This window comes from Staurois parvus, unplaced genomic scaffold (genome assembly GCF_062004578.1).
Source record: "Staurois parvus isolate SC_StPar_1 unplaced genomic scaffold, SC_StPar_1.0 ptg000464l, whole genome shotgun sequence".
In the NCBI taxonomy this organism is placed as follows: domain Eukaryota; kingdom Metazoa; phylum Chordata; class Amphibia; order Anura; family Ranidae; genus Staurois; species Staurois parvus.
In genome coordinates, this window is record NW_028318260.1 from 1,988,426 (window position 1) to 2,060,514 (window position 72,089).

Genomic DNA, 72,089 nt, shown 5'->3' on the forward strand with positions numbered 1-72,089 from the left:
GCTGACCCTGACTACTCCAATTGTCTGTAAGATAGTGTGGAGGAATTCAGTAACTACCCTGATTTTAATGTCAATTGGGAGAAATCCAGTCTCCTTCCAACTGAAGAAGTTGCTTTCCACACAGTTCAACCAAAATCATGACTGTAAATTGTAAATGCCTTTTAATACGTAGGAGTAATGGTAGGACTATGTTTACAATCCTACATTCCAAACAATATGCAACCTTTGATATCTTTGTTACAACAGAAAGCTACACAATGAATGAATCTAATGGGCAGGGACAATTTGGTACAGATGTTTTGTTACCTAAACTGCTAAAGTTCCTAGCTCATGCCCCTGCAAAATACAGATTCACATTTGTTTACAAAGTGACGGATTGCTCTGAAAACACAAACTACCCACACACATGGCAGACTTAGCCTTACCAGAGTTTCACGCTTACTTTTTTAGCTGCATAACTAGTACATATCCATGACTAGCTCAATCCAACGCTAAGTCATGCTTGCACCACTATTCAAAGTGGTCATAAATAACCTCATATGAATCTCTACCAGACATGTAGACAAAGTAACACACTATAAATCTCACTCTCCATATTCCTCTAAATATTAAAACAGTGAACAAATTGAATGATCGTCAAAATTACCTCATAACCTCCTGGGGTTAAACCCTCCATGACAACACTGTCTATCCCAGATACTCAAGATGGTCTTCATATGATATGAAATTTCTCTGAAACTTTTACTCCTCAAAAACGTAAAGTGGTAATTAACCCAAAACAAAAATGTATACACTGCAGCCTACCCAATACTTAAATGGTGGCTGCACTAGGTTTTTTTTCCCCCCTTTTATTTTCAGTGATCCAGCCGGTAACAGGCGCCCTTGTCTTAGGGTGTCTCCACTCTAGATGGAGAAACTGAGACACTAAAACCAGCAATGCTAAAGTGCTCTGCATATACATTTTTATCCTAGAAAGTTAATTCCTTTAATGTGAAAGAATCCACCACGCAAATGATGCTCGGAAAAAACTGATTGATAATTCTCTACAGCTGTAAAAACTTACTTATTCTACAATATTGTTGTTCTGTGCCTTTAAATCCACAAAAAAGTGAAAAGAAAAACACATGAATATGCGTGGGTTTCCTCCAGGTACTCCGGTTTGCTCCCACCATCCAAAGACAATGCTGATAGGTTCATTGGCGCCTGTCCAAAATTGGATCTAGTATGTGTATGTATGAATGTGAGATTGTACACTCCTTGGGGGTTAGGGACTCATGTGAATGTACAATGTATATGTACAGCACAGCATAAATTGATGGTGCTATATAAGTACCTGAAATAAACAAAATTAATAAATTCCTGCCACATCCACAGGATTACTTACAATAGAAGACAAAGTGTCTCGTTTTTAGAGGCATCCTTACACAGGGAGTTGTCAGAGACTGGGTTACAGAGGCTGTACCAACTGCTCTGGAACTAGCGAACGCCAACTCAGTGCATAGGTCTGAAAAGTACCACGATGCTGAGCCCAGTGCCCAAAAGGTCACATTCCAGGATATCCCTCATGGAGTCACTCAGAGTGAGTCTTCAGAGATCAGGTCACACCAGAGCTCTGGACCCAGAATGTCCTGCAGCTAACCGAATACAGGGGTCTTGAAAGTGCCACAAGCAGAGCCTAGTGACCAAGGGTCACAATTCCAGGCCTGCCTCGGGATCTTTGGTCCAGCAGAGTCTGTATAGGCCTCAAAAGCTATTTGCTGCGTAGTGTCTAGTTCAAACAGTGCAATGTGTATCTTGTGTGAAGAGAAAAACATTCTACAAAGTACAGAAAACTTTGAATGAAGAGAAGAAATAGTAAAAAATAAAGAGTTTTCCTCAGAGTTGAGGGGAAAAAAAAAAAAAAAAAAAAAAAAAAAAGAGTCCTCTTAGGGCAATAGAAAAAAACAGAATTGGAGGCAAGGTTATACAGTGGTCTGACCTAATGTTTTTATTTGCCAGTGTCCTTACCTCCTGAAGGCAGCATTATAGCCCTACTGGTTTAATATCTACTATTTCCATGTCCCTCAGTGGATAATAAAGAAATGTTTTAAGAGTTTGTAAAACCCCATTTATTTAGAAGAGTTGAATTTAGTGCACATTTTGATTTGATTAACTTTTTACATAGGGATGGACAAGGCCCACAAGCCAAGTAACCTAATACTGTGCCTAAGCTTTTAGAGCCTTTTTAGTGCTATTGCTGACACTGGATAAACAGTAACCTTAACTTTTAAGATTCCAATATACTTTTTTAAGATTCCAATATACCAACATACTTAAAGGGAAACTATAGTATTTTTTTTTTTTTTAGAGATATACATTGAAGTGAATAGCTTCATGTACATAAATGTAATCGTATGAGCTGTTTTGAATACCCATTAATATGCAGATGTGTTCCACATCATTGGATAACGGAAGTGAATATTTACACAAAATTTTAAGTGAAGATTGGCAACTCGTTTAGTAAATCATTTATCCCTACTACTGCAGATCGGGGGGGGGGGGGGGGGGGGGGGTAGAGGGGCAGAATAATCATACATACACAGAATCTCCAACTCCATGGAAATATGATATGACATGCAAGTAAGCACATCACATGACAGCTGCATTAAAAAAAATTAAACAAAAATAACGTAAACCAGGCAGAACAGTCTAGATTCATAGTTCAAGATTCATATTCAATATACATATAGTCTGCCACTTTGCCCAGTCAGAGCAAATGACAAGACCTTTTAAATAACCCCATCACCACCACAGATACTCATCTTCGTCTTGCTTACTCACTGCTTAAATTGTCTGTGACCTTCTCAGACCAATATGATACGTGCGATCTTGCTGCTGGACAGGACTTTCCAACAGCAGGACCACTATAAAGAACAAGGCAATAAGGTGAAACACTCACCTGTTTGCATGTGTCATTCCCTCACTGGTTGGATAAGCAAGGCATCACTCTCTTGCTAGTGAATTACTATCTGCAGCATTTTAAAAAGCAAGGGAGCCACACAAGGTCTAACAGTTGCTGCTCTGCCAATTGTCTGACCACAGGCTGATGACACATGCTGTCTTTTATACATGTATAACAGTATCAACAGAGCACTGTAAACAAGATGACTTTAAACAACTGGTACCCAGCATGCGGTCTACTGGGCACATTAGAGCAGCAAGATGCTGGGATGCTCTTTGCGTACCCACACCCGGCATAATAATAAAATTGAGAGACAGCAGGAAGCCGAGTGATGTGTCACTCTCTGTGTTCCCACACCCAGGACTATAATAAAGCCAATACTGTCAGGCGGAGTTATCTTCGCCAGACATTAAAAGTTAAGTCCTGGCCCGAAGTCAGAGAGAGAGCAGCAAAGGACTATGTGATCTGGCAAGTAAATCTTTGCCACTGACTACCAATACAGGAAGGGGGTTAACAGCACTTCACTGACCACCAAAGAAGGTGATGGTTGGGATTGGAGGGGAACTTAACCCCACTGATGATCAGTGGGATTGGGGTTAACAACACTACCCCTGACCATCAATTCAGGGAAGGGGGTTAAAAGAAACGTGATGGACCAACAATGAATGAAGGTTGTGGTAGGAGTATTACTGCTTGCACTCATCAGCTATTCAGTGAGGATGGAGAGGGTAGCAGTAGAGGTACAGGGGATTAACAGGGCCGCTGACACCAATGAAGGGGTTGCTATTGCAGCTACTGACACCAATGCTGAGGGTTACTATTGCTGCCACTGAGACCAATGCTGAGGGTTGTTACTGGCACAGTAGCTAGGGGTTTTTACTGTGATTACTAACATTCTATGTTTGGAGTTATCACTACAGCCACTGACGCCAACAACTGGGCTTATATTACTCCAACTTTCTCTTCAATGTGCACAAAAAAAAACTAACAAAAAAAAAAAAACCATACAAAAACAAGCTACTATTGTGCAGCCCTCTGGAAGTGTTAGATGCTACCTATGAGGCCCTCTATAATTTTCAAATTAACTCCCACTGCTTTAAATGACTACCAGCTCTATGCTTCATACTGGTATGGCTACGAAGAAGTTTGGAGGCAATATACGCTATCAGCTTGAATTCACACAACTGAAACAGCAAGAACTGAAAGACCCCAGGAGACATCTGGTGCATATCATCCTCAGAGTAAAGCCAAATAAGAATGTAAAATAAATAGTTCAAAAGGTAAACCTTCAGAATTAGAATTCAAGCCCTAAATGTTCAGATTACTGCATAAGTCCAACAGTGTTATTTTTTTTTTTATTTGGATCTATGGCCAAAAAAAAAAATGACACTATGCAGTCTGTCACTAACATTAACACAGCAGTGCTTGCTTTTCTGAGCCCCCCACCTCCTCAACATAGTTGTATTACCCTTTGATCCTGACAGTCTTATTTTTTAACTTCTTTTAACAGACCAAGCTGTCGTGGCACATAGAGGGGTGAGACAAACCATTTAACACAGACAGGGGTAGCTTATAATGGTCAGCCTTTATTCCTATAGCTGAAAACTTTACCTAAAAAAAAAAAAAGTTGCTGTAACTGCTTTAAAATTCTCAGCTGTCTTTAGACTTTAATTTGTTACTTAAATCAACAAAACCAAAATGTAGCCACCACATCTAAGTGTTGTTGAGCCGCAATATCTTTTATTTCTTATTTTAGGTTTAGATATGCTTTAGGGTACACATTAGAGAAACACCATAAAAAACCGGTTATCAGAAATGCACAATAGTTTCCCTCTAAGATGGTACAAGCAACCAGATAAATTCCTGTCATATCCTCTGCACATCAGTTTTCACAATAAACTAAAAAAAATTAAAATAAATAAAACACGTAAAAATAAATTGTTGTAGAAACCTTGTTGTTGCAGTTAATACATGCTTCAAATGATCTGGTAGCCACCAGAAAATTCCTAATGGACCAAAAAAGGAAGTACAAATGCATAGACTTCAGCAAACATAATTATTAAAAGTTGTCAGGTGTTTTATTGCTGTCTGTGCCATCATTAGAGAGATTCACCCTCAACTTGTCCTAGTGACCATTATCACCAAAGCTGATAGTAACAGGAAATCCCAGGTTTTTGGTTGTCACCAGGACAGTAATAGGAAGGGAAATCTTCCAAAGGGGCCTAGTTCTGGTGACAACCAGGGATTCCCCCACTGTGGAGGGATTCCAAAAAAGGAAGGGAAAGTGAAGGGAAAATCTCCAGACTGGGACACAGATGCCAAAAATAAATTGACAGGGGTTATAAGCCAAAATGAAAAAAGTTTTGCCTATAAACAAAACAAAACAAAAAAAAGCTTTAAGAAAGACATGAGGAATAATAGAAGACCCTGCCCTTGCTATTCTACCCACTAATGGATTTTCAATGTGCTTGTCATCAAGAATATGTGCAATATACATTTGTTCACGCTAAATTCAAATTTGGAAATTGGAAAAGTGAATTAAGCAACAGTTCACCATTTTATAAGAACGCTAATGACCTTTGTTGACAATTACAGGAAACATTTTAGATTGGTTTATTTTTTTAATTTACAGTTTCACCTAAAAGTATTTGATCACTCACATATGCAGTCCATCCTCAGGATTGTGTTTGTTGCAAGAATCACAACTCAGAATTAGTTTCTCTTTTTCTCTTTTTAATAAGATACAACCATGTATGGAAATGGTGTGGTTGTTTGCAGTGGGTTTTAGTTTTAACTTCTTTTTTGTAATTTTTATTGAAATTGTACATGAACAAGAAAACTTAATATACAGTCACAGAACAAACTGTAGAGGCTTGTAGAGCCATAACCAAACAATTTGGTAAAACTTGTTTCCCTTCCAAAAAATGTGAAGTTGTATAAAAAAAAATAATAAAATTAATCTATACCTAGGAATGCAAAACAGTTACACAAAACTTTAAAATGCTTATAAAGACATCTATTAAAACTACTGAAGACTCATCTAGTGTTTACACTTATGTACATCGTTATTCCATTTGACAAAGGTTCTTCAGGAAACAAAAGTTTAGCCTGGGTGGGCTGTCCTGAGATATACAGTCTTTGGCTAATTATGTTGCAAAAAGAGGAAATGGCTGTGTGCGGTCCAAATTGCTAACATTGGAAACAAATGTGTTTCTAGAGAAAGCCATGAGACACGAATGCCCAAAACGATCTTAAATGACCAGTCCACCTTTTTGGTGGACAGCACACAGCCTCAGATCTCCTGTACAAGTAAATTAGCCAACGGTGTATCACAGAACTCCCTAACATGTAACGGAACGGTAGTATTTCTTTTGGAGACAAAAGTTTTCTTTTGATTTTTTTTTTTTCTGGAAAATATCCTTATGACAACTTCTCATGAGGGAACTACTAAAGCTGCCATTGCAGACTGCCAGTAGGGTAATCCCCTAGTTTCAGTACTTTCCATGCATGCAGATTAGGACCGACAACTTGTTGAATTCTTGTCCAGAGTCAAAAAGAACTGAAGCCGCAAACCGCTTAACAAGCATGTGTACAGAGGGTCTGCAATGGTAGCCTGCATAGATTTCTCTCAGGACAGGTGTCCTTTAGGGACAATTATCAAAATAAACTACAAATTCAGCACAAATGTTTACTGTCTCCAGTAACAAATTCCTAAACCTTCTAAAAAAAATCTCCTAAAAACCAAGAAAAACACTGGTATACCCTAATTACTTGGTGATGGGTGCTATCACCCAAACTAAATATCAGTGTTTAATGCAAACATTTTTATCAGTCTAAAAATGTGTGTAAACATTTAAGTTAAGCAGAAAACTCACATCCGAGGCTTGATTTTAAGTTTAAACGAATCCTACATGGGTATTCATAATTGTACCAATGCTTGCTTGGTGGACACCAATAAAACAAACTAAAAAAGATATTTACAGTATAGTAATCAAACACAGGGCCTAGTAAAGACTGCAGCAGCTACTGAAGCCTATATATTTGTTGGTATGTAAATATATATATTTGTAGGCGTTTGAATGATGAAAAGGTGTGGTTTTAGCCTTTCCTATTTCCACTGCTGCCCATAAGAATCCTGATAAAACTCCTGGCTGTCATTACTGTAACCATAGTTACCACTATAATCACCACCTTGCTGCAGTGGCTGCTGGGCTATGGGCTGGCTTCCCCAATTCTGCTGATTGTTGGTCTGGCGACGCTTGGAATCTGGCTGACTGTACCCGTCTGCCTTTCTTTTTCCACCAACATTCCCACCTCTATTTCCACGGTTACCACGCAAATTCCGACCTCGTTGTGATTGTTGAGAAGGCCCACCACGTCCACCTCTGGATCCTCTAGGAGGGCCCATGGGAGAACCCCTTTGTAAAAAATTTGAGCGCCCTCCACGTTGGGGTGGAGCTGCTCTACCTCTAGGTGGTGGAGGTGCACCTCTACCACCTCTTCCGCCTCTCCCTCGCACAGGGTATGCATCATCATAACCATAGTATGGGTCATCATATCCACCGCGGTAGTCATGGTAATCGAATGCATAATAATCATCATAGTAATCTTCATAGCCATAGTAATCTTGGGGATAGGCATAGCCACCTCTGCCTCCACGGCCCCTGCCTCTGCCTGGAGGAGGCATACGAGGAGGGGGATAATAGTAAAAATCATCATACCTATGAATATAAACCAAGTATAAGCACAAGCAAGCATTTTTACTAAAAAGCAAAAGAAATACAAATGCAGTGGATTAAAAAAAAAACTATAGTATACTTGTACTTAGCAATTGCTACACCGTGCGATTTTAAAAGGGAATGTATAGCGTTTTTAATGTTTTTCCTCTCTTCCTCTTTTTTTTGTTAAAGATTTATATATGTTAAGGATCAGCTCAATGTGAATAATCCGATCAATGTTTAGGTATAAACAACATTTAAAATATTTATAGTTTACAATCAATCAGGCAAAATGGGTCAACCATACTTGTTCATTACATATGAAAGCTCTGTTTTTGCTATGCAGTTTTACATGATCGTACATTTTTGCTGCTTCTCATTATGCAAGTCTACAAGTTTGCAAACCTTACATGACTAAAGTTGTTGTTAATCTACAATTTTCTATAATAAATACAACAATATTATGAAGTGCTAGCATGTAATGTGTGAGTCACATCAAAATAGATTTAAAAATTTTAGAGCAAACTTTTCCTGAGGGATGCATGCATATCTGTAAAGTCAGAATACAATCAAGAGAGTCTTATTGCCATGCTTGTTCCAGAAGGAGGATATAAAATATTGAAGCTACAAAGTAAACAGGACAACCAGGAAACTAGAATTTGCAAAATGAGAAGTAGCAATGGCAGTGTACTTTAAAGCTGAACTCCAGGCAAAGAGCTAAATACACAGATTAAATACATATAAATACAACTTACATGACAAAGGATTTGTAATTTATTAATCCAGAGATGTATAAAGCATGTATTGCGCACTGTAGCCAAACTTATTGCCTCATTGTGCTGCTTCTCTTTCAGTTTGCGCTCTAATGTACAGTGGAAGTATCTTATATTGAAGTGACCAAATTACTATACTTAAGCAGACCATAGATTAAATGATTTTATTTCCTTCTACCACAGGTAGAAGAAAAGAAAATTGCTTGAATTCCCCACCAATACAGTCAGTGCTGATGGGGAAATGCCTCATGCAGAGCTATTGTGTTCTGCCGGAGGGAAATTGAGTCAATGAATGGACTTGGGTACAATCAGCCTGCCCATACATAGACTGAATCTCGTCTGTACATGGATTGAATCTCGTCCGGTCTCTGCTGAACCAGCCAACATTAAATCCATGTATAAACGGCTTTAGGGCCAGTTCACACCACAAAAACGCACTCCGGATGCGTTTTTGCTTACAGTTCACACCACACACAGTTCAGATGCAGTTTACTATGTAAACTCCAGTATGGTTCTTTGCATAAAAAATGCAGCATGTTCGACTTTTTTTTCTGCACCGGAAACTGACTGGAACTGACTGCACTGGTGTGAACTAGGGCCATTGGAATACATGGCAAACACTGTGCATGCATTTTTGATGCAGAAAAAAAACGCACTGGAATGCATCTAGTATGAACTAGCCCTTACACTGCATGCATGCATGCTTCCAGGAATGCGTATATATCTCACCGACTGTCCAGATTCAGATGAGTGACCAAGTGACTCTACAGCCACCCAATCGCTTTTAAGGTCTCTCAGAAAAACTGAACAACATATTGTGTTAGTGTGCCCTAAAATTAACTTTAGGCTTCATACACACTGCAGCCTCAAAAATGCTACTTTTATAGGTGTTTGAGCTTTTTATTTCCACCTCTATACACCCCTCCATGTGTGAGGTAGGGACGTTTAGAGGCAGGAAAGAAAAAACAAAAACATGTGAGTTGGGTGTTCAGGAGAGGAGCTTTTGAGCATCAAAAACCCTCAAAAGTGTTTAAAAGGTGCCCTAATGCTAGGCACATTTCCGTGTTAATGCATTCTAATGCTCAGAATTCTGCCCAATAGAACCAGACAAGGGAGGAGAATGCACATAAAATGTGCATGCAAAAATTCCGCTTTTCAGTGCATTTTTGTTGTTGCTAAACTCCTGTAGGAGAAAAAAAGGCATCAATAGAGTACAGTTTGCATAAAGCTTTACTGCATTTTTTTACTGAAAAATGGCACTGAAAAAACCTGTGCGCCTCTCCACCTGTCCTCGCCGGCTCTTCTCCACTTTCAAATCCCTGCTCTCTCCCCCCCCCCCCATCTCCACTCAGTACCTCACTCACCGCCCACGAGATTGCCAATCATTTCCAAAACAAGATTGACGCAATCCGTAAGGACATTGTCAATTCACAATCTACCTCTCCACCTAGCCTCCCTCCCTCCATCACCCGCTCAACTCTCCCCTCCTCCGACCTCGCAAACGCACTGCCCCCCACCATGCCCAACACCCGCACACTATAACCTCCCCAACACTCCGCTCCTTCAGCCCTGCTACCACTGAGGAGGTCACTAAGGTCTTCACTGAAGCCCGCCTCACCACTTGCCCCCTGGACCCTATCCCCTCACAACTCCTCCAGTCACCCCCCTCCTCCATCATTCGCTCCCTCACCCACATCTTCAATCTCTCCCTCTCCACTGGCGCATTCCCCTCCCCCCTAAAGCACGCACACATCACCCCCATACTCAAAAAACCTTCCCTTGACCCCACGGACCTAAACAACCTTAGACCCATCTCCCTGCTGCCATTCACTTCCAAGCTCCTTGAGCGCTTACCCTACAATCGCCTAAGCACCACCCTCACTGATAACAACCTCCTTGATCCACTACAGTCTGGCTTCCATCCCCTACACTCCACCAAAACCGCCCTACTTAAAATTACTAACGACCTGCTAACCACCAAAGCTACTGGCCACTACTCAGTCCTCCTGCTCCTCGACCTCTCCGCGGCCTTCGACACAATCGACCACCCCCTCCTCCTTACTAAACTGCACTCCTTTGGCTTCAGGGACACTGCTCTCTCCTGGTTCTCCTCCTACCTATCCCAACGCTCCTTCAGCGTTACCTATAACGCTGCCACCTCTCCCCCTCTGTCGGTGTCCCCTAAGGCTCTGTCCCCGGACCCCTCCTCTTCTCTATCTACACCTCCTCCCTTGGCAAACGGATACATTCCCACAGCTTCAACTATCACCTCTATGCTGACGACACACAAATTTACCTCTCCACCCCTCACTCTCCGCCCACATCGCCCACCTCCTGAACGACATAGACTGGATGTTGCTCCATTTCCTCAAGTTAAACCTGTCCAAAACCGAGCTCCTAGTTTTTCCCCCAGCCCGCGCCCCCCCCCTCCCCTCCATCACGACTAGCAATGCCACCATCAATCCCACCCCACACGCCAAGGTCCTGGGTGTCACCCTGGACTCAAACCTTTCCTTCCAACCTCATGTCCAATCACTATCAATGTCATGCAGGCTCCACCTTCGCAACATCTCCAAGATACGTACGTTCCTCACCCCAGACACTACTAAACAACTCGTACACTCCCTCATTATCTCACGCCTGGACTACTGCAACCCCCTTCTCACTGGCCTACCCAAACAAATGCTATCCCCACTCCAGTCTATCCTGAAATCAGCGGCTAGACTCATCCACCACACCAACCACTCCACTTCTGCCACCCCCTTCTGCCAATCCCTTCACTGGCTCCTGATTGCCCAACGCATTAAATTCAAACTACTAACTCTGAGATACAAAGCCATTCACAAAGTTGCCCCAAACTACCTAACCGACCTGATACCCAAATACCACCCTACCCGTGCCCTTCGCTCCTCACAGGACCTCCTACTCTCCAGCTCCCTAGTCTCCTCCTCCCACACCCGACTGCAGGACTTCTCCAGGACTTCCCCCATCCTCTGGAACTCCCTACCCCAATCCATCAGACTGTCACCTACCCTCCTCACCTTCAGGCGCACCCTAAAAACCCATCTATTCAGGGAAGCCTACCCCACCCTCACGTAACAACCAATCTCCTCCACTCCTCCTACCACTCCATCCCCCACAGCCACTTCCTCCTGTACCACTATCCCCTCCCTCCTAGATTGTGAGCTCCAAAGAGCAGGGCCCTCGAACCCCTTGTGTATTGTGTTGTACTGTTTTGTCTCATGTTCTGTCTCCCACGCTAATGTACAGCGTTGAGCAAACCGTTTGGAGCTATATAAACACTGTATAATAATAATAATATTGTGTGTCATAAAATATTAGATCTTGCACTATTTTACTCTCAAGGGTCTCTGCTTTCAGAAAATATATAAAGGTTTAGGGGTTTTAACTAATCTTCAGGCCTAAATTATTAAAACCGCTCTGGTAGTGATGGGTAAATAAATACAGAGTTGCATTAATTTGTGTCTTTTATATCTGTCTGAAGTTCAGTTTTAAAGGTAAACACTGTAATAATAATAGCTCAAAATATATACTTGCTGAAAACACTATATTTCCCCCTTAACATCTAGCCATTTTAATGACTGCATACAACAGAAATCAAACACAAAACACAACAAATCAGCTTACTTTAAAAGACAGTATAAGGTCCAGTGACTGTGCAAACTGTAGTAACCCAAAGCAACCAATTGCAATTATAAACCTGAACACATGAACTGTAATATGATTGGATTAATGCACTTTGCACTGCTCCCAGTCCTTCATAAATGCAGCTTATCTAATTTGATAATACAGTAAATATCACATTTAGCATTTTTTTCCCAGTATAAATTAAACATCAAGATTCATTCCAATTTATTTTTGTCATTGTATCATTTTGAACAGGTTACAACAGACTCTCTGCATGTCCTCCCCTGGATTAAAAAACTATCAGTAAAAAAATGCAGATAATTCAAGTCCATCTTACAGGGAATAGTGCTATACAGGTTTGTCTGAATAAATTTTTTGGATCATTTTATAAGCAGTTCTCCAGCCAAATTAATATGACGTAAACTCACCTGAGTGTTAGAATAAGTATTCTAGTATGTTTGTGTTGTAGTATAAAATTACATCTGCAATCTTTCCTGGTCTACAGAGATGTGAGGGGAGCCCAACATAAGTCAAATAGACTTCCAGTCAGATGATGTGCAAACACTTAGAACGTGGTTTGCAAGTGTAGAGTAAGCAGGTAACAGGCAGCCAAATAGCTTACTGGACATCCTTTGTAAGAGGAATCAGCCCAGAAATCTCAAAAAAAAAAAAAAAAAAAAAAAAAAAAAAAAACCATACCCGTTGCATTGTAAATCGCCTTCCACATTGGCCTCCCCAAACTCTTCTTCTCTTACCTAAAATGCATATTTTTATACTCTGCGAAAGAGGACAAGTTTATTTTACATCATCTACCCTTTTACTAAACATTTGGAATGCTTTATCAAATGCCCACCAGCAAAACTACAAATGCTTAAAAAGGGGAAGTAATTTTGCCAGAAATCTTGTGAGCCAATAACTTTTTGCGCTCTCTGCCTGTGCACAAGGGGGTTATGGAGATGAGAAAGGGGGAGGAGAGTTCTGTGTTAATACATGAAAAATGAAGTAGCCAAGGCTGACATCACATGCATTGGGACATTTACTAAAATCGATGAAGCAGTGTATGGCAACCAATCATCCTCTAACTTCACCTTGTTCAGTTAAGCTTTGAAAATGAAAGCTAGAAGATAACTGGTAGCTATACACAGCTACTCCAGTAAATTCCCCTCACTGTGTTGTCATGTCAGAGAGGAAGGTAGGAAAAGGATATATTTCTGCAACCTCAAATTAATTTTCTGAACTTGCAGCGTGTTTAAAGGGATAAAACATTTCTTCCGGGGAAGTACTAAATATGTTTTTTTTTTTTTTTTTTTTTAATTTGCCTTGACAAGGAAATAAAAGAAATGTATAATATACTCACAATGGACCGCGAGAAGCTTGTCGAGCTGCTTGCCGCTCTTTTCTCTTCTTGTCTGGGGGTTTTGCCAATACTATTTCAATTTCTTCTCCTTCCAAGTCTGTTCCATTCATTTCATCCATTGCCTTTTATGGAAATTGATAGGACTGAATATCCAGAAGCAACAAGGTAACCCAACATTAAGCAATGTGATTGATGGGAATGGCACAAACCTAAAGCCACCCGACTAAATAAAAAATGCTGAAGGCAATGTCCTGCTTGTCTATGGCAAAACAAGTCAGCAGGAGATTTCTAGAAAAGAATGTTTTTAGATGGTTATGCTGCATTCACTTTTGGCATCATTACTCTTATATTCTTTCCTGTCTACTTAACCACTTGCCCTCCTGAGGATTTATCCCCCTTCCTGACCAGGCCATTTTTTGCGTTACGGCACTGCGTTACTTTAACTGACAAGTGCGGACATGCAACGCTGCACCCAAATGAAATTTACATCCTTTTTTTTCCCACGAATTGTGCTTTCTTTTGGTGGCATTTGATCGCCTGCTTGGTTTTTATTTTTTGCACTATAGAAAAAAAAAAAAAAAAAGACCGACAATTTTGAGAAAAGAAAAAACAATATTTGACATTTTGCTATTAAACATGTCCAGTAAAAAATTTTAAAAATCAAATCTCATCATATTTAGGCCAAAATGTATTCTGCTACATGTCTTTGCTAAAAAAAAAAAAATCCCAACACATGTAAATTAATTGGTTTATGTGAAAGTTATAGCGATTACAAATGGCGGTATATATACTGGGATTTTTAATTTTTTTAATTCTTATTTTTACTAGCAATGGCGGCGTTCAGCGACTTATAGCGGGACTGAGGCGGACATTCTGACACTGTGGGGAACTGACTTGGTGTCACTGACATACAGTGATCAGTGCTAAAAAAAAAAGCACTGACACTGTACTAATGGCATTGGGCAGGAAGAGGTTAACATGAGGGGTAATCAAAGGGTTAACTGTGTGCTGTTTTACTTGTGCCCGTGTGCTTCACTGTAAGCACGCTGCTTTGCATGGCTCTGCACAGCCATCCAAAGCAGTGTGCACGGTCTGACAGGGAGGAGAACTGTTTTGTTTACAAACAGTTCTCCCCGTCGGAGATGCTAGCAAATCACCAGACACCGGCGTGGGTAGGGCGCGTGCTCCTTACCCAGAAATGCAAAAGTGTGTGTGTGTGTGTGTGTGTGTGCGTGCGTGCGTGCGTGCGTGCGTGCGCCACCTTGCAGCGGTATTTCTGCTATAGGGCGGTCGGGAAGTGGTTAAGACTGATTTCCACTTCAGGTGTCAGTAATAATAAACCAAATATAAAACGTGTATGGGCCACAATATAACTGTTTGCATGATTTTGAATACATAGCTACATCTAAAATTTCCCCATTATTCTTACCAGTTTGGTTTCTGAAAATCAATAATTGGTCTCACCCTGACTGCAGAGTCTCTCTCCTCAAAGTGTACAAAGGCATAATCCTTTAGCTTCTTAACTCGCTCCAGCTTCCCAAACACTGAAAAATTCTTCTCCAGGATTTCCTCAGTTACTGTAGAAGACAGGTTTCTCACAAAAAGTACTTTGACCTAAAAAAAGCATGATTTAGGAAAATATAGTCTTTTCAATGAAGGTTACCAGAATGAATGTACAAAGAAAAAATGAAGGGAAAAAAAAATGGAGAAAATGCCTTTAGTTACACTTTAAATAACTCTTACATCTTGTATGAATTGACCCATATATTTATCTTTAGCCAAAGGCCGGTTTAATCGGATGCATTCACAGCTTTATATTATCAGGATATCCTAATTTTCTAGGCTGACCAAGTAGAATTTCACATGGAGTAGGGTACTTTCCTGTTTGTTTGGTTTTTTGCCATAGCAAGATATAGGTTATAAATTAATCTGCTTTATGAACCTCCTTTTGCAATATGAATTTAATAATTTTGCCACTTTTTATATTGCCATTCATTTATTCTAGCAAAAGTGAGAAATTTGGCTATAGTATCAATTTTAACAATATTTGTTAAAATTGCATTTCTCTCTATTCAATACTAAATTCTCTGAACATATGTGCACATTAGCTTCTTCTTCAGCTACTCACCTTTGCCATAATCTCAGGATCTGGCTCCTCCACTGGATCTGCCCACTCTACAGTGACTGCATTCCCCCAAACCTTCACCTTTCCGCTCATCAACCTGCGTCTGGCTTGAGCTGCACTCTTGTGGTCTTCATACTCCAAAAAACAAAACCCTCGGTTCTTTTTCTTGTCATCCGGTTGGTGATACAGGATCACATCCACCAGTCCCTCTAGAATATACAGAATGAACTGTCAATGGCTATTTGGAAAGAGCAAAACAGCAAAAAATACAGAACTTGAATATTACTTATTAGTCCTCTAGAACATGGGCAAAGGCCTCTTTTTTACATATATGAACACAGGTACACTGTTGTCTAAGAGACAATGCACACAGCTATGTAAAGATCAGTAAGAGAGAGTTCAGAGTGTAAAATAAAAATGTACGTATATATTAAAGGATAAATTTACAATTTACATATATGAATACATTTTAACACTAGCATCTAGAAAAGGATGTACAAGGTCCATGCGGACATAACTTGTGTTTTTGTTCAGAATTTCTCTGCCAGCAAGATCCTGCATACAAGCATCAGTAAATTATTACATCTATGTGCTAAAATGTATCTACGCTTTTTTTTTTTTTTTTGATAGTGGGAAAGAATTAGAAATCATCAGGTTTACCAATTTAGAAGGATCCTTTGGAAAGAATCCTTCACTTCCTGTTAGGTAAAAATATTTTCCCCAGGACAGGAAGTGAGAGGGAATCTTACAACAATGCAGACAGGCACTGAAGGGAGGGTATTTATGAACATGGGATAATCATGCAGTTATCCTTCAACTGGTTTTATGTAAATAAAATCTTACAAATGTATAACCTCATAATATCAGTAAAAATTAAATCTGCCTAAAAACAGTACCTGTAACTTTACTAAATTCCTCTAGAATATTTTCTTTTGTCTTATTTTTGGGTATTGATCCAACAAAAAGTCTGTTATTTGCAACAGAAATGCACACTCCAATGTGTTTGCCAGGGCGTATTTCATAGTTGTCACACTGAAAAGAGAAAGGTAAAAATGTACATCTCTCTGTAAATATGGGGGTAGAAATCTATTCCAAGACATTTAATATAGCAGCAAATAATCAAACCCCAAGGCTCAAAGTTGGACTGTCAGTTTTCAAAGAATTCTCATAAAAGCATCAGGCTGGCCATAGACACAGTGGGGAAAATTATTATTTGATCCTCTGCAGATTTTGTAAGTTTTCCCACTTACAAAGAAATGAAGGGTCTATATTTTGTATCATAGGTGTATTCTAAATGATAGAGACTGAATATCAACCAAAAATCCAGAAAAAACACGATATGAATGTTATAAATTGAGTTGCAGATTGGGGAGTAAAATAAGTATTTGATCCCCAAGCAAAATATGACTTAGTACTTGGTGGAGAAACCCTTGTTGGCGAACACAGAGATAAGACATTTCTTGTAGTCGGTTACCAGGTTTACACACATCTCAGGAGGAATTTTGGTCCACTCTTCTTTACAGATCTTCTCTAAATCCTTAAGGTTTCTTGGCTGTCGCTTGGCAACTCAAAGCTTCAGCTCCCTCCATAAATGTTTTATAGGATTAAGGTCTGGAGACTGGCTAGGCCACTCCAGGACCTTAATGTGCTTCTTCTTGAGCCACTCCTTTGCTGCCTTGGCATTTTGGGTCATTGTCATGCTGGAAGACCCATCCATGACCCATTTTTGGTGTTCTGGATGAGGGAAGAAGATTCTCATCAAAAATCTTACAATACATGGCCCCGTCCATTGGCCCATCATTGTGGCAAAGTCAGCCTGTACCTTTAGCAGAGAAACAGCCCCAAAGCATAATGTTTCCACCTGCGCTTGACTGTAGGAATGGTGTTCTTAGGGTCATAGTCTCCACTTTTCTTCCTCTAAACACGATAAGTAGAGTGAATGCCAAAGAGCTCAGTTTTGGTCTCGTGTGACCACAAAACTTTCTCCCACTCCTTCTCTGAATCATTCAGATGGGCATGTACATGTGCCTTCTTGAGGAAGGGGACCTTGCAGGTGCTCCAGGATTTCAATCCATGGCGGCATATTGCGTTACCAATGATTTGTTTGGTGACTGTGGTCCCAACTGCCTTGAGATCATTCACAAGCTCCCATGTAGTTCTGGGCTGATCCCTCTTTTTTCTCATGATCATTCTTACCCCATGAGGCAAAATCTTGCATGGGGCTTTAGACCAAGGGTGATTGATGGTTATTTTGTATTTCTTCTATTTGCAAATAATCAAACAGTTGTTCTCACCAAGCTTCTTGCTGATGCTCTTGTAAGCCCATGTGCTTTGTGCAGGTCTACAATCTTGTCCCTGATGTCCTTTGACAGCTCTTTAGTCTTGCCCATGATGGTGAGGTTTGAATGGAAGAAAGATTCTGTTGACAGGTGTCTTTCATACACATAAGTTGTCGTTAGGAGCACCTTCTTAAATTGACAAGACTAATTTGTGTACCACTTGAGCACACTGCCAGTCTGTGGGAGCCAGAATTACTGTTGGTTGGTAGGGGATCAAATACTCATTTTACTCACTGAACTGCAGCTCAATTTATAACACGCATTTTTTATTTTGGTTTTGGTTAATAATCTGTCTCTATCATTTAAAATACACATGATAAAAAAAAATTATAGACCCTTAATTTATTTGTAAGTGGGCAAACTTACAAAATCTGCAGGGGATCAAATAATTATTTTCCCCACTGTTGCTCAATTCCCCCATTAACACACTGTCAGAACACAATAGCTGAGCTATTGTATTCTGACAGCAGGAGTTTCAGAGGATTCCTGTAGCATTCACTTACTGCAATCTTTCTGCTCTTAGCTCAGGCATGCAGACAGGAGGGACTACAATGGATGCATGACATCACTTGCCTAGGCAAGGAAACCAAGAAGTAACTAAGGAAATTCAAAAAAAAAAAGTTTAAAACGTGAATATGTAAATATGATTTACTTTCCTATCTTTTTTTGGATGCTAGCAGCATAAGGATTAAAAAAAAGTCAATGTTGATTGAGAGAGTGAAGTTCCGCTTTAAACCTGAACAAATAATCTGTCTAAAGCCACCAGGAAATGGTAGAATGAGCAGCTATGTTCCCTTTAGTGATTGCAATCAGAAAATGAAGGGAGATTTCCTTCGGATGCACTGGAGTAGCACAGGGATAGAACAATGTCCTCGTTGAGATGAAAGACGAAAACCACTTTAGGAAGGAAGGAGGCTCTGGGTTTCAATACTACTTTGTTCCTATGACAGCAGAAATGGATCTTTATATTACAAAACAATCAGCCCAGACACACAGCTCATAGGAGGTGAGGGAAAAAAAGATAAGCATCCCTGTGATTAAGGTGGAAAGCGGAAAATCCCCGATAGATTAGAAATGGAAGTCAACAGAGAACCGAGAGCAGAATTGTAAATTGTAGCCCCTGGAAACCGTGTCTCATACATAGGAATCAGAGATGCTGTCAGACCAGGTGTCCACAAAGGTTAACAGACTTTCCCAAACTTTGGAAGATAGGGTGCTCCTTCTTGTTGAAAAGGATTTGTCAGGAATTTTGGGGTGTTTAGAGGCCCAAGTTTTGCAGTTGAACTGGGTATCTGGCTTTGAAGGTTAAGGCCTAAGAATAATGAAAGGCACTCTTCTTGGTCCCAGAGGGGGGAAGATTTTTCCCGGTCTAAGGTCTAGGTTTCTTCTGCTGTGACAGATAAGTGCTCTTACCCCCAATGATATCTCTAAGGAGGATGTCAAAGACAGCACCAAAAAGATGCTTGTCCCTCGAAGTGGGAATTCTTTTTTTTTTTTTTTTTTTTACAAATCCAGCATTTCAACTGGAGAGTTCTCCTCATGTTCACTTACAGGAGACTCGTAAAGACAAGATGATTACTGTCTCCTCAACACAAGAAAAATATAGGGCTGTTGATATTCGCTTTAAACATTCCACAAACAAGGGATCAGTTTTGAAAGAAACATGATCCCTTCTCATGGCCCTAGTCCAGTCATCTAAATTTTAACAACTTGCATTGCAGCTAATGTAGGCTATAATGCAGGGTCAGGTAGAGAATGAGGTTTTGAAAAGAATTACCAAAAAGGGTTGAAACAGTCTCTCTAGGGAGTAATGGCAGCTGGCTGAGACTCCTCAGAGACAATATCATCCAGTAATGATTTGAGACCATTTACTGGGGAGATTCCATGTGGCAAAAGATTCAGAGGCTGTCAAAGACGTAGGCAGATTAGATGCAAATTCTGCAGGGGAAGGTGTGGGGTACTATGCTGGCAGTGTCAGCAATCAGGGTTGCTATTTGTCTCATTAAATCCTGCATAAGTGCAGTGAAATCCTCCCAGGGGAGAACACAGGATGGATTTGCACCTGAAGGAGCTAAAGAAGACTCCGAAATCTAAGGCAGAGGGCAACATTCCAGTCTGCCAAGAGTCAGTTGCTCATGTGGGTGCACAGCAGGCAGCACCAGAACAGTTAGTGGGCCATGAGCTAGAAGAATCAATTACAGCAAGACTGCTCCCCATGTGCCTGGGAACCAATATGTTGCGCTGCAAGACAGACAACATAGCTTAATGCAGGCCATAGACAGTTCGTTTATCGACCAATTTTTCATCCGAAAAACGAAATATCGGTTGTTCTGTTGCCACCAATGATTGCGAAAATCAGCCGGTTTTCACAAATTTTCCAGCATGACCGATAAAAGAAATGAGGAACCGCAAAAATCGGCCACTGCCCCACTAACAGTGTGAAAATCGTCCGATTATTCTTTCGGACCAAAAATTGGCCGATAAACGAACCGTTTATGGCCTGCATAAGGCACAAGGCTAAACCTTGGGTACTAAAACTGGTGGTAGTAATAAAAGTTTGTACAGTTGGGAGGTGGCCAAGTCACTGTAGGCAGACAGCAAAAACTAACAAAGGAAGATCCTGTGTCACTTGCAACCAAAAGCAGTAGTAGGAAGATGGTATCACACACTGTGTGGCAGAACAGGAGCACAGGTGTAACATTCCCCTTAAAGGTGTCAATGCTCAGTCCTTCAGGATTGACTCTTTCTGCAGTAAACCAAGAGAAAAAAGGAGTAAAGGTGCCCAGTGGGACACATTCCAGGCTAGCCCAACAATTGTCCAGTTCAACACCACTGTTGATAATAAGGCAGATCTGGATACATGAGTACTTAAATCAGCTGAAGCAGCATGTAGAGAAAATTTAATGAAGAAAAAAATCAAATCTTTAAGAAAAGAAAAAAATGGCCAGTAAAATGATTAAATCTTTCTTGGTAGACAAATTAAATCTATCTCTCCAGGACACATTTACGTGTCTAAATCCTCATCTAGTTGTGACCGAATTATAACATAATCCTATGTCCCTCAAAGAACAAGAAAGAAATGAGGTTAACAATTATCTGGGCAGAAAGTGTAAAATTGCTCATAAAAAAAAAATAATACTTAAAGCGGTTCAAAAGTCTAAACGTTTACCTTAATGCTATTATTTTCATTAAAAGATTACAAAAAAAAAATTAACACTCCACTACCTGTCCTGCACCTCTCACCGCTCCAGTACTTTCCAGTCTGCAGCACCACTCCTCCACTTCAGCACTGTCCAGTCTGCAGCACCACTCCTCCACTTCCTGGTCTCATAGGAGACACATAGGCTCCTGGTGCTGTCAAACACCTGTGAGAAGGGATCTGGGGTGTGGATTACTGGTGTTGCATGTCTATGGATGTATACATTCCAACATCCATGGGGGACTCTATAGAGGAAGTAAGGGACCACTGTACAGAGCAGATAAGTATAACATCTTTTTTATTTTTAGTGTTAGAAAAAAAATTGCATTCAGTATCACTTTAAAATAGATCTAAATCCTTAAATGGTTGACTTTTACTCCTAACAGGAAGTGCCTGAACAAGAACCTTTTTGTTGCCATGATTGCCAGATATTTTAATGAAAGCTGCAGATTTAAAAAGATTGAAAACTAATTTAAATGATATTCACATTTTACAGCTTGTATTAGAATTTAACAATCGAGATTTAGATCTTTAAAATCATGGTACCATCCTATCTTGACACACACCATTTGGTACAACCCTAAACAAGCCAAAAAGGTTTTCACCTTGGGGTTTCTTGCATTGCAAGGAATATAAAAGATGACAACGGGCTGTTTCCTTGGTTGTCAAGGTCTATCCAATGGATTTTTACACAGAATGACAAATTCCATGTAGGAATTTTTATTTTTAATTTATCTACAGTATATCTCCAAAGTAAAAAATCATGACAAAGCATTACCAGCTTAACCGCTTCTTGTGCTGCTTCTTTATTGCAGAATGTGATGAAGGCATAGCCTCTATTTTGTCCAGTCAAAGGATCCATCATAAGTCGAAGATCCCAAATAGACCCTGCTTTTTCAAAAAGCGGTACCAATTCATCTTCATAAAGATCTCTAGGTATCTTGCCGACAAAAACCTGTTAAAGTATTACATGATAAAGGAAAATTTTTAGATTGTAATATAAGCGTGTTTAAAGCAGGAAGTAATTCTACACAAACCTCTGTCCCAATTCCGGGCTGTGCACATGAGGCCACAGATTCAGGAGGAGGACCTCCATATTTTCTTTGTCCAGTTGTCACATCTAAACTATATCCAGTTCTTTCCAATAATGCCTGAGAAGAAAAACAAATTGTCAACTGTTTGTAAATAAAGCTTCTTTTAAATGCACAAAATGCAAAAAGGTTTCTTAGAGAAATACTAAGGGGCTTCTAACTTATTTAAAAGATAATAGTTATTTTTTTTCCCTCAATTATACTTACCTAGGTGAATGCAGCATCGATCTGATGCTGCCTCTGTCTCCCGCCTACTCTAAGTGTGAGAACTCAGCAATCACATGGCCGCTCATCGCTGAGTTCTCACAGCCGCTCTGAGCAGACAGCGGTGACTGTCAGTCACCGCTGTCTGCTCTGCCCCTTCCCCATACTCACTGGAGCGGTGGACTGTGAACAAGGAGGGAAAGGCTAGCTCAGGCTCTCAGCAGTTCCCCGACAGTCGGGATCTTTCCCCAGCCTGGATCATTAGCCCGCTGTCAGTTGACAACGGATCACTGTAGTGCAAAATGAACTGCACTTCTGTGATCCACAGGAAAAGTACAGTCAAAAAAGCTTGGCTGTACGTCTCCTTTAAATAACACATTTATTCCAGTATCAAACTGCTCCATAATACTTCTTACAGTAGAACGAGAGATAATAACTTCCAAATTTTTTCAAATACACTCAAAGATAACCAGGGTAGGAAAGCATTTATCAAAACCACTCACCTGATATTACTGAATAAACCTAGAGCTTAATGCCACATCATTTTTGAATATAACAATGCCTGCAATGCTTTCCAGGCTCCCAAAACAAAAAATAGTAAATGCCCTTTTTTTTTTTTACCTGCAAAAAATGTCCATTTATTATTTTTTGCTAAAAGGTGAACTTATCCTTTAAGGTAACACTAAAGGCTCAGTTTTTTTTTCCTGTATTTTTTTTTACAAACATGTCATACTTATCTGCTTTAAGTAATGGTTTTGCACAGAGCAGCCAAATCTACCACTTCTCAGGTCCCCCATCAGTGCACTCCTTGCCCCTCCCCACTGCTGAGTGTCTCCAGAGCAAGCGGTTTGCTCAGGGGCACTTAATACCTGTTCGCTCCTGGGCCGCCTGTGTGTGTCTATAAGCCCTCCCCTCACTAGCTGTGACTGTCTCAGCCAATGAGGAGAGAGAGAACCTGGAGAGCCACTGCTCCCATGGCACAGCACTGGATCAAGTTCAGGCACAAGCAAATATTAGGGGGGGCTACAGGGGGAGCAGCATACAGAAGATATTTTACCTTCATGCATGGATGTATGAAGGCAAAATATCTTCAGCCTTTACAACCACTGTAAGATCCTCATGCACACTGGACGTTTTTACAGCTGCTGTTTTTGGCTTTTGACGTTTTTTTCAACAGCCAGTAAACCCCCCTGCATGTTATCCTATGTGTCCATGCACAAATAGCCTGTAATCAATGTTTTTTGGCAGTGGCGTTTTTTGGCTGAAAAAAAACCCAGGACTAGTGGGTTTCTAGAGGAGTTTTTTAGCTGTAAAAACACTCTAATGCTGAACAATACAGCAAAGCGTGGTAAATCACGGCAAACCAGCGTTTTTTGGACTTTGTTTGACCAAAAAAAACACACATTTTTTGTGTAAAAAACCACTAAAAAAGGAAAACACGAAAAAACGCGGCTAAACGCTAATGCAAAAACACTAAAAAAACCAGGGTGGATAAAAATCAATGATTTAAAAAAAAAAAAAAAAAAATCGGATTTGTTTTATTTAAATTGGATTTTTTTTATTTAAAATCGGATTTTTTTAAATAAAATGCTTTTTGAGGAAAATATATTACCATCCAAAGGTTATTCCATCATGAAATAAAGATTAGTTTTTTAATTATGTAGAATAAGGCTGTATATGTTTAATTTTTTTGGTAAATAAATTCCATTAATCCATTCACAATGTCATGCTCTTCCAGAGGTTTTTGTAAGATTATTGGGCAGTTTCTCTCCCTACAAGATATTATCACAGATGCTTGGTATACTTTTGCAGTTCTCAAAACTGAATTTGACTCAGCGGAGATCACATGTCTCTTCTTCACAGCAAAAATGTTATAACATGAACAGAGTTAAGAAAAAGACCTTAATCCTAACTTCTACAAACCTATGAATACAGAATCAACCCCTTCAGTGCTAAGTTTCAAGAAGTTCAGTGAATAGGATAGAAACAATATTTTTCTGATTGTTTGGAGTGGAATAGATCTGCACAAGAAGAAAGTGAAACTAAGTGTGAGGAGGAAGGGGCTGACAGTCTAAGTTTCTTTAAATATATATATTTTGTTTAGCCAAATTAGTTAACAAACATGGAGGTTTGTTTAAGCAAATAACATGTGCTGTAATGTTATTGTTTCAGTTGAATAAATCTATTTAAAAATGTTATTATTAAGGTAATGATTATTTTTCTCCTTCCTAAGTACAACAGAAAAGTTGTCCAAATATGAATTATTAACCTATTAAACTGGGGATAAAAAAACTAATATGAAAAGTTGTTATTCTAAAAATCTTCACCTACTTGCATATTAAAGTTATACCAGCAAGAATTTGTCTTTATGTAGAAAACTATGATTTAAATCAAGCCTTACTGACTAATGATTTAAATCGTGATTTAAATCAGTTTGATTTAAATCAAATCCACCCTGAAAAAAACTCACGTTTTTAACATGACTTTACACAGCTAACATTACCACATTATTAATATGCCCAGTGTGTATGGAGCGTAAGAACAAATTAATTTCCAATTGTATGCAGAAAATCATAAAGCAGCTTTTAATGTAAGCAGTGGGCAGAATTCCAAAGTACTGATAAAATGGTGTAAAGAATTTACATTACTTTGATACATTTGGCAAATCCCACATAAGGAATCAAGGGTATAACCATTTGCCTTGATCATCACCATTGGGACTTCAAAACAATCTCAGTCTGGTGTGCATATAGTGTTAGCAGAAAGAAGAATGATGAAAAAGTGGACTACACGTGATAACATTGAAATACAATTATTTTAGTAAATATAAGCTGCTAAAAATAAATAATTTTCTCATCTGCAGTCAGAGCAGTCTTGTGATTTCTATCAGTGTCCAGCTGAGCACTTGTTAAAACTTGTAGGAGGAGTTTTCTTTCATTTTTAATGCACCGCAAATGGGAAATATGTGACATTTTATTTAAAGAGTCTCAAATTTGCAATTTGATGTGATGTTGAATTTGCAGCCTAGACCTGACAAACGTGCTTAAAAGAATCAATCTCTTATGTGAAAAAATATAAATGTGTGAAAGGACTTGCATGTTTTTTTATAAGCTTTGATATGATGGACTTATTGTTGTAGCTAATTACTTTGTCTTAGAAGACAATTTACATTTGGATAAATAAGAAACCATGACTGCAGTCAATATTACACTGAAAAAATGATTACCTTGATCTTTGCTTCATCCGGGGCCTTGATACTTTCTTGAGGCTTGTTTCCTGGTTTCTCCCTCTGCCTGTAGGTTTTCATAACTTCAGTGGAAATGGAGTGTCAGTTCTGAAAAAAGCATAACTCCAATTACAATTTTTAAAATGACTTGTATATGTTGGCTACACACAGTATTATTCTTTAAGCACAGCAACATTCATGCACCCAAGCCATTGAAGCTGCAGTGGAAATTATTCTAAGCCATCACAATACTAGTCATGAGGTCTTTTTAATCAATTACGATTAAAAAAATTTTATCGATTCACAGTTCAATTCAAGAGTGTGGCGGATTTCTTTGAGTGAAAAAAAGTTTAAAAAAAAAAAGGATCAGAAACTGTGAACAAAAATGGCATGTCTATACTTACCTGCAGTGGTTTTGCACACAGCAGCCCAGATCTTCCTTGGGTCCCCTTCTGATGCTCCTGGCCCCTCCCTCCTGTCGGGTGCCCCTACAGCAAGCAGCTTGATATGAGGGCACCTGCTGCTCTGTTTGTCCTTTTACACAAGGAGCCGTGGCTTCGCCCCGCTCCCTATCTCTTCTCATTGGTTCCCGCTTCGGTCTCAGCCAATGAGGAGAGGGAGTCCCGAGATAGCCGAGACTGCAGTGCACATCACTGGATCAAGAGGGGGCTTAGAGAAGTATTTTGTGGGGGCGGCTAGGGGGGATGCTTCACACAGGTTTTTTATCTTCATGCATAAAACGCATGAAGGTAAAAAATATTGAGCCTTTAGAACCACTTTAACCACTTCAAGTCCAGACACTTTCAGCCCCTTCCAGTCTACGCCAATTTTCAGCTTTCAGCACTGTCACATTTTTAAACAGATAAAGCTTTCTTTGGTGGTATTTAAACACAACTGGGTTTTGTTTGCTATTTAAATGAAAAAAAAAACCAAAAATCTTGAAAGAAAAAAAAAAAAAAAACACATTTTCTTGCCAGATGCTGGTATGGGGTATGGCAGTGACCAGGACGCTGGTATGGGAGTGATCAGGATGCCAGTATGACATTAGGTGGTGATCAGAATGCTGGTATGATGTGGCAGTGATCAGAGTGCTGGTATGGCGATGATCAGGATGCTAGTATGGCAGTGATCAGGATGCTAGTATGGCAGTGATCAGGATGCTAGTATGGCAGTGATCAGGATGCTAGTATGGCGGTGATCAGGGTCCTGATATGGTGTATGGCGGTGATCGGGGCGCTGGTATGTCGGTGATCAGGACGCTGGTATGGTGTATGGCGTTGACTAGGGTGCTGGTATGGCATATGGTAGTGATCAGGGAGCTGGTATGGTGGTGATCAGTGCACTGGTATGGCATATGGTAGAGCTCAGGGCACTCGTATGGCAAATAGCGGTGATCATGGAGAGGGTATTGTAGTGCTCAGGATGTTGGTATGGTGTATGGTGGTGTTATTGTGAGCTTTGGTGATGGGGGCTGGCTGCACTGTTTATTTACATTACACTGGGGGTAGTGATCAGGGACACTGGGACTGGCTAGCATTCGCAGTTTATTTACATTACACTGAGTGTACATGCACTGTGATAGGCAGTGTACACTGTCAGGCTGCAGCAACTGTTCTCTCTGCTCTCACATCTGATCTGTGTGAGAGCAGAGAGGACAGAACTTTACATTCGGGTTGGCATGTTTACAACACGATTGCCGAGATTGGACACATCACATGGTAAAACACCTTGTGATCATCCAGACACAGCAGTAATGTGCCAAACAAAAAGAAAAGAGCCACCTAATATGACACCTATATTGTAAGCTTGAAAGAGCAGGGACCTCAATCCCCTCATGTTTTGCATTGTATTGGTATTGTTCTGTCACATGTTCTGTCCCCCTTTGTAATGTACAGCGCTGAGCGAACTATTGGCGCTTTATAAATACTGTATAATAATAATAATAATCCGTGTCAAAGTAATATCTCCGTCTCACTTATAGTATAAATGTGGATTTATAAACCCAAAGTACATAATAGAAAATATGGCAGTATGACAAAGGCAACACTGACTACAAAAAGTGGTTAATTGAAAATCCAAGCGGAGTAATATAACTGCATTCAATAGCTACAAAAATATTTTATTTGATCCCATGGATCATAAAGAGGTTGGACATGGACACGGTGAACAAATCATGATAAAATTACAAAATTAAAAGCATTCAGCGTCTTCAAAGCTGGATAATTATCGGCAAGCAGGAATCCACATAAGGCAATGAAGTTTCCTAGCTACGTGATCATAGATTTCCATATGTTTCCACATTGTATCTGGATAGGGAGAACATTCTTCAAAGATATTCTTTGGTAAACACCACAATAAGCGGAATGACTTCCTATAATGGAAACCAAAGAAGGATCACAGCAGTAACGTGATCCGCTCATTGGGCTCCTGGGTGCGGGCTCTGTGAGCCGCACACAACCCTCTGATGTGGGAGGACGTTTAGAAACATCCACCCGCTTCCCATTCTGCTGTTTATGTACATGGGCCAGACAGGAAGCGGTTAAAGCAGAACTAAAGTCTTTTTGGGGGGGGCTTAGATTTAGTTTAAAAAAAAAACACGACAAGGTACAGTACTTACATTGAATAAGAGGTGTCCCTTCTGCTGATGTCTACCAATCGACAATACCTGGAATTCATCTTTAATCACTTGGTAACCACCCTATAGCAATTTTACTACTACAGGGCAGCCACTGTGTGCAGAATCCCATTGGACGCAGGTGTTCCAATCACCTCCACGGCCACGGGTGTATAAAAGCAAGCACATAAGCATGCAGACTGCTTCTACAAACATTTATGAAAGAATGGGTCGCTCTCAGGAGCTCAGTGAATTCAAGCGTGGTACCGTGATAGGTTGCCACCTGTGCAATAAGTCCATCCGTGAAATTTCCTTTCTACTAATTATTCCACGGTCAATGGTTAGAGGTATAACAAACTGGAAGCAACTCATCCATGAAGTGGTAGGCAAAGTAAAATGACAGAGCGGGGTCAGCGCATGTTGAAGTGCATAGTGTGCAGAAGTCGCCAACTCTCTGCAGAGTGCATAGCTAAACAAACTTTGAGTGGCCTTCAGATTAGCACAAAAGTGTGTAGAGAGCTTCATGGAATGGGTTTCCATGGCTGAGCAGCTGCATCCAAACCTTATTTCACCAAGTGCAATGCAAAGTGTTGGATGCAGTGGTGTAAAGCACACTGCTACTGGACTCTAGAGCAGTGGAGACGTGTTCTCTGGAGTGATGAATCATGCATCTGTCTGGCAATCTGATGGACATGTCTGGGTTTGGCGGTTGCCAGAAGAACAGAACTTGCCTGACTGCATTGCACCAAGTGTAATATTTGGTGGGGGGGGGGGGAGATTATGGTGTGGGGTTGTTTTTCAAGAGGTTGAGCTTAGCCCCTTAGTTCCAGTGAAGGGAACTCTTAAGGCGTCAGCATACCAAGACATTTTGGACAATTTCATACTCCCAACTTTGTGGGAACAGTTTGGGGATGGCCCCTTCCTGTTCCAACATGACTGCACACCAGGGCACAAAGCAAGGTCCAAAAAGACATGGATGAGCGAGTATGGGGTGGAGGAACTTAACTGGCCTGCAGAGTCCTGTCCTCAACATGACAGAACACCTTTGCGATGAATTAGAGTGGAGACTACAAGCCAGGGCTTCTCATCTGACATCGGTGCCTGACCTCACAATTTGTATGGACTCAAATCACATCGCAAAGGTATTGGTACTCAATATCGGCGAGTACTTGACCGAAAGTATCAGTACTCATACTCGCCAGTAAAAAAACTGGTATTGGTGCATCCCTAATAAAAACAAATCGAAAGATCAATAAAGCAGAACTAAAGTCTTATTTTTGGGGGGAAGGGAGGGTGGAGTCTTGAAAAATTTGCTTTGAATCTAGGAGCCAGTTTAACAATGGTGACCTGGCACCTGGGATTTGTCGAGCCCAGAAATAAAGAGTCCATATACGTGAAACAAAGTGAAAAAAGTCATCTATATCAAACTGTGAATCAATCCAAATGATAAGTGCTCTTTAAATAGTTAAAATAATGTTTAAAAGCAGTAAACCACTCTTCTGATAATACAATAATGGAAAACAGAGCTTCTCAGCAACATTAAAAGCTTTGCAAACTTAAATGCACTCTATGCCATCCCGAGATACACAACTAACAGATAAGCTAACGTCAAACAACCTCACAAAGGCAGCTTATCGTTTTCAATTTTTTCAGTTTAAAATAACTGAAACTAACCTGTTCTGTGTACTTGCAGCCCACAGGGTAGTTAATATATTATATTGCGTAACCCTGAAGAAAAATTAGGTCGTGCAGGTAAGTGACTTTACATTGCCACAAAACTTTGCATAAAATTGGGGTTAAAGTGCTTTAATTAAAAGCCAAAATAAAGTAATGCACACTTGTCCAACAACAATCAAAGCAGTGGCCTAACAATTTATACAAGCATAGGAAGTTCCACTTGTTTGCCTTCAACCCTCCCCCCCCCCCCCCCCCTGCCATATTTGGCACTTTTTTAGGGAGGAAGGGGGAGAGGGTACCTGGTTTTGGCAGTTACAGTGAAGGAAATAAGTATTTGATCCCCTGCTGATTTTGAATGTTTGCCCACTCACAAAGAAATGATTAGTCTAAAAATCGAATGGTAGGTGTATTGTAACACTGAGAGACAGAATAGCAACAACAAATTCAAAAGAAATGCATGTCTAACAAATTATGCACTGATTTGCATGTTCATGAGGGAAATAAGTATTTGATCCCTTATCATTCAGCAGGATTTCTGGCTACCAGGTGTCTTTCATACAGGTAACAAGCAGAGATTAGAAGCAGTCTCTTAAAGGGAATGCTGCTAATCTCATTTTGTTACCTGTATAAAAGACACCTGTCCACAGGAACAATCAAACAATCGAATTCCAAACTCTCCACCATGGCAAAGAGCTGTCCAAGACTGTAGACATACACAAGGCTGGACTGGGCTACCAAACTATCGCCAAGCAGCTTGTTGAGAAGGTGACAACAGTTGGTGCAATCATTCGCAAATAGAAAAAACATAAAACAACTGTCAGTCTCCCTAGGTCTGGTGCACCATGCAATATCTCACCTATTGGAGTGTCAATGATCATGAGAACAGTGAGGAATCATCCCAGAACTACACATGAGGATCTTGTCAATGATCTCCAGGCAGCTGGGACCACAGTCACGAAGAAAACAATTGTTAACACACTGCGCCAACAAGGATTGAAATCCTGCAGTGCCCGCAAGGTCCCTCTGCTCAAGAAAGCACATATCCAGGCCCGTCTGAAGTTTGCCACTGAACATCTGGCTGATGTTGTGGTCAGATGAGACCAAAATCGAGCTCAACTCAACTTGCCGTGTTTGGAGAAAGAGGAATGCTGCCTATGACCCCAAGAACACCATCCCAACTGTCAAACATGGTGGTGGAAGCATTCTGCTTTGGGGGTGTTTTTCTGCTAAGGGAACAGGACAACTGCACCGCATGAAAGGGACGATGGGCGGGGTAATGTACCGTCAACTCTTGGGTGAGAACCTTCTTCCCTCAGCAAAGGCATTGAAAATGGGTCGTGGATGGGTATTCCAGCATGACAATGACCCAAAACACAAGGCCAAGGCAACAAAGGAGTGGCTCAAGAAGAACATTAAGGTCCTGGAGTGGCCTAGCCAGTCTCCACACCTTAATCCGATTGAAAATCTGTGGAGGGAGCTGAAAGTTTGAGTTGCCAAACGTCAGCCACGAAACCTTAATGACTTGGAGAGGATCTGCCAAGAAAAGTGGGCCAAAATCCCTCCTGAGATGTGTGCAAACCTGGTAGCCAACTACAGGAAACGTCTGAACTCTGTGATTGCCAACAAGGGATTTGCCACCAAGTACTAAGTCATGTTTTGTGAAGGGGATCAAATACTTATTTCCCTCATGAACATGCAAATCAGTGCGTTATTTGTTAGACATGCATTTCTTTTGAATTTTTTGTTGCTATTCTGTCTCTCTGTGTTACAATACACCTACCAATCAATTTTTAGACTGATCATTTCTTTGTGAGTGGGCAAACATTCAAAATCAGAAGGGGATCAAACACTTATTTCATTCACTGTACCTGTTCCCAACTCTGGGTCAGATCGCTGTGGCTATCTGTGAGGAAATTCAGCCCCTTCTCCTTCCCCCCCAGGTCCCAAAAGACTGCATGACCAGTCAGAAAGCACACTGCAATAGGAAACCGGCTGTGAAGCCAAAAGGCTGCACTGCCAGTGTCCCTTACCCACGATGCCGGCACCTGCACCCAAAGCCAACTGAAGAATTGGCTTGGGTGAGGACATCGCTGGATCCTTGGACAGGTAAGTGACTAAAAGCGATCAATGAGCTGCAATCATTCACCATAGAAGCTGACAGTTTTCATTCTCTTCCTGCCCTAAGTAGTAAATATAGTTGATCTGTGTTGTCAAATAGCAAGATCATATCCAAAATCATAGCTGAGCAGCCCCTGCATGGATTTAGTTGCCATGTGCAGATTCCCATAGGGTTTTAACAAGCCATCTTTTTCTGGTGTTGGATTTTCTTTAGCCACGTGCCGTCTGACCACTGTAGATAAATGACTGGACAGCTGGCTCCTGAGGGCAGGACAGCATTTTAAAGTGTCCTTCCCTTTGAGTGCTTTTTCATGCCCTCAAGCGTCTGCAGTGGTGTGCTCTGTAATCACGGTGTCCAGCAATCACACATGTAAACAAAGACTATATATTGCAGCCAACACTCCCATTCTCTCTCCAAGCAATCTGATAAGAAACGATGTTACAAAACAGTGATGGGACAGCACAGTGTCACCAGAGAAACTGACCAGTGTTCCTGATATCTAGCCACACCAGAAGTGTCACCATACCAGTGCAGCAGCCAATGTCCCTGATTGCCCTCATTCTAGCACAGTGATGCCAGACCACTGCACAGTGTCCCTGATCCCCACTCCCCTAATACAGTGTTGCCATACCAGTGCAGACAAGAACAGTGTCCCTGATCACCACCACAACGTTCCCAGTGTCAAAAGACCTGTGTAAGACATCAACAGTGTTCCAGATCGTTGAAACAACAGTGCAGCCAGCAACAGTATTGCTGATCGCTGCCACACCAGTGCTAGTGTTGTTAGACCAGTGCAGTCAACAACAGTACCACCACCACTGCCAGTGTCACGAGAGTCAGTACATCCATCAACATTGTCTCTGATCATTGTCACATCAGTACAGTGTCACCAGAGCCAGGAATGGTGTTCCTGATCACCAGCACAACAGTGCAGTGTTGTCTCTGCATGCCACCTGTACTGTCCCTAATATGTTTCTACCTGCACTGACCCTTTGCCTATTTATTGACCATGTCTCTGCCACCCACCTAAACAGACCCATCTGCACATCCCACTGACTACATTCCTGCAAGACTCCAGTCCCAGTGACCCCCTGCAGTCGACTGCACTCCTAGAACCAGTGGGACTCTTGTTCACCGTTTGCTCAGCCTCCTGTACATCCTGACTGGAGAACATAACATTCCTTGGATCGGCCACATGACAATAGGCTAGGCTTGCTTGACTTATAGGTACAGGGATTGCTATAAATCAGTGTATCTAACCTTTTTTCAGTCAAGGCACCCTTTAAAACTATGGACAAACTTAAGGCAACCTCTAAAGTTATGAACAGTCTCGAGGCACTCCATTCTAAAATGTAAAAAATGATTCTAATAAAAAGCTGCTAGAGATAACGCTACACTAAGCCTGACCACTTGTGCATACATACAGTGAGGAACAGAAGTATTTGAACACCCTGCAATTTTGCAAGTTCTCCCACTTAGAAATCATGGAGGGGTCTGAAATTCACATTGTAGGTGCATTCCCACTCCGAGAGACAGAATTTAAAAAAAATTCAGGAAATCACATTGTATGATTTTTAAAGAATTTGTCTTGCACTGCTGAACATAAGTATTTGAGAGCCAGAATTCTTGCTGTTTCTTGGCTGTTCAAAGACCTGTTACTGTGCCTTCAAAAAGTCCACCTCTACTCCACTCATTAATCTAACTTAGTAGCACCTGTCTGAGCTCTTTAAAGACACCTGTCCACCCCACAGTCAGACACCAAATACTTCCATGGGCAAGACCAAAGAGCTGTCAAAAGACACTAGAGACAAAATTGTGGACCTCCACAAGGCTGGAAAGGGCTATAGGGCAATTGCCAAGCAGCTTGGTGAAAATAAAACAATTGTTGGAGCAATTGTTAGAAAATGGAAGAGGCTAAAGACGACTGTCAGTCTCCCTTGGACTGGGGCTCCATGCAAGATCTCACCTCATGGGGTATCACTGATAAGAAAGGTGAGGAATCGGCCCAGAACTACAAGGGAGGAGCTGGTCAATGACATGAAGAGAGCTGGGACCACCGTTTCAAAGGTCACTGTTGGTAGAACACTACGCCGTCATGGTTTCAAATCATGCATTGCAAGGAAGGTTCCCCTGCTCAAGTCATCACATGTCCTGGCCCGTCTGAAGTTTGCCCATGACCATCTGGATGATCCAGAGGAGGCATGAGAGAAAGTCATGTGGTCAGATGAGACCAAAGTAGAACTTTTTGCTCTAAACTTCACTTGTTGTGTTTGGAGAAAAAAGAAGGATGAGTTGCATCCCAAGAACACCATCCCTACTGTGAAGCATGGGGGTGATAACATCATGCTTTGGGGGTGCTTTTCTGCGAAGGGGACAGGAAGACTGCACTGTATTAAGGAGAGGATGAATGGGACCATTTATTGTGAGATTTTGAGCAACAACCTCCTTCCCTCAGTCAGAGCATTGAAGATGGGTCGTGGCTGGGTCTTCCAACATGACAACGACCCGAAGCACACAGCCAGGATAACCAAGGAGTGGCCCCGTAAGAAGCATATCAAGGTTCTGGAGTGGCCTAGCCAGTCTCCAGACCTAAATCCAATAGAACATCTTTGGAGGGAGGTGAAACTCTTTGTTGCTCAGTGACAGCCCCGAAACCTGACAGATCTATAGGAGATCTGTGTGGAGGAGTGGGCCAAAATCCCTGTTGCAGTGTGTGCAAACCTGGTCAAGAACTACAGGAAACGTTTGACCTATGTAACTGCAAACAAAGGCTTCTGTACCAAATATTAACATGGATTTTCTCAGGTGTTCAAATATTTATGTTCAGCAGTGCAAGACAAATACATTCTTTAAAAATCATACAATGTGATTTCCTGAATTCTTTTTTTAAATTCTGTCTCTGAGTGGGAATGCACCTACAATGTGAATTTCAGACCCCTCCATGATTTCTAAGTGGGAGAACTTGCAAAAATCACAGGGTGCTCAAATACTTCTGTTCCTCACTGTACATGTCCCCTCCGAGGAATGCCGATTACCGGCTCTCCTCTCCTCAGGAGCTGTCAGCGTGACAGCTCGTGGGGAAAGAAATGCCGATAACCGGCATTTCCCGGTTTACATGTGATCAACTGTGATTGGACACAGCTGATCACATGACCGAGCCGACATCTTCGGCTCTTTCCGTGGATCGGTGATCCGCTGTGTCCGAGGGAGGCAGCGCACCGCCGATCACCACGCTGCGCGCTCCCGGAGCCACGCATGCACGGTTAGAATGGGAGGATGTCATATGACGTCCTCCCAGAACGAGAGAACCGCCTTGTGTCCGTCATTTTACTATATAGTGGGCGGGAGGCGGTTAATACATAACACATTAATAAAGTAAAGCTATATGCAAAACTTTTTTTTCCATTAAGGATTGAGTAAGGTAGAGTTATAACCTCTGGCAGATTTTTTTTTTTCATCATCTGTGTCCCATTGCATAGATTTCCCTTTATTTATTGTCCCACAGCCATACAGGAAGTGAGAGGAAATTCCTGAAAATGAAGGGAATTCCTTGGGGCCCCCCAGGCCACCAGTCCCCATTGGAAGATTTCCCTCTGTTACTTTTCTGGGGACAACCCAAAATGTGGGATTTTCTTTTACTTTCAATGATAATGGTAAACAGGACAAACAGAGAGGGTGAATCTCTCTAATGGTGGCACAAACAGCAGTAAAACTTGACAGGGGTTTTAATCCTTACCCACTATGTCCAAAACTTAAAAAAAAAAAAAAAATGTTTTGCCTTTAGTTATACTTTATATACAAATCAAAAATTATATATAACAGACAACAGTCAATTTGCTGTGCAAATGTTACTATAACGTGTCTAGATAAGTAACATTGAGTACAGAGAAGTCCAGATAAGTAACGTTGTACAAAAGATTACATCTTATTTGAGATAAATTGTATTTATTTATATTATTTCATTATTTTCATTTATTAGTTACAAAGAAGGAAATTTGTAGCTCACATTAAGGCCTCATGCACACTGGGCGTTTGCCTGCCTTTTCTGAACACCTTTTCTCCTAGCAGGAGAAAATCAGAATAAAATAAACGACTAAAGACGCATTTTGCAAATGCGTTTAGGTGCGTTAAGCATCTGGGCATTAATTCATTCCACTGGTCAGAATATGAATTTATTTTTTTTATTAAAATTTTTTCTTTTAAATTTATTTTTGGCCATTGAAATGAACGTGAACTCAAGCCATAAATATGCCTAGCGTTTAGGAGCGTTCACATACGTTTGGGTATGTTAAGCGTTTTCTGACTAAATGCTCCTCTCCTGAAAGTGCAAGGGCTTTTTTCTGCCTCTAAAAGCCTACGTGTGCATGGACCAGGGTGGATAAAAATCAATGATTTTTTAAAAAAAAAAAAAAAAAAAAAAAAAAAAAAAAATCGATTTTTTTTATTTAAATCGGATTTTTTTTAATAAAATGCTTTTTGAGGAAAATATATTACCATCCAAAGGTTATTCCATCATGAAATAAAGATTAGTTTTTTAATTATGTAGAATAAGGCTGTATATGTTTAATTTTTTTGGTAAATAAATTCCATGAATCCATTCACAATGTCGTGCTCTTCCAGAGGTTTTGTAAGATTATTGGGCAGTTTCTCTGCCTACAAGATATTATCACAGATGCTTGGTTTACTTTTGCAGTTCTCAAAACTGAATTTGACTCGGCGGAGATCACATGCCTCTTCTTCACAGCAAAAATGTTATAACATGAACAGAGTTAAGAAAAAGACCTTAATCCTAACTTCTACAAACCTATGAATACAGAATCAACCCCTTCAGTGCTAAGTTTCAAGAAGTTCAGTGAATAGAATAGAAACAATATTTTTTTGATTGTTTGGAGTGGAATAGATCTGCACAAGAAGAAAGTGAAACTATGGTGTCCGTTTATGACACACAGAATAGCTGAGATTCAGAGGATCACAGCTATTCTCTGGTCATTCCCAGTTTATAACACCCAGGAGAATATGTTCAGCCCTTCTCTGGAGATCTGTGTTCTCCCTCCAGATTCTCCAGCCCAGAGCTGGAGAATCGGAGGGACCGAAAACTAAGCACAGATAATTTACCTCTGTTTAGTAAACTGATCTTTTACTGTAATCTCGCGAGATTATAGTAAAATCAGCCATTTTCCAGAGTTTGTAGACCGTTCTCCAGCGTTTGGAGATCGTTCTCCTTTCGTTCGGAGAACTGCTTCATAAAAGGCATTCACAGGAGAACTGTGTTCTCCGAGAATGCCGGAGAACTGAGCAGCGATCTATTATCGCTGGTTCGTAAACGGACACCTAAGTGTGAGGAGAAAGGGGCTGACAGTCTAAGTTTCTTAAAATATATTTTGTTTAGCCAAATTAGTTAACAAACATGGAGGTTTGTTTAAGCAAATAACATATGCTATAATGTTATTGTTTCAGTTGAATAAATCTATTTAAATTGTTATTATTAAGGTAATGATTATTTTTCTCCTTCCTAAGTACAACAGAAAAGTTGTCCAAATATGAATGATTAACCTATTAAACTGGGGATAAAAAACTAATATGAAAAGTTGTTATTCTAAAAATCTTCATCTACTTGCATATTAAAGTTATACCAGCAAGAATTAGTCTTTATGTAAAAAACTATGATTTAAATAAAGCCGTACTGACTAGTGATTTAAATCGTGATTTAAATTGTGATTTAAATCAGTTTGATTTAAATCAAATCCACCCTGGCATGGACATAAAAACAAACGTCAAAACACCCTTAAAAGTGGCTTTGTTGACACCCAATGTGCGTGAGGCCTTTGCGGTTTGTTTCTTTCACCTAGTACAGGTCAGGGTTTTTATACTTTAAACTATCAGACTACTAAATATAGAAAGGTTTATGAAAAGCGTAATAAAATTCAGATCAGTGCTGAACATTGGTTTGTTTTCTTAGCAAATCTAAGCAAAATACTTTTACAGTAGCTGAAATAAAAAAGCAACTAGACCATATCTTGCAATCACCCTTTTTTTGAATAGGAAATAATGATTTACTACCACAATTGCTACCAGCAGGTCTACAAATATTCACGCCACCAGTGAAGATTTACCAAAGCACAATTTACTCTTACAGGTACATAGCATACATTAATATGTACATCCAAATATAGTTGAAGATTCAAGAATTTTTGGCAACTTTTAACACAATGCTAGAAATATTGTTCACATTAAAAATTAAATTTGGTTATTCTTCCTCATCTAACAATTCTATACCCATACAAGAGAACAGCTCATCAGGATGATGGTTTCGTTATTTATGCAATAGTACGCACATAAATGTTAAGCTGGCCATAGACGGTTTGAACCTCAGACGGTACAGCAGGGATGGGCCAAGACACAAGCTATTTATGGACAAGCTGAATGTACCCTCGTTGATTGATCGATCAACTTGGGTCCAACTAGCCTGTACTTATTAGAGCATCCTACTTTATCCTTCTGCCAGCTTCTCTGAAGAGATATCTTTGCATCTCTGCTTCCCCAAACTTCCTGTTGCGTACTGCGTGCACCAAGTATTGGTAAAAATGGGACAGCAAGGGCACCTATCACTCAATTATTTTGGAGGCAGGAGCAGAGAAAAGAGCCTTGCTAAAAATGGAAATAGGGGCAGTGATCAGGAGACAGCATTGAACTGGGTAAAAGGCAATATTTCATACAGGAAGAGAAAAAAAAAAGCAGCTGGTTTAAAGTGATATACTGGAATGATGCCAGCAGCTACAGGAATTCTGGTATTGTTTTTTCAGCATACAATTCCCTTTTTTGTGAAAGCAATCCTAGTAGCTAATTAGACTCTCTTCTTCTACCCCTCGCGCTTCTTCAGAATCTCCTGTCCCACCGGGGGGCCTGGCTTACCATAGAGTTGATCAGCAACCGGATCTTCCTCGATCTCTATGGTATCAGAAACTGGAATTTATCAGCATTTTGTCACTTCCAGTTTTGAGTCTTTATTTACAAGCTAGTTTTGGTTTGTGAAAACATTGTATCGAACCGATCAGAGTTTGATTTAACCACTTCAAGTCTGGACACTTTTACCCCCTTCCTGTCCAGGTCAATTTCAGTGCTATCACATTTTGAATGACAATTGCGCGGTCATGCAACACTGTACAAATATGAATGTTTTAGCATTTTTTTTTAGACAGATAAAACTTTATTTTGGTGGTATTTATTCACCACTGGGATTTTTTTTTGCTATATAAATGAAAATGTCCAAAAATGTTGAAAAAAGTGTTTCTTAAAAAATTTTGCAAATAAATAATCTTTCTTCATAAATCTTGGCCAAAATGTCATCTATCTTTAGTAAATAAAAAAAAATAACCGAAATTAGTTTATAACCAAAAAGTATAGTTTTTAAAAAAAAATGTTTTACATGTTTATTTTATTTTTTTATATTATTATTAAGGGTTTTTTTTTTTCAACATACAGTCACCCTAGCAGTACAGTGTCACCATAATGACACTGTACTACTTGTGGGGGGTTATGAAGATTTTTTTGTTTACTCTCTCTTACAATCATTTCTCCTTTCTGGCTGCATTCTTGCAGCCATTGAGAAATACTGTGTGAGCTGTGATTGGTCACAGCTTGTCACATGGTACAAGACTGTTGTGAATAGCCTTGTACTATGTGAGCTCTCTGATCATTCACAGATTTCACACGTAGTAAGCAATGATGTCAGAAATGACATCCTGCTTACTACTTTTCATGTTCTCACTGATTGGTCAGTGATCACATGATCGGGACCTCATATAGAGGTCCCATACAACGATCAGTGTTCCCAGGGAGCGCGCACAATCAGGGAAGCAGGGAGGACATTTATAAACGGCCACCCGCCCCTGCACTGCTCCCGTCCAGCCATTTATATACATGGGCCAGACAGGAAGTGGTTAATGCTTTCAAGGACAGAGGAGACATGTGGGGTCTAATAGACCCCCAATGTTTCAGTAAAGAGGACCTGTTACTGTTGATTAATATCACAAGGAATGGCCCCCCCACCATGTTTTTGCACAATGGCAAACGCATGCATCGGTCACACACATATGTAAACAGCTGTTTTTAATATTGCTTTTAACAAGAAGAGGAAATGTCTTGGTAATAAAGATTTCCCATAAACCACTGCAGCTGTTTTAGCTTCTTGAACACCAGTGAAGGTCTCTTCCATTCTCCCTTTAATACACATATGCCTGCAAGTTAATTTGTTAATCCCTTGCATGCTGCCCCATAGCAGATGTACTGCCCTACCTGCGCTGCTACTGGCTTCTGAGGATGTAAATCACCAGGTCCCGGCCGGCGATTTTCGGCTTGGACTCTGTGATTGTCGACGAAGCTTTAGAGGGGAGAAATTTGTGTGTAAACAACACATATCCCTCACCTGTCAGCATGGAAGTGCTGTTTTCTATCTCTCTGCACAGCACAGGTCTGCTTAGTAAAACACAACAGTACACAATAAAAAACACTCCCTAACACACAGTTAGCCCTTTGAACGCCCCAAATGTTAACTCCTTCCTGTCAAGTGTCATTAGTAGTGCCAGTGCTTACTGGAGATGTCAGTGGCAGTTAGTTCCCACCCAGGAAAAGCCAGCCGCAAACCCTCAGTCCCGCGATAAATCGCTGATCTCCGCCATTACTGGTATAAAAAAAAAATTCTAGTATATATACCGCAATTTGTAGACACTATAACTTTCACTTTAACTAATATACAGTGGGGAAAATAATTATTTAATCCCCTACAAATTTTGTAAGTTTGCCTACTTACAAAGAAATGAAGGGTCTATAATTTTTATTATAGGTATATTTTAAATGATAGAGACAGAAGATCAACCAAAAATCCAGAAAAACCACATAATACAAATTGAGTTGCAGTTCAGTGAGTAAACTAAGTATCTGATCCCCTACCAACCAACAATAATTCTGGTTCACACAGACTGGCTGTGTGCTCATGCTGTACACATTATTAGTCCTGTCGATTTAAGAAGGTGCTCCTAACGACAACTCATTATGTGTATAAGAGACACCTTGGACACAAAAGTATAGCACAAAAAATAAAAACTGCAAAGGTGATCAAACATGACAGAAAGAAAGCTCTATTTGTGGGGGAAAAATGAAAAATGTAATTTATGTGCAGCGTTGCATGACAGCGTAATTGTCAGTAAAAGTAACAGCGCCATATCGCAAAAATGGCTTGGTCAGGAAGGGGGGTAAATCTTCTGGAAAGCAAGTGGTTAAAGTCAGGTGTATATCTAGATCACATTAAAATCGGATTTGTAGGTAGTTGTTTGGAAGAAATGTGTTCATTGTAAGAATTTGTGAGAGACATTTTTACAAGCATATTGTAACTTAAGTTTAATTTTAAGTTTAATAATGTAATTGTATTGAAGTTTTACAGAACTATTTGCAAAAGTAAATTGTTTGGTAATGAAACACAATGGTGCTTCTGTAAGTTTTGTAATGCCCCGAACACACGATAAGAAAATTGTATGAAAAATTTCACGGAACCAATGACTGAACGATTTTTTCTTCGTTGATGAGCAGGATGTTTTAACTGATAACGATATTGTGAACGAAAAAATCCGGTTGAACAACAGTGAAAATGTTGTTGTTTTGCATACGAACAACCAATTTTCTATGCGGTGGTATTACGCTCGTATGAAAAAAAATCTATCAAGCGATATCACGCATGAGCGGAAACAGAAGATGACCCGGATGTTTATGTCCAAGGAATCTTCATAAACACGAACGAAAAATCCAAATGTTAAAAGTAGATTGGCCTAATGAAACCAGAATGATGCATACTATATTTTTATGTATGTATATAGGTAATGTAATAAACTATATTATACTCATTGCTGTTAATTGTTGTGTATATCGCTTGTTCTGGCCGGAAGGGTGTGGCTACAAGGTAACATGCACACTACATCACTTCCACTTGTACGGAAGACGTCAACACTACGTATTGCCCGACGAACTATTTTGTTGATTGGTTACTGTGGGCCACGATTTTCTCCTCTTTCCTATTTTGTCTTCCATGGCCAAGTAACTGCATCTAAGCCTTACATCACCAAGTGCAATGCAAAACGTCGGATGTAGTGGTGTAAAGCATGCCGCCACTGGACTCTAGAGCAGTGGGGAGACGTCTTCTCTGGAGTGACGAATCACACTTCTCTGTCTGGCAATCCACTGGACTTGTCTGGGTTTGGCGGTCGCAAGGAGAATGGTATTTGCCTGACTGCATTGTGCCAAAGGTAAAGTTTAGTGGAGGGGGGATTATGGTGTGGGGATGTTTTTCAGGGGTTGGGCTTGGTCCCTTAGTTTCAGTGAAGAGAGCTCTTAAGACATCAGCATTCAAAGACAATTTTATGCTCCCAACTTTGTGGGAACAGTTTGGGGATGGCCTCTTCCTGTTCCAACATGACTTCACACCAGTGCACAAAGCAAGGTCCATAAAGACATGAATGAGCAAGTTTGGGGTGGAGGAACTTGACTGACCTCAACCCTTTGGGATAAATTAGAACTTAAACTGCAAGCCAGGCCTTCTTGTCTGACATCAGTGCCTGACCTCACAAATGCGCTTCTGGTAGCATGGTCACACATTCCCATAGACACACGCTCTTCCCAGAAGAATTGAAGCCGTTATAGCTGCAAAAGGTAGGTCAGCTCAATATTGAACCCTATGGACTAAGGCTGGGATGCCATTAAAAGTTCATGTGCATGGAAAAGCAGGCGTACACAGGCAGGCGTATGTATGTACACACATAAATACACACACAGTGCTCAGAATAAATGAGTACACCCCAACAGATTTGTCAGAAAGCCTTTACTTTCCTTTCAGAATCAACATTTTCTATGGGTCACTATAATACAAAATACTTCCACAAATGCATGCCATCGATTGCAAACAAGATTTGTTCGTCTTGCACACACAAAAAAAAGTATTTTTCCTAACAAATTTATTCAACACCACATTGCAAAAATGAATACACCCCAATGAAAGTCTTAGGATCAAAGCTATATTTTAGACAGCAAAATCCTAATTAACAAGAATTCAACTACAGGTGAGTCTAATTATTCATTAAACTGGTGTCCAGCAGACAGTTGATTATAAAAGGGTGTTCCTTATCAAAGAAAACCCCATTGCTGTCAGCAATGTCACCACAAAAATTTAACAAAGCTGGAACTGCAACCATCTCAAAGAGATGTCCAGGCCATCCAGGAAGTGAACACCTCAACAGGAGCGTCTTCTGATGAGAAGGGTTGGAAAAAAAAAGAAAAAAAAAAAAAAAAAAAAAAAAAAAAATCGCCATGCAAGTTCACTACAGTTAGCTAACAAAGTAGAAAGCCAAACTGGGGTGATTGTTTCCTGTGACACAATATGGCGTACACTACAGCAATGGTATGCATGGGTGTCTTCCACAAAGGAAGCTTCTCCTAAAGCCCATGCACAAAAAAGCCTGCATAGAATTTGTCGTGGCCCATGCTGAGAAACAGACTACCAGAAATTTGTACTCTGGAATGATGAGACCAAGATAAATGTTTTTGGAACGGAAGGCTTCAAAACTATATGGCGTCATAAAGTTGAGGAGTACAAAGAAAAATGTATGGTGCCTACAGTGAAACAGGGTAGTTGCAGTGTCCTTCTGTGGGGCTTCGTGAGTGCTGCTGGCGTCCGGGAACTGCATTTCATTGATGGCATCATGAATTCACAGATGTACTGCTATTGAAGGAAAAGATGCTACCATCACTCCGTGCCCTTGCTCGTCATGCACTTTTCCAACATGACAATGGTCCAAAACACACATCTAAGGCCACTGCTGCATTTCTGAAGAAGAACAGGGTGAAAGTGACTCAGTGGCCAAGTATGTCTCCTGCTCTGAACCCAAACACCTATGGGGAATTCTGAAGAGATAAGTTGAGCATCACTCGCCATCTAGCATCCAGGCTCTAAAAGAGGTCGCTCTTGAAGAAAGGAAAAAGATAGGATGTTGCAATATGTTGCCAACTTGTTCATTCCATGCCTAGAAGACTTGGTGCTGTCCTTAAAAATCATGGAGGTCATAAACACTAGATGTAGTAGTTTTTGTCATAGGGTTTATTCATTTTTGCATTAACTAATTTGAGCAAAACTGAAGATTTTGTAATCTAAATTCTGTGAATTCATGATACCATCAATGAAATGCAGCTCCCCAACATCAGCAGCACTCATGCAGCCCCACAGAAGGACACTCCCACATTTCACTGTAGGCACCATGCATTTTTTTGTACTCACCTTTGCGAAACCATACAGTTTTGAAGTCATCAGTTCCAAAAACATTTATCTTGGTCTCATCACTCCAGAGTGCAAAGTCTCAGTAGTCTTCTTTTTCAGCATGGGCCCTGGTAAATTCTAAGCTGGCTTTTTTGTGCATGGGCTTTAGGAGAGGCTTCCTTCATGGATGACACCCATACATGCCATTCCTCTGCAGTGTACGCCATATTATGTTACAGGAAACAATCACCCCAGTTTGGCTTTCTACTTCTTTAGCTAACTGCAGTGAACTTGCACAGCGATTTTCTTCAACGGTTTTTACCAGAAGACGGTCCTGTCAAGGTGTTAACTTCTGTGGATGGGCTGGACGTCTCTGTGAGATGGTTGCAGTTTCATCTTTGTAAAATTTTTGTATCACTTTTGCTACAGTATTCTGACTGATAAGTAAAGCTTTGCTGATCATCTTGTAGCTTTCTCCTTTCTTGTGTAAAGAAATGATTTTCTTTCTCAGGCCTTGTGGCACTTCTCTTCCATGTCATGCCATTGCTGACAGCATTAGGAAGGGGCTTTCTTAAGTAACGTCCTTTTATAATCAACTGTCTGCTGGACACCTGTTTAATGAATAATTAAACTCACCTGTACTTGAATTCTTCTTTATTATTTTGTCTAAAATTTAGCTTTGCTCCCAAGGCTAGATTCACACCTATGCAGTTTGCGTTTGATTCATTTCTGCAGTGTGTTTTGCACATGCATTTTTGATGTTTTTTTTTCTTGTTGCTAGGCAGATTTAAAATGCAAAACGCATCAAAAAGCGGACTGCATGCTTTTCTGCAGCGTTTCCATTGCAGTCTATAGAAACAAAAACGCAACTTTTTGCATTTAAAAAAGTCCCTGACCGGTTCCAAAAATTGCACCAGGTGAAAACGTGGAGATGTGAACATGTCCCATAGGAAATCATGTTAAACGGACTGTAGTGCATTTCTGCAAAACACAAAGCGTTGCGGAAAACGCTTAGGTGTGAACCTAGGGTTAGACTTTCATTGGGGTGTATTCATTTTTGCAACATGGTCTTGAATAAGTTTGTTAGGAAAAATACTTTTTTGTGTGTGCAAATTAACAAATCTTGTTTGCAATTAATGGAAACTATCAACCTACAGAGAGGACTGAGTTCAAAGACACCCCAAAAATCAAAGTGAAAAAACGATGCAGCAGGCTAGTCCATTTTGCTGATATTTCATTGCAGCAACTTAAAATGGTACTCAGTAGTTTCTATGGCGCCCACATGCTTGTATGCATGCCTGACAACATCAGAGCATGCTCCTAATGAGACAACGGATGGTGTCCTGGGGTATTTCCTCCCAGATCTGGAGGAATCACCAGGGCATCACTAAGATCCTGGACAGACTGAGGTGCAACCTGACGGCATTGGATGGACTAACACATGATATCCCAGAGGTGTTCTATTGGATTTAAGTCAGGCAAGCATGGGGGCCATTCAATGGTATCAATTTCTTTATCCTCCAGGAACTGCCTGCATACTCTCATCACGAGGCCAGGCATTGTCGTGCACCAGGAACCCAGGACCCACTGCACCAGCGTAGGGTCTGACAATGGGTTTAAGGATTTCATCCTGATACCTAATGGAAGTCAGGGTGCCATTGACTAGCCCAGCAATGGGCAAACTACGGCCCTTTTAATCCGGCCTGCGGAGCGTGGCAAACATTGGCTGTCAGGATGTAGGCGGGGCAGCGTGACGAACTCCTCTCCTCTCACAGTCCGCCCTGAAGACCGGAACGGCGCGGGAACACGGCGAGAGGAACGCGCGGAGCAAAGGTAAGTGAATTGACACAATAGGGGGGATGAATTACTATAGGGGGGATGAATTACTATATGGGGGGATGAATTACTATATGGGGGGATGAATTACTATATGGGGGGATGAATTACTATATGGGGATTAATTACTATATGGGGGATTAATTACTATGCTTACTATGGGGGAATATTACTATACTTACTATGGATGGCATGGTAGTGGCTGGGCCGGCCAGCAGCTAGTCCGGCCCCCGGGTCCAATATATGAACCCATTGCGGCCCTCAAGTCAAAAAGTTTGCCCACCCCTGGTCTAGCCTGTAGAGGTCTGTGTTCCCTCCATGGATATGCCTCCCCACACCATCACTGACCTGACACCAAAACGGTCATGCTGAATGACGTTACAGGCAGCATAATGTTCTCCACAGCTTCTCCAGACCCTTTCAAGTCTGTCATGTGCTCAGGGTGAACCTGCTCTCAGTTGTGAAAAGCTCAGGCGCCAGTGGCGGACCTGCCAATTCTAGTGTTCAATGGCAAATGCCAGTTGAGCTTTATTGTGCCAGGCAGTGAGCACAGGGCCCACTAAAGGAAGTTGGGTCCTCAGGTCACCCTCATGAAATCTGTTTGTTTGGTCAGACACATTCACACCAGTTGCCTTCTGGAGGTCATTTTGTAGGGCTCTGGCAGAGCTCATCCTGTTCCTCCTTGCACAAAGGAGCAGATAATGGTCCTGCTGATGGGTTAAGGAGCTTCTACGGCCCTGTCCAGCTCTCCTAGAGTAACTGCCTGTCTCCTGGAATCTCCTCCATGCTCTTGAGACTCTGCTGGGAGACACAACAAACCTTTTGGCCATCCTGGAGGAGTTGGACTGCCTGTGCAACCTCTCTAGGGTCCAAGTATCGCCTCATGCTATCAGTAGTGACACTGACCCTAGCCAAATGCAACACTAGTGAAAAACAGTCAGAAAAGAGTAGGGAAAAAAATGTCAGTGGCCTCCACCTGTAAAACCATTCCCATTTTGGGGGTCGTTTCATTGTTGCCCATCTAGTGCACCTGTTGTTAATTCCATTAACACCAAAGCAGCTGAAACTGATTAACAACCCCCTCTGCTACTTAACTGACCAGATCAATATCCCAGGAGTTTAAATGATTTGATGCTATATTCTGACTAAAAAGTGTTTCTTTAATTTTTTTGGAGCAGTGGGTGCATGTATATATATATATATACAGTTGTGACCAAAATTATTCAACCCCCAATGCTGTAAAGGGGTTTAGGGACTATAGTGTACATTTGGAATTGTATTCAGAATCAAATCCTACAAGGACGTTGTAACTACCCAAATGCAACTAAAATGACATCAATTGTTTATGTAATACAGTAGTAAATGGTTCTTATGTGGTTTCTTCATTGCCACAATTATTCAACCCCTTAAAGACTACCACTCTGAAGAACAGAGGTTCATACAGGTGCTTTCCATCAGGTATTGAAAACACCTGTGGATGTCACCGAGCAGCAATCAAGCATAATAAGCACCAATTAGGCAGCTTTAAAATGACTGTGATACTCAGCTCCTTCTAGACATTTACTGGTGTGGTTACAAACATGGTGAAGGCAAGAGAATGGTCCAGGAAGACAAGAGAAGAGGTGATTTCTCTTCACAGGAAGGGCAATGGCTATAAGAAGATTGCAAAGATGTTAAACATACCAAGAGACACCTTAGGAAGCATCATTCGCAAATTCAAGGCAAAGGGCACTGTTGAAACGCTACCTGGTCGTGGCAGAAAGAAGATGCTGACTTCGACTGCTGTGCGCTACCTGAAGCGTAGAGTGGAGAGAAGTCCCCGTGTGACTGCTGAGGAACTGAGAAAAGATTTGTCAGATGTGGGTACAGAAGTTTCAGCCCAGACAATAAGACGCACACTGCGTAATGAAGGCCTCCGTGCCAGAACTCCCAGGCGTACCCCCTTGCTGTCTCCAAAGAATAAGAAGAGTCGACTGCAGTATGCCAAAAGCCATGTGGACAAACCACAAAAGTTGTGGGATAGTGTTCTGTGGACTGATGAAACAAAATTAGAACTGTTTGGGCCCATGGATCAACGCTATGTTTGGAGGAGGAAGAACAAGGCCTATGATGAAAAGAACACCTTGCCTACTGTGAAGCATGGTGGAGGGTCAATCATGCTTTGGGGCTGTTTTGCTTCTGCAGGTACAGGGAAGCTTCAGCGTGTGCAAGGTACCATGAATTCTCTTCAGTACCAGGAGATATTGGATGGAAACGTGATGCAGTCCGTCACACACCTGAGGCTTGGGAGACGTTGGACCTTTCAACAGGACAATGATCCCAAGCATACCTCCAAGTCCACTAGAGCATGGTTGCAGAGGAAAGGCTGGAACATTTTGGAGTGGCCATCGCAGTCACCAGACTTAAATCCGATTGAGAACCTCTGGTGGGACTTAAAGAAAGCAGTTGCAGTGCGCAAGCCTAAGAATGTGACTGAACTGGAGGCCTTTGCCCATGAAGAATGGGCGAAGATACCCGTAGATCGCTGCAAGACACTTGTGTCAAGCTATGCTTCACGTTTAAAAGCTGTTATAACTGTAAAAGGATGCTGTACTAAGTACTAAGATTGAATGTCACTTGGGGGTTGAATAAAACTGATAATGCTGTGAGCACAGAAAAGACATTTGTGGTTATTTCATTATAACTGTTATGTTATATTTGTCTGACCTACAAGTGCCTCTTTAATGTAAATGTAAGCAAGATGACTGAATGATCAAAAGCAATGTCAAACTGGCCAAAACACTCAATTTCAGTGGGGGTTGAATAATTTTGGTCACAACTGTATATATATATATATTTATATATTATAGAAGCATTCTCAGTAGCTTTTCTCAGTCATTTACCGCAAAATTTCCTCAAACTCTACTGATTAAACTAATACAAACAATTTCACACAAAGGAAGCAATACGAAGAGAACAGGATACTTTTTCATACAAGTGCATGGTACAGAGGGCACATAACGGGAATATGACATGTTGGGTTTACATATTCTTTATATCAGTAGGTTTAGTGTCACTGTGATGCACAAGGAGGCTGAGAATCAGAACAGTACCAAGTATAATTTAATAAAGTAATACTACGTTGCCCTTTCTCTACCAAAGTAGGTTTATAAATGTCCTGATACTCAAGGGGTTAAAACAAGCTCAAGGCTGCTACAGCAGCTTTGAGCTTGATACTATTGTTCTCAGCCGACTCCTGGCTATCATGTAAAAGTGATCCAAGCAGCTTTAGAGCCACCCAATTACAACACCCTGAACATTCCTCCATGAATGGAGAAGAAATTGAAATGAGAGCAATACTTCTGTGGTCTGTCATGGATGTGTGCATATTTAAGGCTTGACAAGGTTATTGTATTTACTCAATGTTACCCCATCTTTTATATTTTACCAAAAAAATCGTATTATACATATGTGCAAAAAACTATAAAAACTTCCTCTGTAGAAAATGGGCTGAATTTTGTAGGCCACAGCAACTAAACTCCAGGAAGCACCTAACAGGGTCATGAGCCCACAACTATGTCATTTACACTTTCCTGTTTCACCAATCACATTTAAAGCAGAACTGAAGCAATCTTCTGCAGCATATAAAGTGAGCTGTGCTTAGCTTAACATTGCCACCAAAGTCCATGTGTGCCAGGATGGATGGCTCCTGTGCATGACAATAGTTACATCATCCCACAATAGCCACTGAAGATGCCGGAGGACTGGCACCTGGGGAAAAGATGCTGACGTGGGGCCCTTTGCAGACTTCGAACCGTTAGAGAGGTGGTAAGTATAGTTACACTTTAAAGCTGTAGTAAATTCATTATTACAAAAAAACACCGACAGGCAGGGTTGTTGTAACAGAAGAGATCTTAGTGGTCTCTTTTGTCATAAACATCCCCTCACCTGCTAGTGGTAATATGTGCAGCTCAGACTATATTTATGCCCCCACTGGTTGTCGTGGCGATGGGACTCCTGTGCAGGTGTCACAACACTACAACCTGGCTATTCAAGCGGCTGAAGTTACAGAACCTGGAAGGAAGACTGAGTGAATATAGAAATGCTGGGGACCAGGGGGAGCCATGATGGCAAAGTGCTGCAGGGCTCTGTTTGACAGGTAAGTCTGTAAGTCGGTAATTCTCTAATTCAGTGTTTCTAAACCTTTTTTCAGTCAAGGCACCCTTTAAAATTCTGCACAATCTTGAGGCACCCCATAACAAAATGTAAAAAACAAAACTATTCATTTTACAAAATGCAGAAACATCCACACCCAGTATTAAAGGCGATTCATTCTTTCAATGCAAATACTCCTGTGTGAACACAAGCTACGACAGCCTGGGTTCACAGAGGAGCAGCAGGGAAAACACATGCAATTTGGACAGGAATTGCATACTATTCTTTGTGGTACAAATTGCATCCATACATTTTGTATTGACACAAATCGCACAGCAAAGTATCGGTAATCGGTATAAGCGAGTACTTGACCGAATGTAAGGGTAGTCATAATTGCCGATAAAAAAAAAAAAAAAAAAAGGGTATAGGTGCATCCCTACCAGCAAGTCTGTTGTTTTTTTTTAAAAAAGCACAAATCCCCAGCAGAATGTATCAGTCTACACGGGTAAGACAAACCATTTAATACTGGCATTTGTAATTAAAATGATCAGCTTTTATTGATGTAAAACCGTTATCCCAAAAGCAAAAAAAAGCTGCCTGCTGTAATGGGTTTTAAAGTTTGAGCTGGGGTTTGGCTTCAATTTGTCACAGCATTTAAATCTGCTAGTACATTTAACCCCAACACCCCCCCCCCCCCCCCCCCCCCAACTGCCAATGCTGCTTTGCTTCTTCATCCACAGTATCTCACTAATGCTGGAGGTCTGTTACTGGCCAGCCACATCTAATGTTTGTTAAGCTGCAATATACAGGTGAAACTCGAAAAAGTTGAATATCGTGCAAAAGTTAATTTATTTCAGTAATGCAACTTAAAAGGTGAAACTAATATATGAGATAGACTCATTACATGCAAAGCAAGATAGTTCAAGCCGTGATTTGTCATTACATGCAAAGCAAGATAGTTCAAGCTGTGATTTGTCATTACATGCAAAGCAAGATAGTTCAAGCTGTGATTTGTCATAATTGTGATGATTATGGCTTACAGCTCATGAAAACCCCAAATCCACAATCTCCGAAAATTAGAATATTGTGAAAAGGTGCAATATTCTAGGCTTAAAGTGTCCCACTCTAATCAGCTAATTAAGCCATAACACCTGCAAAGGGTTCCTGAGCCTTTAAATCAGCGGTTCTCAACCTGGGGGTCGCGACCCCTTTGGGGGGTCGAACGACCATTTCCCAGGGGTCGCCTAAGACCATCGGAAAACACATATTTCCGATGGTCTTAGGAACCGAGACACCGCTCCTCTCTCCGGCGATGTGTGGGCGGGATGATACGCTGCTCCTGTCACCTGGCCACACCTCCGGGATCGCTCAGCAGCTCCGCCTCCTCGCCGCTGATTGGCCACCGGAACTGTAGCTCAGGAGAGGCACACAGGCGGCCAATCACCGGCGAGGAGGTGGAGCTTGGAGAGGAGGAGCCGAGCGGCAGCGCGCGTACATCAAAGAAGATCGAGGGAGCTGCCGGAGCGAGTGAAGAGGAGAGCGGCCAGAGAAGGAAGACAGCTGACAGGTAAGTGAGAGAGCGAGCCCAGGCTGTCACTAATACCAACGATGGGGCACTATTCCTCCCCCCACTGACACCAACGATGGGGCACTATTCCTCCCCCCACTGACACCAACGATGGGGCACTATTCCTCCCCCCACTGACACCAACGATGGGGCACTATTCCTCCCCCCACTGACACCAACGATGGGACACTATTTCCCCCCCCACTGACACCAACGATGGGGCACTATTCTCCCCTCCACCACACTGACATCAATGATGGGGCACTATTCCTCCCATTGACACCAATGATGGGGCACTATTCCTCCCCCCACTGACACCAACGATGGGGCACTATTCCTCCCCCCACTGACACCAACGATGGGACACTATTTCCCCCCCCACTGACACCAACGATGGGACACTATTTCCCCCCCCGACCCCAATGATGGGGCACTATTCTCCCCTCCACCACACTGACATCAATGATGGGGCACTATTCCTCCCATTGACACCAATGATGGAGCACTATTCCTCCCCCCACTGACACCAACGATGGGACACTATTTCCCCCCCCCCGACCCCAACGATGGGGCACTATTCTCCCCTCCACCACACTGACATCAATGATGGGGCACTATTCCTCCCACTGACACCAATGATGGGGCACTATTCCTCCCACTGACACCAATGATGGGGCACTATTCCTCCCACTGACACCAATGATGGGGCACTATTCCTCCCCCCACTGACACCAACGATGGGACACTATTTCCCCCCCCCCGACCCCAACGATGGGGCACTATTCTCCCCTCCACCACACTGACATCAATGATGGGGCACTATTCCTCCCACTGACACCAATGATGGGGCACTATTCCTCCCACTGACACCAATGATGGGGCACTATTCCTCCCACTGACACCAATGATGGGGCACTATTCCTCCCACTGACACCAATGATGGGGCACTATTCCTCCCACTGACACCAATGATGGGGCACTATTCCTCCCACTGACACCAATGATGGGGCACTATTCCTCCCACTGACACCAATGATGGGGCACTATTCCTCCCACTGACACCAATGATGGGGCACTATTCCTCCCACTGACACCAATGATGGGGCACTATTCCTCCCACTGACACCAGTGATGGGGCACTATTCCTCCCACTGATACCAACGATGGGGCACTATTCATCCCACTGACATCAGTGATGGGGCACTACTCCTTCCACTGACACCAATGATGTGGCACTACTCCTCCCACTGCAAAATTACAGTTATGAAGTAGCAACAAAAATAATTTTATGGTTGGGGGTCACCACAACATGAGGAACTGTATTAAGGGGTCGAGGCATTAGAAAGGTTGAGAACCACTGCTTTAAATGGTCTGTCAGTCTGGTTCAGTAGGAATCACAATCATGGGAAAGACTGCTGACCTGACAGTTGTGCAGAAAACCATCATTGACACCCTCCATAAGGAGGGAAAGCCTCAAAAGGTAATTGCAAAAGAAGTTGGATGCTCCCAAAGTGCTGTATCAAAGCACATTAATAGAAAGTTATGTGGAAGGGAAAAGTGTGGAAGAAAAAAAGGTGCACAACCAGCAGGGATGACCGCAGCCTGGAGAGGATTGTCAGGAAAAGGCCATTCAAAAGTGTTGGGGACTTTGACAAGGAGTGGACTGAGGCTGGAGTCAGTGCATCAAGAGCCATCACACACAGACGGATCCTGGACATGGACTTCAAATGTCGTATTCCTCATCAAGCCGCTCCTGAACAACAACGTCAGAAGCGTCTTACCTGGGCTCATGAAAAACAGACCTGGTCTGTTGCTCAGTAGTCCAAAGTCCTCTTTTCTGATGAGAGCAACTTTTGCATCTCATTTGGAAACCAAGGACCCAGAGTATGGAGGAAGAATGGAGAGGCACACACTGCAAGATGCTTGAAGTCCAGTGTGAGGTTTCCACAGTCTGTGTTGATTTGGGGAGCCATGTCATCTGCTGGTGTTGGTCCACTGTGCTTCATTAAGTCCAGGGTCAACGCAGCAGTCTACCAGGAGATTTTGGAGCACTTCATGCTTCCTTCCACAGACGAGCTTTATGGGGATGCTAACTTCATTTTCCAGCAGGACTTGGCACCTGCCCACATTGCCAAAAGCACCAAAACCTGGTTCAATGACCGTGGGATTACTATGCTTGATTGGCCAGCAAACTTGCCTGACCTGAACCCCATAGAGAATCTATGGGGCATTGCCAAGAGAAAGATGAGAGACATGAGACCGAACAATGCAGAAGAGCTGAAGGCCGCTATTGAAGCATCCTGGTCTTCCATAACACCTCAGCAGTGCCACAGGCTGATAGCTTCCATGCCACGCCGCATCTGAGGCAGTAATTGCTGCAAAAGGGGCCCAAACCAAGTACTGAGGACATATGCATGCTTATACTTTTCAGAGGTCCGATATTGTTCTATGTACAATCCTTGTTTTATTGATTGCATGTAATATTCTAATTTTCTGAGATTGTGGATTTGGGGTTTTCATGAGCTGTAAGCCATAATCATCACAATTATGACAAATCACGGCTTGAACTATCTTGCTTTGCATGTAATGAGTCTATCTCATATATTAGTTTCACCTTTTAAGTTGCATTACTGAAATAAATTAACTTTTGCACGATATTCTAATTTTTTGAGTTTCACCTGTATTACATTGTTTTAGGTTTAAAACTGCTTTAGGCCTGCGGAGATGCCATTTTTTCTTCAAATGACTTTACTACCACTTTAAATTGCGTCAGAATACGGCTAGTTTCCATGTTGCACTTTTTAGTCCTGATGAGACCCACTGTAGTGGGCGTGTCTAAGAATTGCTAATTTCCATCACGAGCTGGGGTTCTCAGATCACCAAAAAGGACTGCACCCTGCAAGCCCCCCCAATGTTTAAAGTAAGAGTCCAATAAAATCCTATCTAAGCTTAAACCTACTCCCACCCCCATTTTAAGCCATATACCAACTACCCTGTAAAGCAGCGGTGGGCAACTGTGGCCCTCCAGCTGTTGGTGAACTACAAGTCCCATCATGCCTCTGAATCATGCTTGTAACTGTCAGTTTTGCACTGCCTCATGGAACTTGTAGTTCTACAACAGCTGGAGGGCCACAGTTGCCCACCCCTGCTGTAAAGGATAGATGTCTGTACTTACCTATTCTGAGGGCGCTCTAATCTCCAGGATCGATTTCCAGTGCTGGCTTTAGTGTCAAGGATGGACAGCCGACAATTGATGCCCCCTAGAAAGCCTATGGGTGATGTCATCGCCAAAGCTCTGCAGCCGTTGTCAGCGATCTCTCCTCTTAACTGAAGCTGGCCACCGGAGAGATCATGTGACCAGAGCACCCTCAGTAGTAGTATGTAAATGCTTCTTTCCTTTACAGGGTAGTTAGAATAGGCTTAGAATGAGGGTGGGAGCAGGTTTAAGTCTAGAAAGGATTTGACTGAACTTTAACCGCTTTCCTATAGCAGATATACTGCTACAGGGTGGCAGGGCTACGCAAAATCACGTAGCTGCTATTCACGGCTTTGGCTGTCAATCACCGGGTCCCGGCCGGTGATTACTCACTGGCACCCGGTGATCGAAGAGCATTACAGACGGTGGGAGAGAACTGTAAGTAAACAATACAGTTCTCTCCCCGTCAGCTCCTGCACACTGCTATGCATGGCTTTGCATAGCAGAGCTATGCAAAGCAGTGTGCTTACAGTGAAGCACAGTAAAACAGCACACAGTTAAACCTTTGATTGCCCCTCATGTTAACCCCTTCCTGCCCAGTGCCATTAGTACAGTGTAAATGCTTTTTATTAGCACTGATCATTGGTGTCACTGAGGATGTCAGTGACACCAAGACAGTTCCCCGCCAGTGTCAGAATGCCCACCGCAGTCCCGTTATAAGTCGCTGATCGTCCTCATTACTAGTAAAAATAATTTAAAAAACAAACAAATTCCAGTATCTATACCGCCATTTGTAAAGGCAGCTAATTTACACATATTGGATTTTTTTTTTTTCAGCAAAGCCATGTAGCAGAATACATTTTGGTCTAAATTTAAGAGGAAATTAGATTTTTAAATTTTTTTTTACTGGACATGTTTAATAGCAAAAAGTCAAAAATATAGTTTTTTTGCTCTCAAAATTGTCACTTTTGTTTTCATAGCGCAAAAAATAAAAACCGCACAGGCAATCAAATACCAACAAAAGAAAGCTCTATTCGTGGGAAAAAAAGGACGTAAATTTTATTTGGGTGCAGCGTTGCATGACTGCGCAATTGTCAGTTAAAGTAACGCAGTGCCATAATGCACAAAATGGCCTGGTCAGGAAGGGGGGTAAATCCTCTGCAGGGCAAGTGGTTAAGGGTGAATTCACACTGACTTGCATGGAAACGTGCATGCGTTTTAACGCGTGTTGAACTGCATTTTAGCACATTCCCAAAATGCAAGCCAACGCAGAGACTCAAACTAGGGATGCACCGATACTTTTTTTTTTTTAAATCGGCGAGTACTGATACTTTCAGTCAAGTACTCGCCGATACGCCACCAATACTAGTAAAAATTAAAAAAAAAAAAAATCCCAGTATATATACACCACCATTCACGTGAACCAATTAATTTACACATCCCTAGTTTGTCTATGCAAGTCAATGCATAGACCAGGGGTAGGCAACCTGCGGCTCTCCAGCTGTTGCAGGATTACAAGTTCTATCATGCCTCTGCAAGTCATAGCTGTAACTGTCAGTTTTGTAATGTTGCGATGCCTCATGGGAAATGTAGTTCTACAACAGCTAGAGAGCTGCAGGTTGCCTGCCCCTGGCATAGACAAACTAGGGATGCACCAATGCCGATTTAAAAAAAAAAAAAAAAAAGGTGAGTACTGATACTTTCAGTCAAGTACTCGCCGATACCGAATATTATTATTCTACAGGATTTATATAGCACCAACAGTTTGCTCAGTATGGTGCGATCTGCGTCCGTACAAAATGAATGGGCAAAAAGAATGGGATGCAATTTGAACAGCAATGTGGTGCAATTATTACCCAAATCGTATGTGGTTTCCCCACCGCTCCTGTGTGAACTCAGGCTTGTCATAGGGATTTCAGCCTGGATTCACACAGGAGCGGTGCGGGAAACCACAAGTGATTCGGACAGGAATCACACCGTATTCCTGTTCAAATTCAATGGCATTCTTGGCAGTGCGATTTTCACCCACTCATTTTGTATGGATGCAAATAGCACCGCAAAGTATCGGTTTCTGAAGCATTTTCATGTGTTCGAGTACTCGTGAAAATACTCAATATCGGCGCATCCCTAGCATAAACGTTTATGTGTCCTGTTCACACTACGATGCAACGCAATGTGAACAGGACACACAACAAGCAATTGTTTTTTATGTATGCGCCGACTTGCGTTTTACAAGTGCGCTAAAATACGACAAAAATGTACATTTTCCATGAGCTTTAGCGCATGTCGGAGTGAATTGACCGCAATGCAGAACTTGCCACCCTGGCTCCAGTGATGTGATCTCCGGCCACGCACATCTTCTAGCGGCTGCGGGTGTCAGACTATTTCATTGGCCGGGACGATATGACGTCAATCCCATGCATGCGCAGGATGCAGCCAGCCAACGTTCTGCACTGAGTGCATGCAAGGCACACTGTACAGGGGCAGACAGGCAGGTAGGTCATTAAGCAGAGGAGACAATGCATGTCTGCTGTGTTACCAAACCTGCCTGTTCACCCAATCATATATACATGGCGTTCCCCTTTCATTTCCACCACAGCCCCCTTTAGAAGTATCTCTGTCATTGCACTACACAGAAGATGGAGGAATAAGCAGCATGCTACCTGTACCATCCAGGACTAGAGGTGTACACTAGCAGGGACATGTACCGTGCACACTGCGTACGCTGCATCCTCCCACAGCACACAGCTCTGTCAGTAGCAGTGATTGGGGTCCTTCCTGACTAAACACACAGCCCTCTCTGTAGAAGCCTCGGCCAGTCCCCCTTCTCTCACTCACCCGCTCACACCGCCGTACTAGGCTGCTAAAATGGCGCGTCTTCCCCGGCCAAGCCGCCTCCTTCTCCCGTCTTCTTCTCCCAATCACGGAGCCTGCGTACGGGGTCGTCTACGGGAAGCATCAGGGGCCTTCCAATGAGGCCGGCCTACAGACGAGGGAGCGGGAAGAGGGGGGTGTGTGCTGCTAACTACGCACCGAGCTCGGCTCAGAGGACGGGAGGCGCCAATGGCTGCAGGGGGATGGAGGAGGCTGTACACCTCAGGGGCCACACATGACTCGGGGAGTGGATGAGGCTGTACACCTTAGTGGACTTTCAGGGCTTTGGTGATGCTGAGGGATGAATGAGGCTGTACACCCAAGGGGCTACACAGGGTTTCTGGGATGGAAGAGGCAGTACGCCTCGGGCTACACAGAGCTTCGGGCGTTAGATGAGGCTGTACACCCAAGGGGCCACACAGTGCTTCGGGGGATAAATGAGGCTGTACACCCAAGGGGCCACACAGGGCTTCGGGTGATAAATGAGGCTGTACACCCAAGAGGCCACACAGGGCTTTGGGGGATAAATGAGGCTGTACACCCAAGGGGCCACACAGGGCTTCGGGGATGGAAGAGGCTGTACACCTCATGGGCCACACAGGGCTTCGGGGGATGGATGAGGCTGTACACCCAAGGGGCCACACAGGGCTTCGGGGGATGGATGAGGCTATGCCTCCGGGGCCACACTGGGCCTCTGGGATGGATGAGGCTGTGTAGCTTATAACTCTGCCCCAAATTACATCACCGATCTTGTCTCTAAATATCACCCAAACCGTCCTCGCAAGACCTCCTACTCTCTAGCTCCCTTGTCTCCTCCTCCCATGCTTGTCTCCAGGACTTCTCCAAAGCTTCTCCCATCCTCTGGAACTCTCTACCCCAATTTATCAGACTATCGCCTACTCTGCTCACTTTTAGGCAATCTCTGAAAACCTATCTCTTCAGGCCCCATCCTGCCCTCAGCTAATACTGGAATCTTCCACTTTTCCAACCAGTCCATCCCCCACAGTTACTACCTTTTGTACCACTAGCCCCTCCCTTCTAGATTGTAAGCTCCAAGGAGCAGGGCCCTCACATCCCTCTTGTATTGAACTGTATTGTCTCCTGTTAAATTGTAAAGCGCTGAGCAAACTGTTGGAGCTATATAAATCCTGTGTAATAATAATAATACACCTCAGGGGCCACAAAGGGTTAGGGGGATGGATGAGGTTGTACACCTCAGGGGCCACACAGATCTTGGGGAATGGATGAGGCTGTGCATCTCGGGCTGCAAAGGCCTTTGTAATGATTGTGTGCAATAGAGACATGGAACCTGTATGCGACAACTATTTTTGTTTTTCATGAGCAATAATCTTTCTCCCCTTCTGCTAAAAACTGGAATTTGTAGCTGTAACTTTGAAGGAACTTCAAAAGAGACACTTGTCTTCATTAAAACACAAATAGACGCCAGCATCAAGGGCTGTAAACAGCTAATTAGTCTTGGCACAATGTCTGTTTCTATGAACCATGGAAAATACTTTTTTCTGCCCTATCGTAAAACAATATCTCAGTCAAGCAGTCACTCGTGACCTGTAAGGCCATGAGAGCTCTAGGAATGCAGAGCATGCCATAAAATGTCTATTCCACATACAATTCAACAGGAATAGGGAACATTATTATTAGGTATATATTTGAATAGGGAATATCATACCGAACAAATCAAGGTCATGACTTAGCCCATAGGAAAGGGGGAAAAGCAGACAAAGGTATGCTGTGTTTGGTATCCCTGGGTTCGAAATATAATTCTGAATATTAATATGCCAGTTGCTAGAATATCTCCTGCACGTATTGGTAGTTGTACTAGTATGAAACTGTAGGTGGGACTTGGTCATAAATTTGGTGACCTCCTGGCATGATTGGTCAGTTGGTTGTCCACACCCCCTTGATATCATAGACTAGGGGATGACAGGACTTGTTAAAATTGAGCTCCCGTTTACCATTTAACCAAGAAACATTTTAACGGACTTGAGAGCCAAGATGGAAAAATCTCCAAAAGGCATCAAATTACAGATTAGACATTCTTATAATATGTCAACAAAAGTTAGATTTTATTTCTATCATTTACACTTTCAAAATAACAGAAAACAAAAAAATGGTATCTGCAAAAGTTTGGGCACCCTGCAGAATTTATAGCATGCACTGCCCCCTTTGCCAAGCTGAGACCTGCCAGTGTCATGGATTGTTCTCAATCATCGTCTGGGAAGACCAGGTGATGTCAATCTCAAAGGTTTTAAATGCCCAGACTCCTCTGACCTTGCCCCAACAATCAGCACCATGGGCTCTTCTAAGCAGTTGTCTAGAAAACTGAAAATAGTTGACGCTCACAAAGCTGGAGAAGGCTATAAGAAGATAGCAAAGCGTTTTCAGATGTCAATATCCTCTGTTCGGAATGTAATTAATAAATGGCAGTCATCAGGAACAGTGGAAGTTAAAGCAAGATCTGGAAGACCAAGAAAAATATCAGACAGATATGGTGGTGGTGTAATGGTGTGGGGGATATTTTCTTGGCACACTTTGGGCCCCTTAGTACCAATTGAGCATCATTTAAACGCCAGGGCCCACTTGAGTATTGTTGCTGACCATGTTCATCCCTTTATGACTACAGTGTACCCCTCTTCTAATGGCTACTTTCATCAGGCAGGACAACTATTAGTTGTGCGCTCCACAAATCTGGTCTTTATGGAAGAGTGGCAAGAAGAAAGCCATAAGAAGTCCTGTTTGCAAGGAGCCATATGAGGGACATAGCAAATATGTGGAAGAAGGTGCTCTGGTCAGATGAGACTTGAAATTTTTGGCCTAAAAGCAAAATGCTACGTGTGACAGAAAACTAACACTGCACATCACCCTGAACACATTATCCCTATTGTGAAACATGGTGGTGGCAGCATGTTATGGGAATGCTTTTCTTCAGTAGGGACAGGAAAGCAGGTCAGAGTTGATGGGGAGATGGATGGAGTCAAATACAGGGCAATCTTGGAAGAAAACCTGTCTCCTGAGTCTGCAAGACTTGAGACTGGGGTGGAGGTTCACCTTCCAGCAGGACAACTACCCTAAACATACAGCCAGAGCTATAATGGAATGGTTTAGAATAGATCAAAGTATATTCAAGTGTTAGAATAGCCCAGACCTAAATCCAATTGAGAATCTGTGGCAAGACTTTAAAATTGCTATTCATAGACGCTCTCCATCCAATCTGGCAAAACAAGCTATTTTGCAAAGAAGAATGGGCAAAAAGTTCACTCTCTAGATGTGCAAAGCTGATAGAGATATCCCCAAAGAGACTTGCAGCTATAATTACAGCGAAAGGTGGTTCTACAAAGTATTGACTCAGGAGGGCTGAATACAAATGCACACCACACTTTTCAGATATTTATTTGTAAAAAATGTTGAAAACCATTTATCATTTTCCTTCCACTTCACAATTATGTGCCTCTTTGTGTTGGTATATCACATAAAATCCCAATAAAATACATTTACATTTTTGCGTGTAACATGACAAAATGTGGAAAAATTTCAAGGGGTATAAATATTTTTTCAATGCACTGTATGACAACATTGTCATTCATTTTTAATCACACAATGGGGATTTTTTAGGTTGTGGTCTGTGTCCAGGAACTGTGTATAGTGTGTGTTAATAAAGTTTATATTTTTGTTCTTATCCCATATGCCATTTCTGTTTTTTACTTTTATTTCACACATAAGAACTATCTGATTTTGTTGCATATATCAGAAATAACTAGAAAACTGTTGCACAGGTTTTATGACTTTGGCACTGGAATATCTAATACAGCCATAATTACCAAAAAAAGCTTTACTGAATCACCCCCTAAAGTGTTATTAATTACTTGCCAACCGGACACAGCTGATCACGTGATGTGGTAAAAGGCCAATCACAGCGGCCTTTTACCATGTGATCAGCCGTGTCCAATGACACGCTGATCACCGGGAAATGCAATTGCTGGTTCTCAGCTGCACTTTCCTCGCGCTGTCAGAGCATAAGGAAAGTACTGCCGAGAACCGGCAGTTGTCAGAGCAGGGATCGGCACCGATGATCAGTGCCCTGATGATCGGTGCCCAGCAGTGCACCCACCTGTGTCACCCAGCAGTGCACCCACCTGTGTCACCCAGCAGTGCCACACACCTGTGCCCATCAGTGCAGCCCAGCAGTGCTGCCAGTCAGTGCCCAGCAGTTGCGCCAGTTAATGCCTAGTAGTGCCGCCAGTCAGTGCCCAGCAGTGATGCCAGTCAGTGCCGCCTATCCATGCCACCTCATTAGTGCTGCCTATCAGTGCTGCCTCAACGCACATCAGTGAAGGAGAAAAATTACCTGTTTGAAAAATTTTATAATAGAAACAAAACTTTTTTTTTTTTTGCACTTTTTTTGTTTATAGTGCAAAAAGTAAAGTGCCCAGCAGTGATTAAATACCACCAAAAGAAAGCTCTATTTGTGAGAAAAAAAGGATAAAAATTTCATATGGGTACAATCTTGCATGACTGCGCAATTGTCAATCAAATTGCGACAGCGCTGAAAGCTGAAAATTGGCCTGGTAAAGAAGGGGGTATAAGTGCCTGGTAGGCAAGTGGTTAACCTCCCTGGCGGTATGATTCCTTCTGATTTTTTGTGCTGAAAGCGGTACCATTTTTTCGCATGGAAATAGTTTTTTATTGTAGGCTGTAATTTTTAGGAAAATTTCCCCACAAATCATTATCACTCAATTCTGCAAGTGGTTCTGATTTACTATCGCTGTTCTCTAGCCGGTCTAAAACCGCTTTTGACGTAAAGGGACGCTTTTTGGACACCATGGACTTTTCTAAGTTTCCAGGCAGAAAGAACAGACAAAATGCAGGCAGGGCACAGGGCAAAGCACTAGGGACAATATGTATGTGAAATGGGATGAAACAGCAATGTTTTACTATTTAAAATTGAAAAAAAAAAATGACATTTTTTAAATTTCCCGCCGCCGGCGGCGCCCGTACGTCCCGACGTCACGGGGACCGGAACACAGAAGCCGGATGCCGGCATCAGCCGGAGGAGATGGCCGGGGACACTGCAGGGGACACATCGTGGGAACGAAGGACAAGGTAAGTGCTGCAGGGACCCCCAGAGCAGCGCCGCATGGTAAGCCCGAGTGTAGCTCGGGGTTATCGCTTGTGGTATAGAAATTCTACCCCGAGCTACACTCGGGAAAACCGCCAGGGAGGTTAAAGGAGAAGTATGGCCAAAGCTTTTTTGGGCATACTTCTCTTGTGGGTCACAGGAAGTTTACTTGCTTGTGCTCTCCTGTGACAAAGAATCAGCTAACAACAGGATGAAACCCGATGTCAGCTGACATCACAGAGCTGCTATAGACTCTGGAAGAATCCCGACAATAATGTTGGGATCCACCCAGATGCCAGACCAGCAGCTTGCTCAGTCTCTCGGCATGACACTGACAGCCTGAGCCACCCTCTCCTGCCCCTCTTCCCATTCCAGTGCACCAGAACAGAATGATCAGCGGTCATGTGATTGCTCAGTTTTTGGGCTTAAAGCTGCCAGGGGACAGATGCAGTACCACACTGATGCTGCAGCAGGAAGGTGAGTTTATTTTTTTCCCTCCCACTCTTCTCTTTTAACCACTTCAAATCCAGACACTTTTACCCCCTTTAAATCCAGGCCAGCTTTCAGCACCATCACACTTTGAGTGACAGACTCATGCAACACTGTACCCATATGAAATTTGAATCATTTTTTGAGACAGCTTTTTTTTTTGGTGGTATTTGATCACCACTGTTTTTTTTGCTATATAAATGAAAAAATATCAAACATTTTGAAAAAAAAAATTTTTTTGCTTAGTTTTTGTTATAAAATGTTGCAAATAAATACTTTTTCTTCATTAATTTAGGCCAAAATGTATTCTGCTACATTTTTGGGGTAGAAATAACCCAAAACAGTATATATTATTTAGTCTGTGTAAAAGCTATAGAGTCTACAAACTATGGGCTATATATCTGAGAATTAATCAGTTGAGACCCTAAGATGCCAGATGCTGATATGGCAGTGATCAGAACACTATTATGGGGTTGATCAGGATGCTGTTATAGGGTATAGCAGTGATCGAAATGCTAGTATGGGGTATGGCAGAGATCAGAACGCTGGAATAGGGTATGGTGGTGATCAGGGTGATGGTATGGTGGTGATCAGGACACTGGTATGGTATATGGCGGTGATCAGGATGCTGGTATGGGATATGGCAGGGATCAGGATGCTGGTATGGGGTATGAGAGTGATCAGGATGCTGATATGGGGTATGGCGATGGTCAGATCACTGGTATGGCATATGGGGTATGGTGGTCATCAGGGTGCTGGTATGATGTGTGGCGGTGATGAGGATGCTGGTATGGCATATGGGGTGATTAGGATGCTGGTATGGGGTATGGCGGTGATCAGGACACTGGTATGGGGTGATCAGGATGCTGATATGGGGTATGGCGGTGATCAGGGTGCTGGTATGGTGTATGGCGGTGATCAGCGTGCTGGTATGATGTGTGGTGGTGATGAGGATGCTGGTATGGCATCAGGGGAGGACTGACAACTCATGGGGCCCCCGGGCAATAGGGGATCATGGGGCCCCTGTGTCCTTGCCCAAACTCAAAAAAAGCCTATGAAAAAGGTAGCAGGGGCATCTCATGGGGCCCCCTACTGACCCCGGGCCCTCGGGCAGTGCCCGAATTCCAAATGGTCAGTCCGCCCCTGTATGGCATATGGGCCAGTCTTTTACCAGTAAATATCTCCTAAATGGTGCACATTTAAGAGGCATGTACAGTACCTATAGGTACGCCTTATAGGATTACCTGTTGGTACAAGTTAAAAAAACGACTTTACTACCACTTTAACTCTTCAATAAGAAGTTGAATCCAGTGCAATTTTACATCAGCTAATTGCAGTAAAAAAGGATGTAATTCCAGTCTTTTGAAGTGCAAGAAGATAATAGGGGTTATTTGCTAAAACTAGAGACTGCAAAGTTTCCTGCAGCTCTGCATAGAAACCAATCAGCCTCCAGGTTATATTGTCAAAGCTTAACTGCACATGCTGAAGTTAGAAGCTGATTGGCTGCCATGCACAGCAGCACCAGATTCTGAGTGCATCAAGTTTAGTAAACCTCCCCCAATGTCTTTCCTAAGCTCTGTCCCTCTGAATAACTAACACTGACTGAGGGAACATGGAAGAAGTGTGGAGGGTCTAGCTACGTCTAAACTAACCAGCACATAACAAACAGGAAGATAGCAAAGTCACATTAGAAACGTTTTAGTGGCCCAAAACCACCACTAGATGTCAGCATGCTACAAAACAATAACAACCCAATGCAGTTAAAGTGTTACTAAACCCACAACAGTAAAATCAGTCTGTATATGCAGTAAAGCATGCTTGATATACTCACTTTGGAACCTAAGGGGTTAATCCTCTGCATTGTGTAAAAACGCTTTTAGATCCTGACTTCTCTGACCCTCCCCTTTTTCCATTGTTCCCCTCTGTTCTCGTGATAAGACATATCATGTGGAGACATTCTGCACATGCTCAGTTTGGTGTGTATTGCTAGAGAGGTTTTTGTTTTCTTGGGAGAGTGCTTGTGATCAGCACAGGGCCAATCACCACTGTCCAGACAGAGGTAAGGGGTTCTGCATCCTTCTAGAACAAACTCCTCCTACAAGCTTTTACTAGTGCCCTGCTGGATACTGATAGAAGTCACTGGACTGCTCCAACTGCTGATGAGAAAAGGTATTTAGCAGTTCATATTTACTAAAATAATTGCATTTCCATGTACTGTGTACTATGGGAGACCAGATATAGTAAATGCATGGTCCTTGATTTAGCAACATTTAACTGCCTCCCGCCGGCCAAATAAGGAAATGACAGGCACAAGGTGGTTCTCTCGTTCTGGGAGGACATCATATGACATCCTCCCACTCTAACCCGTGTGCGCATCCATCGGTGGTGCGCTGTGTCCCTGGGACACAGCGGATCACCGATCAGTGGAAAGAGACGATGACTTTGGCTCTGTCATGTGATCAGCTGTGTCCAATCACAGCTGATCGCATGTAAATAAGGAAATGCAGGTTATTGGCATTTATCTCCTCACGATCTGTCACGCTGACAGAGGAGAGGAGAGCCGGTAATCGGCATTCCTCAGAGGGGACATCTACACTGATGATCAGTGCCCTGATGGTCAGTGTAGCCCCATCAGTGCCACCTGTCAGTGCACATGATTGCCACATATCAGTGCCTACCAGTGCACATGAATGCCACATATCAGTGCCCATCTGAGCTGCCTGTCAGTGCCGCCTATCAGTGCCACCTATCAGTGCTGCCAATCAGTGCCAGCCAGTGCCGCCTATCAGTGCCCATCAATGCCACCTAACAGTTCCAGTCAGTGCCACCTATCAGTGCCATATATGAGTACTGCCTTTCAGTGCCTATCAGTGATGTCTTTGAACACCCACCAGTGATGCCTGTCAATGCCCATCAGTGCCACCTACCAGTGCCTCCTCATCAGTGCTGCCAATCAGTGCCCATCACTGCAGCCTCATTAGTGCACATCAGTGAAGGAGAAAAATTACTCATTTACAACATTTTGTAACAGAAACTAAGAAAAAAACTTTCTTTCAGAATTTTCAGTTATTTTTGGTTTATCAAAAAATAAAAACCCCAGTGGTGATTAAATACCACCAAAATAAAGCTCTGTCTCAAAAAAATGATAAGAATTTCATATGGTCACAGTGTTGCATGACCGCGCAATTGTCATTCAAAGTGCAACAGCGCTGAAAGCTGAAAATTTCCCTGGGCAGGAGGGGGTTGAAAGTGCCCTGTAGGCAAGTGGTAACCCCTTCCCTTCCGGTCATTCTACATAGACAGCGGACGGGAAGCAGTGCCGATGCACGCTAACATTTCTGTATGTCAGCTCGCATCAATGGCTCCTGCACAGAGCGCGCACCCTTGTGCCCGGTGATTGGTGTGTCACCCAGACACAGAGGATCAAATTCCACTATGTTCGGGCGATCACGTGGTATTTTACTATGTGACTGCTGTGACCAATCACAGCACTCACATAGTAAACATTGAAACTGAAAGTAAAGGTCGCCTCTCTCTGCTTTCAGTGTAAGAGCAGAGAGAAGCGATCCTGCAGTGTGTGAGTGTACAGCAGCCTGTCAGCCAAGTTTAGTGCTCCTGTGTCCCTGATCACTGCCCCACAATTATAAATAATGCTGGAAGGTCTTGTCACCTGTCCCAGTGTGCACAAAACACCCCCATACATCATACAAATGTCCTGATCACCCCAATACCAGTGTCCTGACCACTGCCATATGCCATACCTGCAACCTGATCACCACCATACACCAGCACCCTGATCGCTGTGATAAGGATGGTATCAGGAGGGGAGTAGACATGTAACTGTCAGCTTGTGCTGCTACGAATGACAGCGCAGAGGAGTGCTGATTATTCACAAACCCACCATACACCATACCAGCGCCCTGATCATTACCATACCCCATACCAGCATCCTGATCACCGCCATACCCCATACCAGCATCCTGATCACCGCCATACCAGCATCCTGATCACCGCCATACCCCATACCAGTATCCTGATCACCCCATATACCATACCAGTGTCCTAATCACCACCATACCCCATACCATCACCCTGATCACCACCATACCCTATTCCAGCGTTCTGATCACTGCCATACCCCATACTAGCATTTTGATCATTGCTATACCCTATACCAGTATCCTGATCACAGCCATACCACCATCCTGATCAACCCCATAACAGCGTCCTGATCACTGCCATATGCCATACTAGCATTCGGCATTTTAGGATCTCAACTGATCAATTTTCAGATATGTAGCCCATAGTTTGTAGACTCTATAGCTTTCACACAGACTAAATAATATAAACTGTTTTGGGTTATGTTTACCACAAAAATGTAGCAGAATACATTTTAGCCTAAATTTATGAAGAAAAAAGTTTTCCAAATTATTCACAAACCCACCATACACCATATCAGCACCCTGATCACCGCCATATCCCATACTAGCATCCTTATCAATGCCATACCCCATACCAGCATCCTGATCACCGCCATACCTCATACCAGTGTCCTGATCACCGCCATACCCCATACCAGTATCCTGATCACCCCATATGCCATACCAGCATCCTGATCACCACTATACCACATACCAGCGTCCTGATCACTGCCATACCCCATACCAGTGTCCTGATCACCGCCATACCACATACCAGCAATCTGATCAACACATATGCCATACCAGCATCCTGACCACTGCCATACCCCATACCAGCACCCTGATCACTGCCATACCCCATACCAGCATCCTGATCACCACCATACCCCATACCAGCATCCTGATTACTGCCATACCCCATACAAGTATCCCGATCACCACCATCCCACATACCATCACCCTGATCACCACCATACCCCATTCTAGCGTTTTGATCACCACCATACCACATACCAGCGTCCTGATCACTGCCATACCCTATACCAGCACCCTGATCACCGCCATACCACATACCAGCACCCTGATCAAACCATATGCCATACCAGCACCCTGATCACCGCAATACCACATACCAGCACCATGATCAACCCATATGCCATACCAGCATCCTGATCACTGCCATACCCCATACCAGCACCCTGATCACCGCTATACCCCATACCAGCATCCTGATCACTGCCATACCCCATACAAGTATCCTGATCACCACCATACCACATACCATCACTCTGATCACCACCATACCCCATTCCAGCGTTCTGATCACCACCATACCCCATACCATCACCCTGATCACCACCATACCCCATTCCAGCATTCTGATCGCCACCATACTCTATACCAGCATCCTGATTACAGCCATACCACCATCCTGATCACCCCCATACCCCATAACAGCATCCTGACCACTGCCATATGCCATACCAGCATCCGGCATTTTTGGATCTCAACAGATCAATTTTCAGATATATATCCCATACTTTTTAGATTCTATAGCTTTCGCACAGACTAAATAATATAAACTGTTTTGGGTTATTTTTACCGCAAAAATGTAGCAGAATACATTTCAGCCTAAATTTATGAAGAAAAAATGTTTTCAAAAGTTTGGGTATTTTATAATTTATATAGCAAAAAAGAAAACTCCCAGTGGCGATCACATACCACCAAAAGAAAGCTATGTCTGACTCAAAAAAGGATAAAAAATGTCATATTTGTACAGGGTTGCATGACTGAGTAATTGTCACTCAAAGTGTAACAGCGCTGAAAGCTTAAAATTGGCCTGGGCTGGAAGGGTGTCAAAGTGTTCAGACTTGAAGTGGTTAAACCCTTTTCAATAAAGTGTATATCGCATACCTCCAAGATGCCTTGTCTCTGTTTTTTTTCTCCTGCTGTCTTCCTTATAGGAATCTTTATTGCTTTTCCTGTTGCATCTGTTTCTGTGGTATCTTCTTTTACTAGCCAACTTTCTATAGAGCCACTGCAATGTGCATTCTGCCCTACTGTGGTGAGAGGTGAAGGACACTTAAGATCTGCCCACATGTCAATGCCTGACAGTTTTGCCTGTCATTGGTTGTGACACCAGCAGAAAATCAATTAAAACAATGGTGCATGCAGATCAGAAGAGGTGATTGCAAGTACTCCTGGGACAGGTAGTGCAGTGGGCAGGACATCGGCAAGTAACAGTGTGTGCTCTCCCCAAATGGACATTGGGGGACGTGCAGCACAAGCTGACAAGAGCATATTTTCAGTGAGTGAATCTTCTTCATTTTTTAAAGGTAAAGAATCCATTAAAATAGAAAAAGATCAAAACAGGCAATTTTTCAACATACTAAAGAATGTTACATTAAGAGATAATTTTTAGAGTTTAAAGCTGTAGTATTGCCAGAAGTCTTGTTGAATCACCCAGAAGACCCAGTACACATAGTACTTGGTCCTACCAAAATCCATCCAGTGGCTGCTGAGCAGTGTGATCACACAGCTCTCCCCACTGCTATCCGACCACACTAAATGAAGGAGAAGGATCTATAATTGCCTCCTCTAAACACTGCATCCCTCTGTCTCTTGTAAAGCCCAGTGCCTTCTCTTCTGGTTTTATTATACTGTAAAGGAGAAGAGCTAATGATTCCATACCCAAGTCCGATCCCAGAACCTAGCCCCATCTCCGCCTGCTTTTCAGGAGGGAGTAGACATGTAACTGTCAGCTTTTGCTGCTATGAATGACAGCACAGAGCAGTGCAGATTATTCACAAACTGTCAGGGTCCTGTCCACGGCAGGAGTTCTGGAAGATCGGGTATTTCTGCCAATGCTCCACATGGCCGCAGAAGGACACATCAGCCTCAGTCTGGTGCCAGATGGCCTTTATAAGGAGGCTCATCACTTCCTCTGGTTGCTGGATGATCTCTAGCTCCCGTGGTTTGTTCCTGTGACCTGTGACTTCCTGTTTCCGACCCGGCTTGTACTTGGACCTGTCTGCTCTACTGAACCCCTGATCTGACCTCAGCTTGGCTAAAGGATACTCTCTCTCTCGCTCCTCCTTTTATGATCTCAGCTATCCCATCTGACCACGTCTGTTCTGTTCCCCACCCGGTACCTGACCTTGGCTCGAACTGACTAACCAACAAACATCCAAATCCCGGAAAGCTTGCATACCACGCACAGGCGTCCCTGTGCACCAGCTGTGCTTCTGAGTGGACCACCAACCAGCACTCCTACAGGCGACCTGTGCAACTTTGGGCCAGACTCCCGCTGTCCCACTCTCAGGGGAGTCTGGAACTTAGCCGCAAGGGAAACCCTCTCTCCATTGGCCTCCAGCACCAGGTACGTGATACAAACCCACAAGCCCAGAACAACACACAACCATTTCCTACACTGGTCTCTAGTGTAGTAGATGACAATGTGTTCTTGTCAGCTTGTGTTTCTGTAAATGATCAGCGTGCTGTCATTTGCAACACAAAAGCTGACAGTTACACGTGTAAAGTGGACAGGCTTGGCCAAGATCATTAGCTGTTTCCTTTCAGTTTATTAAAGGCAGCAGGGGATACACAGGGCTTCACAGTAGATGTAGGGCTGCAGAATGAAGTGGGCTTCAGTGCTGGCTCTACCTCCTCCAGGAACACCCATTTTGAGCTTCAGTATGGGATGGAGCTACAGCCAACACTGACAATAATAAAAATGAGAAATCCAAATGTATTAGGTCAAAAGCAAAATTAAAAAGTTCAGTCTTTACTGTCTATCTGGTTACAACAAGCAGGGCAAAGGATAGCCAATGTGTTTCCAAGGTCACACACATCACCCTACATCTGAGTAAAAAGGCATCATTTTAAATTAACTCAAATATATTTCTATGCAGGCTGATCTGCAGTCAGAGGATGTTGCAAACAAGAACCAGTGAAAGTAGCGAGGGTCTTAATTAAAACAATATGTATTTTTAAAACACTAAACAGATTTTAGTGGGATCAAGCACTGTATGCACTGGGTCCCCTGGGGGATTTGACAAGAATTCTAAACTTCTGACGATAGTTCTTCTTTAATATTACTTCAACAGGAAGTGAGAGAATATCTTTCCAATGTGAGAGAAATCCCTTTAGTTGTCACAGGGACAAATATCCCATTAAAAGATTTCCCCTCTGTCCATGTTAATGTAGGAACTGTAAATTATGCATGTAGTGCTAAACCCTCAAAAGGACCGTTGATTTGTGTCCCAGGTTCTTTTCCCAACAGTGTAACGGCAGCCAAGCAAACAGCAACATTCACTCCTTTGACTCAGTAAATAGTCTAGTGGTTGCCTTTTAAAGTTTATTGCAAATGAAAGTACAACTAAAGGTAAAACCTTTTTTGTAGTTTTGGACAAAGTGGAGATAGATTAGAACACCTGTCATTGCTATCTGAGCCCCCTTTATGGAGATTCATCCTTTCTATTTGTCCTTTTTACTATTATCATTGGAAGCAAAAGCAAAATAAAATCCCAAATTTTGGGTTGTTCCCCAGAAGAGTAATAGATCTTCCCACGGGGACACTATTTCTGGTGACTTTGAGGTCCCCAAGCTATTCC

The 72,089-nt window shown here is 42.3% G+C and overlaps 1 protein-coding gene across 2 annotated transcripts; it reads right to left on the reverse strand.

The window, feature by feature from the left end:
• Positions 1-5,653: 5,653 nt before the first annotated feature.
• Positions 5,654-58,087, reverse strand: LOC149452785 (heterogeneous nuclear ribonucleoprotein R-like). 2 transcript variants are annotated; one of them, XM_089688987.1, is made up of 9 exons: positions 57,898-58,087; positions 25,622-25,729; positions 22,138-22,251; positions 21,879-22,055; positions 16,459-16,594; positions 15,566-15,771; positions 14,902-15,051; positions 13,438-13,559; positions 5,654-7,662 (listed from the first exon to the last, which is right to left on the reverse strand). In XM_089688987.1, the coding sequence occupies exons 2-9, from the start codon at positions 25,700-25,702 to the stop codon at positions 7,050-7,052; spliced, it is 1,599 nt and encodes a 532-aa protein (XP_089545113.1). In that variant the 5' UTR covers positions 25,703-25,729; positions 57,898-58,087; the 3' UTR covers positions 5,654-7,049. The 2 variants fall into 2 exon arrangements, with proteins under 2 accessions (XP_089545113.1, XP_089545114.1); XM_089688988.1 differs by lacking the exon at positions 57,898-58,087 and adding an exon at positions 57,723-57,862.
• Positions 58,088-72,089: the final 14,002 nt, after the last annotated feature.

What these genes read in the sequence shown, in the direction of transcription:
- LOC149452785 (XM_089688987.1), bottom strand. Translation starts at nt 25,702, where the DNA reads ATGAAAACCTACAGGCAGAGGGAGAAACCAGGAAACAAGCCTCAAGAA. An exon ending in CGGATGAAGCAAAGATCAAG is followed by an intron (nt 22,252 to 25,621) that starts GTAATCATTTTT and finishes TTTTCTTCTCAG; the next exon opens with GCATTATTGGAAAGAACTGG. An exon ending in AGCCCGGAATTGGGACAGAG is followed by an intron (nt 22,056 to 22,137) that starts GTTTGTGTAGAA and finishes ATACTTTAACAG; the next exon opens with GTTTTTGTCGGCAAGATACC.